Source organism: Schistosoma mansoni, chromosome 4 (assembly GCF_000237925.1).
Source record: "Schistosoma mansoni strain Puerto Rico chromosome 4, complete genome".
In the NCBI taxonomy this organism is placed as follows: domain Eukaryota; kingdom Metazoa; phylum Platyhelminthes; class Trematoda; order Strigeidida; family Schistosomatidae; genus Schistosoma; species Schistosoma mansoni.
Window position 1 is genome coordinate 9,012,971 of NC_031498.1, and position 72,089 is coordinate 9,085,059.

At 33.3% G+C, this 72,089-nt stretch overlaps 2 protein-coding genes across 3 annotated transcripts in view; both read left to right on the forward strand.

Moving 5' to 3' along the window:
• Positions 1-18,565: 18,565 nt before the first annotated feature.
• Positions 18,566-47,989, forward strand: Smp_126800 (putative mkiaa1688 protein; the record flags this gene model as incomplete). The annotated part of the gene is made up of 9 exons (XM_018796733.1): positions 18,566-20,456; positions 22,495-23,099; positions 25,419-25,491; positions 29,456-29,603; positions 32,119-32,360; positions 32,520-32,623; positions 34,508-34,665; positions 43,785-44,526; positions 47,540-47,989. The coding sequence occupies 9 exons, from the start codon at positions 18,566-18,568 to the stop codon at positions 47,987-47,989; spliced, it is 4,413 nt and encodes a 1,470-aa protein (XP_018651845.1).
• A 15,314-nt stretch (positions 47,990-63,303) lies between these two features.
• Positions 63,304-72,089, forward strand: part of Smp_008660.1 (putative gelsolin) — a 32,537-nt gene continuing 23,751 nt past the window's right edge. The window contains exons 1-3 of one of the 2 annotated variants that reach the window (XM_018796734.1): positions 63,304-63,412; positions 65,578-65,657; positions 71,105-71,245. In XM_018796734.1, the coding sequence (XP_018651847.1) occupies positions 63,325-63,412; positions 65,578-65,657; positions 71,105-71,245 (309 nt within the window). In that variant the 5' untranslated portion in view covers positions 63,304-63,324. The remainder of the gene's footprint in view (positions 63,413-65,577; positions 65,658-71,104; positions 71,246-72,089) is intronic. The other variant, XM_018796735.1, reaches the window with a different exon arrangement.

The following is a 72,089-nucleotide window of genomic DNA, read 5'->3' on the forward strand; positions in this document are numbered from 1 at the left end:
GACCGTGTAAAAATATGTTACATATATGTTCGTTGTACTCTGATTCGTTCCATAATACTGAATTCCAATTCCCTATCCATATGAAATCATTTCAGCATATCCTCTGATTCCCACACTAAAAGCTTCCAATGTTTTTAGTCACAATCATTTTTCTTAGTATAAATAACCTAGGTCTATTGCGTATTCGTAAATTATTCCCTCACATACAGTCAGTCAGTTACAACGTAGAACTTCGTACGTACGTACATCAGTTCGAGTTGCCATACCACATCAGCACAGAGATGAAGTTGTCGATTCAAATCCCATAGTGGTAGAAGTTGTAAGAGTATAAGTATTATGTGAAAGATAAGGGTTTGAAGATGTTATTGAAGGAGTATAATCCAGTGAAATAAACTTGGAAAGAGAAAAAAGACATGAAGAATTCAGATTATAAATTGGGAGAACACAAAGAGTGGATGCACCTTCGCCATTGCAAACGATTTTGAGCCATATCATTCAAGGTCTCTAACCATCGTTTGCTATCATCTCGCGAATCCCAACCAGGTAGTCTACACCTACCAACACGGCCCAGTCCACTTGTCAGCGACTTCATGGATTTATGCCATGTTTTGGTCTGGCCGCTCCTAGCTTTCTTCCAACCTGCTCCTACATCATAAAGCATTGCACGTCGGGGCAGTCGGTGGTTGGGCATACGTAACACATGTCCCAGCCATCTCAACTGATGAAGTTTCAGTACTTCATCAATCGATTTGCCATCCTTACCTAGTACCCGTTTCCTAACATCTGCATTACTTACCCGATGGTCCCAGGATATACGAGCAATGCGTCGAAGACACCTATGATCGAATACTAGTAGCCTACGAATATCCTCTACTCTTATGGGCCATGTTTCACTGCCATAAAGTAGGACGGAACGAACTGCTGCACAGTAAACCCGTCCTTTTGTTGCTAGACGGATATCTTGCCTACGCCATAAATGGCGCAAGTTGGCGAAAGCTAGACGAGCCTTCTGTATCCGTGCTGAGATTTCGTCACACACCAGACCACAAGGGCTGATGAGACTCCCAAGATAAGTGAAGCTGTCAACACGCTCAACTACTTCACTCCCTATCATTAGTTCAGGTGTCGATGCAACCCAATCCTGAAGTAACATTTTGCACTTCGAGGGAGAGAATCGCATCCCGAACATGCCTGCATTGTTGCTTATGGTGGTCAGGAGACTGCATTTTGTCAGCGTCTTCACCGAGTAAAACTATGTCGTCGGCGTATTCTAAGTCAACAAGTGAATCTCCCGGTAAAAGTTCAACTCCAGGAGATTGAGATGATGAAAGTGATATCTCTAAAAGCATGTCGACGACAAAGTTAAACAAGAATGGGGAGAGTGGACAGCCCTGACGAACACCACTTGAGGTAACCAATTCTGATGACAGTTCGCCATAGGCTCTAACTCGACCATTTGTGTTCGAGTAGAGAGCCTTTATGAGGTTAATGTACTTCTTTGGTACTCCTTTCACTGACAAACACTGCCATAGAACCTCACGATCAACGGAGTCAAATGCCGCCTTAAGGTCAAGAAATACTACTGTTGTGGGACGTCTGAATGTATGTCTGTGTTCTAGGACCTGACGTAGAGTGAATATCTGGTCTATGCAACCACGTCCAGGTCGAAAACCAGCCTGGTTTTCTCTGGTCTGCTCTTCACGAGCTTTGGTTAGGCGCCTAAGTATTATTGAAGCTAATATTTTAGACACTATATTAGTCAAACTGATCCCTCTGTGATTGTCACAGGAGGACTTTTGTCCTTTCTTATAGACTGGCACAATCAGTGATTGGGACCAGTCAGATGGAATTACGTCCAGTTCCCAGATTCTACCTAAGACCTCAGTCAATCTCGTTGCTAATACTGGACCACCATCCTTAAAAATCTCAGGGGTAAACCTGTCAGGGCCTGCGGCTCTCCCTCGCTTTAGATTTCCTATAGCTTTTTCAACCTCGTAGAGAGTTGGAGGACTTACCTCAATTTGCCATTCAGGACGACTGGGGGTCGTGGGTAACTGAAGTGTGACTGAAGACCAGTTGAACTGATCCCTAAAGTGTTCTGCCCATCGATCCAATCTCCTGGATTGAGAATGAATGATATGCCCATCTTTGTCTGAGATAGTTTCGCTAATAGTTGGGTTCCTAATGCCGGTTTCTTTAATAAGTCTGAATAGCTGTCTGCTGTTACCTATTGCCGCTGCCTTTTCTATCTCTCTTGCTTTCGCTACCCACCACTGTTCACGATCATTGCGTAGGCTTCTTGTTAGCCTTCGCTTAAGCTGACTCCGCTCTTCGTTATGTTCAGAGCCAGGTGGGATGAGTTTTCGAGCATCTATCAGTGTGGTAGATGATGCCGAGATCCATTGTTTCTCCCTGACCTTATGGCTTACCTTACTAGCGGATATCACTGCTGTTTCCACAGCTTTTCGGATGTCATTCCACGCTGCTTCGGGGTGGGCACAACTTACATGTCTGTCTAACTGTTTTTCCAGTTGTTCCTGAAATATATTCTTAGCTTGCTTATCATTAAGTAGAACCCTTAGAGGCTTCCCTGCAGTGTCTTTCCTACGTCCAGTAAGACGCAGACAGATACGTGCTCGCACTAGAGCATGATCTGAGTCTAAACATGTGCTCCAGAATGAGCGACAGTCTTCTATCGAGCCCCTCCATCGGTGGCTTATAGCGATGTGATCTAATTGGGTCCAACGTTGGGACGAATTCGGGGGTCGCCATGTCAAAAGATGTTTTTCCTTATGCTTAAAGTTAGTATTTGCAAGAAATAGGCGGTTATCTGAGCACAGCTGCAACAGACGGTCGCCATTATCTGTCCTTTTAGCCACGACACCATAAGATCCACCCAGGTGTCTTTCCCTTTCACTTAGTTTACCTACTTGAGCATTAAAGTCACCAGCCACTATTACTACATCAGAACGCCTAGCTTGTCGGAGAAGGTCAGAAAGTTTCCTGTAAAACTCATCTTTTATATAGTCTGAGCTGCAGTCAGTGGGAGAGTAGGCAGAGACGACGAAGAGGCAACGACGAGTTTCCCTATCTTTTCGAGTCCTTACTGACCCGTTTAGTCGGACAGCGCATAGACGACTGTCTACTGGGATCCAGCCTAAAAGAGCTAGTTCTGCCCTAGGACTTAATGCTATACCTACTCCAGCGAGGCCACGGGAAGCAGCATCAGGGCTTCCAGATACACGAAGCGTGTATCGAGATGGTTCTTTATTTTGATTAGGTGAGGTCAAATGAATGACACTACTCGGATCTTGTATGCGCGTTTCGTAGACGCAGCACACATCGATGGTGTAAGATTCTAGAGTCCTAGCTAAGGAAGCCTGTTGTCCTATTTGGCACAATGTTCGGACATTAAAAGTTCCTATATGTAGTTTAGAGCGTGGTTTCAGGAGACCAGGAATAACGTTCCGTGTACTTGAATCGTTTGCCCTAGCGGTGCGAGGTGATAAAAGGACGTGGGAAGGGTTAGTCGTGGAGATAAGAGAGTTATTAGGAGTAGGAAGGATTTGAAAGTGACCAACTTGGTCTCGTGTGCTGTTACGGGTATGAGGGCTAATATCACTTCCCGGTTGCCCACACCGTGGAAGGGTATTTCTTGAGGGACCTGAAAAAGAAGTCGGATTAGTGTTGGTCTTAACGACCTGGGAGCGTGACCGCGGTGCCTAAGGGACAACTGCTTGAGGCCGGTCACGCACGGCCTTTTTGTGGGGGATTTTTGACGTGTTAGCTCCGTTCTTCAAAGGGCCTTACCGCCGGAAACGGAAATCCGTGGGATAAGGCGAGGTGTGCATTTTTAGGGTCAACCTTTTCTAACCCCACCCCTCCTTGTGGGAAGGCAGCATCGCTGTCATGCTGGTTGTCTGAAGGAAACACCTTACTGCCGTCACACCTCTGTACAGTCGGCAGCACGACTTCGCCTTCGGACCTTGGGATTGCTGCTTTTAGTCTTACCGCTCTTCAACCGACCTGTCTGGCATGGTAGGACCTCGAGGAACGATTGTTCCAGCCAGCATAGCTCGATTGCTTCATCACGATAGGCAAGCCCAACCACCACGTCAAGGTAGCAGTAGCACATACTTCATGGTAGACTCTACTTTTGGTATGAAGTTCCTCTCTAAAAAGTTTACTAAGATTAAGTTTGCGAGATTTGAATTTTCCTTACTTATTAAAAACCATGTGTTTACTTCTAAAGTTATCATCCCTTAAAAGCTCGTGGTTTTTTAACATGACATTCGTAAACACTCCTACTATATTGTTTATTTACGAAACTGCTGTCACCAGTAATACGTATTCTTGAATATTACTTTTTGTCCTCATTTATTTTCAGATATGACTGGGTTCAGCTAGTTGATCCAAAATCACAGCAGTTGATGTACATCAATCTGAAGTCTGGCGAATGTAGCCGAGATCCTCCGAAAAATACAAAATAGTGAGTCGTAGCCACTAATGTAATCATAATTAGATACATTAAGCCATTTAAAATATTCCTCCCTAAACGTGAGGTTGAGAGTTCGAAAGGAACAGAGTTCATATCCAATTATTATAATGATGTCAAGTTGCAGAAGGGAATCCAATCATTAGAACAATATTTCGGTGGTTATAGCCATCAGTTTTAAACCATGAGGTTGCGAACTGAAACATTATTCCATCCTATTTCTTTCGGATAATCTGGTTGTATCACTAGTCTTTACACATGCAGTGTAGCTTTGGGTTTTTTCGTTTCCTGAAAATCTGACTACTAACTTGGATATAGTCATACTATTTATGTCCTACTTTAAGAACAATATTGATTTTACCGGTCAGTTGTATCAGTCCTTTATACTTGAACCAGATAGATTCGGCAAATATAATGAGACACGGTTGTTATCAACGTATAAACCACTAGTCTAAACAAGGAAATCCACCTTATATTGCCTATTGTTATCATTATTATCTCGGACTGGGTTCACAAAATTTCTCTTCGTTTAGTGAATCGGTCGTCCTTTTTTAAAAGCCTGCAATCTCGACGACGCAAATTTTCACATCTTCAATTAACACTGCATTGTAAGAGAGCTTATGAATATCCGAAGTTCAAAACACACCGGTAGTAAATTTGATATGATGGGCAGGAAGAAGAGTCTGAATTCGTTGTAGAGTTAGCGACCTATGGAATTGATTGCCTGCAATCGCATATGATATTTAACCAAGTTTATTTACCTCTTAATTTGTCCATAGGCAGGGTATTTCACTAGATAAAAAATTATCGTTCTAGCTAACGACCTTGTACTTTATATCAGTTAATTCCAAGGTTTGAGTCAGTAACTCAATCTCATGAGTAGGTTTCACTCAGGCATATCGTATATTTCTTCTCATCTTTCGATTGAAATTTTACTTAATCATTCTAATAATTCAGAACTTCTTCACCACTTATCATTAATCCTAACGTGTGACAAAATAAAATGTAACATTATAAGTCAGTAAACGAACTAGCTATCTCAGATTTGTATGTTTTGTTTATTTAGAACAGTCTCAGTATTATGTATTTATAGTTATGCATTATCATGTGGGGTTAATCAGAGAGAATCTTCTTTCTTCACTGATCTTTATCATAATTGTTCACTAAGTTACTAAAGCCTTAGATATCGATCCTCATCTCATCATCACGGAAAACCCTTGAATTATGCAACCTATCAAGACTATTTGGTAGTGTTTGCTCCTTTTGCAGAAGTGCCACAATCCAAACTAGACAATCCTACAGCACTACTAAGCTATATAAGTCTTCAAGTCGTTTCTCTAAAGAAGTAGGATACCAGGTTTAATATCAGGTGCAAATAATAAACTAATGGCTCTTGCTATGACTGAATTCACTTTCTGATTAATTAGGGCTTTACTATCAGGCCTGATTCCTGCCCACCATGTCACATTTTCTACTCGTTTTATTCTAAATTTTATAGAACAGAGAGAATCATTTGAATATTCGTAAACCCCATTACACTGGAGTGTTGGTTTCACATGTTAGAAGTTGCGTCATTGCTACTATATCTTTCTGTATAATCTTACCGAGTCAAGTTTTTTTTCATGAGTGTAGTTTAGATCGTATAGTCATTTTAACGTATTAGGAAATAAAATTCTCAGTTCTTATGTATTGTTCTGTATCACCACTCACCTTATTCTACTAAGTAAGCAATTTTCATCACATTGTTATGCAGCATGGTAAGATGTGTAACTTGGTTGTATTAACCTTCCCTTCTTTCATACCGTTAGTCATCACTTTTTGTTTTAATTCTAGTAAAGCTGTTTCACCTAATCAATGGTGGGAATTGTTCGATGTAAAAGTCCAAAGAAATTACTATTATAATAGTAGCACTCGAGAAACTGTTTGGGAGAAACCAGTTGATGGTGATATTATTCCCCTAGCAAAAATCCAGGTGAGCATAGTTTCTTTGTTAATTGATCTCGCTGCTTAGATATATGGTTTCTAAACCTGTTGTTTTGCACTAACCTACCATCAAATACAGAAAAATTTGGTTTCATACGTTTATACTCAGTTTGCTTCCTCTTTTTAACACTAAAACAGCTTTTTAAGTTCAAGATATAATTTTAGTTCTAGTAGTACAAGTCATCATACATTTCATTATTTTTTCTATCAAATCTTTTGGCATCAACCTGAGCTCTCTCTTCAGTAAAGGTTCATAAGTGAGTTTTCGTGGAAATAAATCCCATTCGGTTGGATTTCCATTATATTTACTTCTGGTTAATGCTTACAATACGTCAGTAATTCTTCAGTCCATACATTTCTCGTATTCTTCTTTATGAAAACGTGATGTATGCCCAAAATCTGTTATTGACTTATCGACAACTTATGTAAAAAGACTGGTACTTTTATACTTTTCGGAAATGGATTGAGATTTGAAGTTATTTAGTATGACAATATTTGGCCACCACATCGATAATTATCTTCCATGCTTTGGCCTTAGTTGGTCGGTCGACATTTTAATTGTGATTGCTATAGTCTGTTGATTGTTAATAGGTTTTTTTCAACTACCAAGAAATCTAAAGTTGCAGCAATTCACAAATATTTTCATACATTTGATCAAATATTTTGATAACTAACTCAGCGTATTCTCCTGTTGTTTCTTTTTCGTTATATTATTTAAAAGACAACAACTTTATCCCTTTGAATCTTTTGGTATACCATTTTAAGGAGCTATCAGCATTCGAATTAAAATTCTTATTGCAAGTAACCTAGTATTACACAAAAACCAATCAGTTAATATTCCCTTTACATTAGCGCACATATCTGTGTAGCATTTATCAGATTTGCTTTTCTAGTAGATTGGTCTTTCTAATGAACAACATAAAACTTCAGTCTGTTCCACTTGCTCGTATACACGTATACCTGTATAAAAATATACCTGTATCCTTACGCACCATTTTCATCCTAAGTCATTGGCAGTGTTTTTTTAAAGCAAAAACTAAATAATCGATCGTCTTTGTTCTATCGATTACATTAAAATTGTCCAGTTTCTGTTTACGAGGTTAAATTTTAATTGGTGAACAATACAACACATATAAGTGACCGGAATTCTATGTGTAAACATAAATACCGATTCCGTTTCTTAACTAGATTTCTCCATAGCCTCATCTGATATCAAGTAATTTATCTTTTAGTATTTATATCTCTTTATAAAACTATTAGACACCCGATATCTAAATTTAGGTGGATTTGTTGTGTCTTTTATTCTTAAGTCGTAACTATGGATAACTGGAAAACCCAATACCCTCTTACTATAACATCCTATAACGTGTAGGAAGTTTTTACCTGGGTTAATCTTATTGTATAGAGTCAAGTTCGTCTAACTCTACATCATAGTATATATATATATATATATATATATATATATATATATATATATATATCAGAAATAGAATCTGCAACTTGAAATTGATAAAATCATCCCTAACTGGTATACTGTAACCGAAATAAGATTTCAAACAAAGGCATATTAATTTTATTTATAAAGGTTTGTGTTTTCCTATTGTTGATGTTAAGGACAATAATCGATCAGTCACTATTGCCATATGTTCATCCTGAGTTGATTGTTTCGATATAGCCGTTTAGAAACAAGTTTTTATTATGGTCGCTAGCCAATATTCAACCTTAACAAAAAAAGAAAGTTACTGTTAGTCTAAAAAAGCGAACATAAGAAATACGTATTATGTCAATCTAACTACACTGACCTCACAACTTTATAAATAATGACATGAGTTTGGAATGTGATGTATTTTTTACCAATCGGTCCATCTACTACATACATTCTATATGACACCAATAATTCTCATAGATATAAATATGTTCATTGTCTGATACTCTTTATCTACTGCGCTTCACTAGACGCAACACAAATCAGAATTGACAGGAGTCAAGATTGATTTGTCTACTAGCACTGATTGATTAAAATAGACCAGTCCAAATATATTCATTTTCGATCGTCCATTGAGTGTGCAATCCTGATCTTAGTAAATTTTCAATACTTCTGTACTTCGGCCTATCCATTTATGTGTGGTGTCTCAGTGTCGTTTTGTAGTCAACTGTTATTGTTCTGTTTTTGGGAATGTTATCAGTCACTGTTCAGCATACATTAGAGAAGACAGGCGAGTACTATCATAACTATAATAATCATAATCATAGTAATAATAATAATGCTAGCAACATAAATGAATTTACGTAACATTATTTAGTAACCCATGTGTAGAACTCATAACAAATGCTATGATAGTAGTAATTAATAAGACTGAATTTACTTGAAACATATTGAATTGTTTTTTTGTATGTTCAGTTGTTTCACTTCTCTTCAGTTCGATTGTTATCTGTTTCTTACTCATTTGCATATTCAGTATTAATTGAATAACATTCACATAATTGTTTACCATTCAACTCACAAAGATATGAGTGCTTTGAAAATAGCGAAACAAACGGTTTTTGACAAATTACATTCAGTATAATTCCGGTAACTTTTTATCTTTTGTTTCAAGCATTTAAACAACTATCCTATGACTCATTGTGTATACTCATCTAGAAAAGTTATCATAAAATTACTAGTAAAAAAGGTGAAAAGATGGATCATGTAAAATCTTCGAAACAATCCAGACACTCAAAATGCTTATTTTTTAACTTGCAAATAATTCGTGTCGCTAAGTCTTTGTTGCTGATGAACTTTTACCAGTCAATTTCGAAATGTGGTTGCATTAGCACGAAACTTAAATCCAAGGTATTGTAACAATCTCATGTAACCACTTAACATTAAATAGAGGGATTCAGAATGCTCGGTCATTTAGTTTACTTATGAATACAGTGACAGAATTTGACCACTTCGGAATAAAAACAGATAATGTCATATTGATTAATACGCGATACTAAAATATGGTCACTTTCGTCCACTGTAGCTCATTGTTGCCGTTTTCCTCAAAGATGTAGTTTTCTCTGGATTCCATCTACACTTACTGATGAGCGGTACAAAAGTTCATTCCGTGAAATCATTACAAACTGCCATTATTAGACATTATAACATTCAATCTGTCACAGTACTTTATCGACCCAAATGGGTTACACATCAGAAATCCACTACAAAACTAAATTAGCATATTATGTAAATATATACAAAGAAATTGACAGATAACTGAAAAATAAGAAAAATAGAATCTGTAAAATAATTTTACTTTTTGACACAAATTGAAGACTATCAGTATAGTGTTGTGGCTGTTGTCGAGTTTTACTTGACATCATCAACCGATCAATGTGAGACCATCATTAAAAATCTGGAAACATTGGACGGCCGTCTCGTCTCGGTATGGGACTCCTCAGTAGTGCTCATCCACGATTCCGCGTGCGAACGCTTAAATTCTAGACCACCAATCCGGCATTCAACGTTGCTAATGTTTAACTTCAACAAATCCAACATATGTCACGATCATCTTCCATCGTCTTCGGTGGGTAACTGCCTCACTCCCGATACAGTTGAATTCCACTGGCCAAGGCTTTTCATTGAAACTCTGAGAACTACCCCTCGAAGCTAGTCACTAGTAAGCACATGATAATGATCACTGATCGCGTGCGGAATCGTGGATGTCCACTGCCGAGGAGCCCCATACTAGGACGAAAAGGTCGTCCAGTGCTTCCAAGTTTTCAATGGTGATCTCACATTGACCGGTTGGTGATATCAATAATCGGCAAATAACTATTTCATTAAAAGTAAAGATTCCTTCATACAACAAATTGTCTCGTCGTCATTGTTTTTTTGTTTTTCTCTTCCATTTTAGTTACTACAACAAAATCTCCAACCATCATCATCTATAATTCAAAAAAGTGTAGGTTTTCACTGTTTAATGGACTGATTGTAAATTAACGTTTAAATTGTTTGTTTTTTTAAAAAGATTATTTGTACGAATAGATAGAAATTTTTACATAGTTTCCTAGTTTTTACTGTATAATATTTCCTTGGTAGTTACTATACGATTTATATCCAAATATCTATTTATATGAATGAATTTTGAAAGATTATAGAAACCTGAGCTATGTAAATAATTTTATTCCTTTAACATAAGATTGTATTGTATTACATACTGTCGCTTCACCATACTTATAAGTGCCTCGTGATAAACATGTTAATCTGAAAACAAAACCAAGATCATTGATTATTAACTGACTGGAGTATGTTAACATTCTAACTAACTTTATAACCGCTTAAGATAATTTATTGCGCAACTATTTGTGTGTATTCTTTCTCAGCGAAAATTGTATATGGGTATTTCAAAACCTGTGCTAAACCACAGAAAATCTTGCGTTAATATAACAATTTTTTATCAGTTAGAATTTTTCGTTTAAAATGATTATTTTTATGCTATAAGATACATTCGAATTTTGTGATCACCATAAGGAATTCGGAAATAATACTAATGATTAGCTAACATTATTATTTTAAAACTGTCTATCTTCATATCAAATAAACTTCCGAAATTATCAAATTGAATATTACAAGTGTTCACAGCATTTTTGTTGACTGTAACTTTAATAGTTTATCTGAAATGGTCATTTGTCCAATTCAATGTCGTACTCTTCATTCAATAGTTACCTGTTATGTATATAATATATATAGTTATTATTATATACAATTATTCGTTTGATAGCAAAAGTCAGCAAAACAGCGTGTCTCATACAAGTCAAGTTACTATTCTTTCTAGTAACATTGAAAAAGGAAATTGCAGGAACAATTTAGTAAAATGAATCAAAAAAAAAGCAAACGAATGAATAGGAAAAGATTCGTTATGGAGAATGAAATATTTTAGATCTAGTGTCTGACGTGCCTGGTGTACGTCACGTTGCCCAAGGTTTCTAACCATGTAATTTCAGCGTATTTTCTGTCGATGTGTTCTAGAAAGTTTATACTTCCATAAGTATAGTTTTGGAATTTAGTTGTATTTTGACCTATTAATTCGTAATAAGTCTCCAACTGGTTTAAAATATTTTCTTTAGCAACTGTTTTATTTGTATGGTACTCCAAACTCAACATTGGCATACACATTCCTCTTTCATTGCCAAATATCTTACTTAAGAGATGAGTGGTTTATCATCAGCAACTTAAACTGTTTATATGTATCCACACAAAACATCTTCGTGTTTTGAAATTCAAATGCTTACATTGCAAATTTTTGTTATTTTTCTTGTCATCAACTTACCATTGATGCTTACTCGTGCGTATCACGCTGTGTTTTTTTAGCTATCAATCGTAGTTCACCCAAAAAACAATCAAACACTCGAGTAATTCTGATAGAAGAAAAACTCAAAGTTCAGAAGTTCTTTAAGGAGTGATTCCAATCCGAGAACCATTGTTTTCAATTATTCAGCTGATGGAGTTCCGTTTTAAAAGGAAAACAAATATCAAATAATCTGTTTACTTGCTAACCATTATTTTTAAATGTTTGCATAGGACATTAAATAAGTCGTCAATTATCTTTATCTCCATGTGTTCCCATTTGAGTTCGCTAACACTATATCAGTCAGCTACAACGTAGGACCAGGCACATATATGCATCGGTCCAAGTTGCCATACCTCGTTAGCACAACAAGATCAACACCGGATTAATAGTAGTTAATTTAGTGTTGGTAGTAGTATATAAATTATAGGTTGTATATAAGGATATAGTATAGGAAGGAAGAGAGATATGAAGCAATTTTAGTCTCAAGGTTTAAGGGAAGATAAAGAGTGTATACACCTACGCCATTGTGATCGATTCTGAGCCATGTCACCCACAGTCTCCAACCATTGGTTACGATAGTCACGCGGACCCCAACCAGGTAGTCTGCATCTGCCAACATGGCTCAGACTAGAAGTTAGTGACTTCAAACACTGATGCCATGTTTTGGTTTGGCCGCCCCTAACTCTCTTCCAACCGTCCCCAATACTAGTCATCATAGCGCGTCGTGGTAATCGGTGTTCAGGCATACGTAACACATGACCCAACCATCTCAGTCGATGAAGATTCATCACCTCATCAACTGATTTACCATCGTTCCCTAATACCCTGCGTCTAACCTCACTATTACTTACCCGGTTATCCCAGCAGATGCGAGCAATATTTCTAAGGCATCTGTGGTCAAATACTAGTAACCTACGAGTATCTTCTACTCTTAATGGCCATGTTTCACAGCCGTAAAGTAGAACAGAACGAACTGATGCGCAGTATACTCGTCCCTTAATTGATAGACGGATATCTCGTCTACGCCATAGGTGACGTAAGTTGGCAAAAGCCAAACGAGCTTTTTGAATCCGTGCTGAGATTTCGTCAGACACCAACCCATTAGGGCTGATCAGACTTCCAAGATAAGTGAAGTTGTCGACGCGTTCGACTACTTCACTCCCTATCCTTAGTTCGGGTGTTGACGCAGGCCAGTCCTGGAGTAACAATTTACATTTGGATGGGGAGAAACGCATCCCAAACATCCTGGCATTATTACTGAGTTCCAACAGAAGACTCTGCATTTCATCAGCGTCTTCACCAAACAGGACTATGTCATCTGCGTATTCTAAGTCTCTTAGTGGTCCCCCTGGTAGGAGATCAATTCCTGTAGATTCATTCGAAGAGAGTGTTATTTGCAGCAACAGGTCTATAATGAAGTTAAACAAAAACGGGGATAGTGGACAGCCTTAACGGACACCACTTGAGGTTGTAAAATCATATGACAGTTCGCCATAAGCTCTTACTCGACTAATAGTGTTCGAGTAAGCTAACACTATATATATATATATATATATATATATATATATATATATATTAGGTTGTGTTGAACCTAAATCGAGTTTTCAGATAAACTTTTTGAGAGGAATTTTATTTAAGACAATTAATAATCTTGTGAATTTGTTAAAACCTGTGAATTTGTTAAAACCTGACTGCTTGAAAGAGTAAAATATTAACTTTATCAATCCAGTAAAAATATTTATAAAAACTATTTTATATGGACTTAAATCTGGTGTTTTGTCTCCAAAATAAGAGAGGTGGCTCAGATGTTGAGGTGGTCGGTTCTCAACCGCTAGTAATTAACAAAAGTAATAAATATGAGGTATTTGATCGATGATAATATCTCTCTGATATTCTAAACAGTTACTTCATATAAAACCGGTTGCATATTGATTACTTTCTCAGTTTATTTGATGGTAGGTTTCATTTTCATAAGCTTTTAGATGTTCAACTCAATATTCTATCACAAAATAAACACCAACAAATATTTTTCTACCTAAGTATCCAATCTATCTATTCTACCTGTATCCTAAGATGTGATCTGAGGTGAAAACTTTTATGTAATTAATACCGGGATCTAAGACCTACATTGTTTCTATGGGTGCAAATCAAAGTCTTCTGTTGAACAGTTGCTTAATATAGTCTAATTGGTGGGTGAGATGTGTGTAGATGTGCGAGAAGGTTTAGAGTTACAATTGATTCCATACTTTGGAGACAAGTAGTTTCAATGATGGTCTTTATTAATTGAATTTTACTACCGTAGCAGCAATTAATTTCTACTTTTTTCAAAGGTTTCCTTATTTTTTACTTTGTTTATATTAATGAACCTAACTTTTAATAAATTCACATGTGATACTGTTGTTTACCCTGAACATTTCAATAGTTCAAGTGTTTGTTTGTTTTTGTAAACGCTTAAATCTGACTTTCGGATTTACTTTATGAAACTATGTATGTCTTACTATGATTACTATATAGTTAAAAAATAATAATGATAATCTTAGGCGACATTTCTAACAATTCCTCTTTATTAATTATCCCTGATTTTTTATTTTGTATCATTCATTATACCACAGCTGTTATTGTTACTGGTAATATTGTCTTGTATCCCAGTTATTGTATATTAACCCAACTCCATATGATACAATTTTCATTATATATATCCTATACTATTAAGTGTGGACGACATAAATTTACTACAAAAATGTAGTATCATTTATTCAAACAGTCATCTGTATTATATACTCCGAAATGATTCTTATGTTGTTATATTCTTTATAAATAATAAACTATTATGTGAAAAAAATACCATTCAACAGTTGTTATATTCAGTCTATAAAGCGTAAATATGAATGTTATAAACTAAGAATGTTCAGTTGTGTTTTCTCCTGGGTTTTGCATCATTTCAAATGATAATTGAATTAAATTCAACTTATATTGTAAGTGAATAATTCATCCATACTTGTTTGCGCCTGTTGCCCCTTGTGGAGGAGCATACGCTGCCCATCAAGATTCTCCATCGAACTCGGTCTTGGGCAATCCTTTCCAGTTGCTATTCATTCTTTTGATGTCCGCTTCCAATTTCCAACGCAATGTGTTCCTTGGTATTCCTCTTTTTCTTTTCCCTCTGAGATTACAATTTGGCGCTTCCTTCGTAAATTCAACCACTCACTACGTGAATTCGATTCGATTTTACGAGAACTGTTTCTTATGATGTATTAAGATATTTATTGAATACTAACAAAATTGATCCATTTTAAGTGTGAATAGGATTTTCGATAAGGATTAAAACTTGTAGAATGCTAAATTGGGGAATTAAGAAAGTGAGATACTTTGTAAGATTAGGTTATTATTAACAAATATTGTAATTAAACTAGATAATACGTGCTTTTATCCATTACGACATCTTAGGTTAAAAAAGTATATAATCAACGCTGGCCTTAAGTTAGCTATCCCATTTAAAACGTTTTATTATCACTCTACTTCAAAACGCTAATTGTAAACTGAAATTCCCAAAAGTATTAAATATTAAAATTTAACCTATAAAAGTCATATTTTGAGAACGGAAAGTCCAGTTTAATATTCTGTAATGTTTAATGTCAACTATTGTAGAGTTATACATTTTATCAAAAAAATATGTTCACAGTTCCATTCATTTCTGAAAAAAGTAATCATTAAATGATATAGGTAAACGGGAATTTCCTGTGTAACTTTACACATGCCATAAATCATGTTTCCTCCATTATTCATTTTATTGTTTATACAGTTAGGAAAACGAGCAAATGAAGACTTCAATCAGACATTAGTAAGTTGAAAATTTCCTGGTTTTAAACACATAAATACAAACGAACAAATTATTATTATTAGACTTATATAATCCTTCCTAATCATGTACGAATGTGAACTATCGAATTTTCTTGGTGCATAGTTACTAAAAACACGTTCTTTGGCATATACACACGACTAACATACAAATGAGGGAACAACATAAAAATGCTTTATATTCGATTCAATATCTTTATGTGCATATTTTCTTCTTGCTTTGTGAAATTTTGTATCATACCTCTTGAAACCATGTATGTGTCGCATATAAAGTTTGTTTCGTCCATTACTTGTTCGCGAATCAATCATTTGTATTTTTATATAATAAAAACTAAGTATATGTACATTTTGTATTGTGTACTTGAATCCATGACCGACATTTTATTTGTGCTATTAAAATGATTTATACGTCCATTGAAGGACTTTTTCATTGGGATTTATTCTAACTTTATGTTTCTATTCCGGGGGAATAATTGTTCATTATTAAAGTGAACTAAACATTTTGAAATCCGTTTCAAGTTGAGAGGCTCCTAATCTCCATTTTTTAAAAGCTTGAAAACAGATCTCTTATTGTCAAGAAAATTTATATCATTTACTTACGTCTTACTTTGCGCTACAGTCATTTGTTAGTTACACTTCTATTAATAATAGTGGTAATTTCTTTAGATTTACTGAACAGTAATAATGAACAACAATATGATGTTACCCATTTACAGGTTTGTACACTAGGTTTTGTAGCCGCACTCTGGATATTTGTGAGAATAAATAACACTATCCAGTCAACTAAACAGAAGTAGATAAACTGAGCTCGAACCTGCGACATTTTGGTTCAAAACCTAGCCCTTTTACCACTGAGCCACCGTTCCACTGTAAATTGACTAATTACACAAATGGACAATAAATATGTTATACGTGTTATTTTGTTATCTGTTTGTCTATATTATTGAAGAACGTGCTAAATATCCGTATAGGGCTTCCATTTATCTTGTGAGCATTCTTGTACGTATATTTTCTACTCGATTATTAAACCCTCATCCTTATCTATGATTTTCTAAGCATTCTGGATATTTGTATCCATATGTTTAACTATTTAATTATTAATTGTACCGGTTTGTGTATTCGTTTATATAGATCACACTACTTAGGTGCTCAAACTCAAGTAGGTGGAGTAGATTTTGGAAATGTACACTACTGGTTGAAAGTCTAATACTTTAACTTCTAGGTTATCGGTACACTTACCATATAAATAAACTGCCACTAACTCGCCGACTATCTGCGCTATTTAGGAATAAACTTACGAGTTCCATTTTCAATTATTCCTCGTAAATTCGAATGCATAGAAAGAACAGCGATTGAATGAAAATCAATTCATGCTAGTATGTGGATTATTATCAGTTGTTTGCATATTTGATATTGTATATACTTACTGAAGTGACAGTAACAAAATGTTGGCTAATCCAAAGTGGTTAAATGAATAGTTGGGAAAAAACGTTTTCCGATGAGGTCTAATGATTAAATTAATATATAATAAGATTGAAGCAGCCTGATCCAATTGTAAAGACAAGGATTATCTAGAAGCTAAAACCTGTAGTCATGAGTTACGTAATCAGCATAGATCAAAATTAAACAGTATTATTAAAAGTATAGAGTAAATAATATAAAGTAAAATATATCTATATATTCTTGACGCTTATCAGGGCGTTATGTATATAATAGGGTCTTGCTGATAGTAATGCGTTCTAATATCAAATCCCTGATTTCAGCAAACATTTAACCTTAAATTACTGTCTATAACTCCATTGCTGTAATAAATGATGTCTTTAGGACCACGAACAATCATAGCACTGACAACATACCTACAATAGCTAGGCATTTTCCTAAGTAAGTAATGCTTCTGATAAAATAAAAACCCTTTTCACACATTAGTTCATCGTTTCAATTTCCCGGTTAGATTTCTTCACGCTAGTCTTAACTAACCGTTTACTGTTTATACCTGTGATTTTTTGCTAGTTCTCGTCAACTCTGACCTAATAAAGGATGTTGTCTGTTCCCACTGTTATTTCCTAATGCCTTTGTTTGTTTGTTGCCAGTAATCCACTGCTTTTTACAACAACCATCTGAAGATCATACTAGGCTTTTAAAGGATTAAAGTATCTACCAAGAATGATCACTGCACTTTCATCTAAGTAAACATGATTGTTAGCTAAGTACTGTAATATATATATTCTTTCTCATCAGCTGTGAATTTGCATTTGGATTATATGGTATTAAAATTTTGATTAGATGATAAACAAAATATGAAGAAATTTTAAAGTAAGTAGGTGTAATAATACTCACCAGTCTATAGTTATGTTGACATATATTCTACATATCAGAAAACCGATTATCAATCCATCCATGACAGACAATACAAAATTTTGTGTAAGGATTGCGACATCTTATCATATTCCAAGTCTAGAGAATAAATTATTAAGACATAAATAACCATGCTTAGGCAATAGAATACTTCAGAAGCTGTCTATATGGTGGAACGATATCCGCATTTTCAATACTTTGTCGAGCATTTGAATCCCTCTGCATTTACATCGGTTTGAGCAACCACATAATGCCACTAGCCTTCATGAATAAAGTTTAGTTTAAAATTGTCTTCATAAACCTTTACTCGGTGGTTACGTTATTTTAATATTTGTCATCTACTTATATTTGCATAATATTTCACAATACACATACATATGTACGCAATTAATAATTTATTTATTTTTTACTCTAGGATATGGGAGTACTTCGACGTTCAAATAATAATAATATAAATATTGATTATCAAGAAGAACGCTTGTCAACATCCTTAAACCAAAGGAAATGTACTAATTCATTCATTACTGCTGAGATACCAGATTATTCATTCAATAATATGGTTGTACAACAGGTTAATATTAGCAATAATAAATTAAACCATTATCCCATGCCTATATCAACAAATAATAATCATAACCATTCAGCTGCAATAAATGAAACTATGAATAGTATTCACTCGCCTTTATCATTATTATCTAGACCAACAGTTATAACTGACATCCCTAACACATCGAATACAAATCATGTCAGCATTGATAATCAACGTGTTCGTGATTGGTTACGTGACGCTGTTGCTACTACAACTAATGAAATGAAATCCACTGTTATTAATAACAATACTGTCATTGCTACAACAACAGCTAATAATAATATTAATGAATTCATCATTGACAATAGTAACACTAAGAAACCTGGTTGTTTATCTGATCGTCCTATCCGAAGACATAATATTCAATCATCACAACTTCAAGGATTAATAGAATTCCCTGCTCCATCTGAGGATCAATTTCCAAATTTACAATTTAAATCAGTTTCTCATTCAGTTAATCCAAATCATAATAATTCTGTCAACTTGATTTCTGTTTATGGTAGTACATACCAAACTTCGTCATCATGCAGTACCTCCAATTATCCAATACAATACGATCAAAATGTACCTTGTAAATTTATTGACAATATTATAACTACTGTATCTTCTGAATCTACTACCAGTATTCAGAAAGAGTCTGATGTAAATAATTCTGATGAATCTATTACTGATATACAACAAATCACCAACCTTAGTAGCGACAAGTCATTTCAGTTTTTCAACTCTAGTATGTGCGAAGTTGTTAAACAATCCTCTATGCCTCCCACAATCTCATATGGCATATCACAACCAGTCCCTCGCCAGCGTGCATTTCCTCGTACTAATCCGACTATATCACGTCCCTCCGGTAATGGGACTTGTACTCTACCTCGACCTTGTACTATCCCATCGGAAGGGTCACCGATCTCTTTGTTCCCTTCTGTCGCTCTTAGCCAGTTTAGTGATACCAGCTCTGCAAGAGCTTCAATAACCGACTCAAAAATTCCTATTATTCATGGATCAGACTCAAAAGACTCATCTTCCTTAATTAAACAAAAATTGATTGAGCATGTATCAAGTAATCTGATACCTGAAGATATTTCTAATTCAGATAACACACCTGAATGTATCATAACTTCTTCATCCCAAGTTTTAAATGCTTCTCTTAAAGTTTCTTGTTCAGTCAATGAAGTCATACCTTCATACTGTTCTAATAAATATAATATCAAAGTATCTTCTGGCAATTATCTTCCGGTTGATAGTCCTCTATCCGCATCCCCTCATCCTTCTTCTTCACCTTTATCTCCTACCTCATTTTCAAGTGCATCGTCAGCCACTGCTTTGACAACTGCTAATTCTGAGGAAAGTATAGATATGCCAAATAGTATGATGTTTGATTCGGAAAATTGGAATGTGTTCTCACTAGATATAAAAAATGATTCTAATCTAATTAAGAATAATAAGACTACTACTTCGACTTGCCTTCTTAATACCACAACTGATTACAGTCGTCACTTTCCTACTTTAGATGAAAGTTTAAATGAGGAAGAAGATTATTTAAGACCTCCTACACCTCCTCCACGTTCAGCATCTACATTGTGTTCCCCAGGAATGCCTGGTGCTTTTTTCGTCACTTTCCCGAATCATATATCTTTGAATACGATAACATCATTCGACCAAACTGCAGGTTATATACAAATCAATTCTCCCTATTCTTCACAACCTTGTCCTAGTCCTTCGTCTACACCTATTACAAATTTGTCAGTATCTTCTTCCTTGTCGAGAAATCATCCTTCACGTGCACATGTCATCCAACCAAATTCCCGTCGAACTCATCGCTCTCAGTATTACACTCAACAAATACATACTGACTTACATTGTAAGTTTTCGATATTTAAAGTGAACGATAATAAGTGATCTGTGACTAGATTTGATGTCTTTTTGTTAACTAAGTGACGTGGGTTGATTAATCGTGATATAAAAAATAGCTATACTTATGATATTTTTTGTCTTCTGGACAGTTCTGCTACTTTTAATCATTTCTTTAGACCTCATTAGTTGGTACACAAGTGACAAGCCTTCGTTGAATTAAGGTAATTAGGTTATGAGCTACAACGTATAAGCCACTTTTTATTTCAGTGTATTATACTACTTTAAGAAAAAAATAACGGAGTAAATTTCTCAAGTTTTATAAGGCTAATACTTGTTTAGATAGTACGAAAATACTGTTTACACTGATTAACATCGTTATATAATGAATATTTCAAAATTTAGTATCTATCATGCCTTATTATCTTGTAAAATAATTTATTTAAGCAGTCATCCAATTAAAAAGGTTCAGCAAGATTCACATAATGTTTTAAATAAACAAAATCATCAAGGAAGCTTGAAACGAATAACTTTTATTTCATTTTATTTGAACACATATTTGAACGTCATAACTTTAATTCTTTCGTTACATGCAAATAAATAAAAAAAAAGAGATGAAGTACTTAATAAGCTGTATTTTCTTATGAAACATTAGTAGCTTTTTTATTAGTATAGTTCAATATGTTCTTTAGATAAGTTGATCTGTACACTATTACTCTTTTCAAGTAATAATACTACATTGCAAAAGAATGGTATATCTATCTTTCTGATTATAAATATATTTTCAATAAAATCATCATGCTATGCTCTACACATGTGTACCGTTATGATAAACTAATAAAATTTTATAGTGATTTTCGCATAGATTTACGTGATTTTATATTTATTCTCTGTCAATCATTTAAAATGTGCACTTGTGATTACATTACACAATCATATGTATCAACAGTGAATATAACAATCATAACACTATTAGATACAGTTATCAATGTCATGTATTGTTGTTCACATGTAATTCCGTTCTTGAAAAATGTTTACATTGTTTATTGCATGTACTCGCGTATGATAACAGATTTTTCTCCTAAAAAAAGATGTAGGAAAAATGGCATGCAGAAATTCTGACTTGAATTTATCTATCTATCAACTTATAATTGATGTCGTTGTATAGAATGTCCCAATTATAATGTACATTATGACTAGTTTGTAGTGATTTTATCAATATTTAACTGTATCACTTTTTTTCGGCTAACTTATTATCAATTTCAATATTGACTGAATCATTCAACAGTATACCGATCAGTTACTTAATGGTGCCTGCAACATTTCATTGTCTTTTTGCTGAATTGTTTGTAGTAATGTAATGATATTCAGCTATATGTTAAATTTAATGAAGTGGTACTCTGCTGATTTGTAGGAGTTAATATGGTACAATTCCAAATATCTTAAATCCATTGTTCAGAATCATTTTCGAAGTATTTATGTCTCCTAGTAAAAATTCTTATCTTAACATTAGAATGTTGTATGTTTAATATATTACTCGTACGTTTGTCTATTCTACTGTACACAGGTCAATAAACTTCTTTTAAGATTTGTTTAAATTTTTAACGACCGCATTACATGAATTTCCTAACAAAGTTGACCTCGCAAAGTTGTTGATAAAACTTGGGGAAAACTCTTATGGAGTTTGCAAAGCACTGATGAATTTTTAGTGAAAACAAGTCACTAAAGGAAACCTCTCTTTTAAAGTGAATCAAACATTTCAGTAATAGTAGTGAAAACAGCAAAACTTGTATTTAAATTACTTTACTCAGACAACCTAACATCTACTAAGCTGTGTTAATGTCTACTTTCCTCAAGATTTTTGTTTTCCTATCTAAAGCTCTGCATCCATCCTTTTAAGCTTAAATGTAGATCTTTTATGAAATCAGAATGAAATGTAGACTCTTAAGAAGATTTAAAATTGAATTCATTGTATATTTACTTTCCATCACTTGTGTTCAATGTTTATCATTAATTTTTAATGTCCATTGTCTTGGTTATATACACAGCTCTTTCAAACAGTAAAGAAATGCAATTCAGTGAAAACAGTGTTGTCGATCCTGCGTGTTTCATCCCACCAACAGATTCGTTTAACTCTCAACAGCCTAGATTCATTATGACGAGTCAACCAAATATACAACTTAAAAGTACAGATTTACCAAATGCTGTAGTTTGTAGTACAAATGGTGGTGCTAATGTGTGGAATACTAAGAATATCACTATATGGGATGGTAGTAACTGTTTTAAATCTAATACCAACGAATCAATTCAAATAGTTGATTCCAATGTAAGCAAAACGGCAGTGACATCTACGGTTGTATCAACAACTACGAAAGGATATTCAACAGCTAATCTAATGAATAATTTTCCACGTTCTGCTTCTGGGGGTTTTATTGGCCCTGCTGAAAGTACAGATTCATCTTCTGTATGGACTTGTGGTTCATATAACAATAATAATAATCGTTCACGTCCTACAACACTTCGTAAAAGTACACAACAAATTTATGTTCATCCAGGTCATCCAGCATTTTCTTCATTCATTGGACCATTTGATTGGCCGAGTCATTTATTCAAAGCAGACCAAGACATATTTACATTAATGAGTTGGACGAAGGTAATCTGACCTATTTATTCATAGTTTCCAGTTTAATGTTAGGTTTCTTTGTTATTGTACCATACGTAGCTAACGGAAACTGCCTTATGTCTGATTCCATAGAATAAAACAGTAAATATCTAACGTAATATAGCGTTTATATTTTCTAGCGGTATAACGTTCATTATATCAGCTGTTTGCACATGTTTGACGGTTCACTACTTTTTATGTAAATAATTTAATTTTTAAATTAACTCATTCTCCATGTACTTAGGTATGAGCCACACTTTAAGTGTGAGGGTTAATGATACTATCCTATTGCCGCAGTCGAAGTAAGTGGAGCGGGCCTCGAACCTGGGACTCAGTTGCTAAAAGTCGAACGCCTTAACTATCGAACCATCGCTTCTTTAAATAAGTAGACTTATTTACGAAAAAAATGACTCAACTAACATTCCTAAAAGTGTAATGAATAGCACTCATTCCCACATTTTACCATATTCTTGACTACTTTCTCTCCCTCCCTCTATGTACATTCCTGTTCATCATTACCAAAAGCATTTAAAAATGTGTCCTACAGAGAAATATTACATCTAAACCAATGTAAACATATTTACATGTATCTGCATTCACGGAATGACTCTATCGCAGCCATTTAGTCACATCGGCATTCAAAATTATTTTAATATAGCCCACTTTACTATTATTACTATTTCATTCATGAATACATAAAAGAACAGGTCTTACCACAGCATTGAATAAGTTTCTTTTATTTGTATACTAAGGATTTAATAGGTAGTCCCATGTTTCCTTGGACTGCGTATTGTCAATAACACTTAGACTAATCGCATCACTTATTTGAAACAGTTATATTCCTTAATTACTAAATTCATCTCATCTCACACCTTTGGTTGTCAGCTCAGTAGTCTAGAGGTTAAACATTCGCACGCGGGTCCTCGGTTCGATCATTGCGTACATGATTGTTGATGTGCACTTCCAAGTAGTCCCATACCAAGACGAAAAGCCCACCCGGTGCTCCCAGGTTTCCAATGGTAGACTAACTTAGATCGGTTCATGATTTCAATAAAATAAAAGACAGGTTTAGTTTTGACGTCGATGGACCTTCTTTCTGTTTAAATGTTTTCAATGTGATGATGAATGTCTCTACCAATTAGTCGAATGTCGATTATTGACATCCAACTTCATTTATTTTGTATTGTAGTGAGATTACCCTGTATAGTCATCGCCACTTAACTGCAACCACTGGGAACTTGGTTTAGTCTTGGCAGATGTCACTATCAAATGTTGATGTCATTTTGCAGCAATATCTGGTGTTTTGGTTATAAGCCAGTTGTTATATCCTCGATTTGTTTATCCAATAATATACAGGGAAGGATTTGTCTCAATCTATGTTAAGGTCTTGATACGATGGGCTAACTGGCTCAACCTTGAGGCTAAAAATGAGTTAGTCCGAATTGAGACTAATGGCCTCGGGCAGAAAGACGAAAACTATTCTATCACCTGATTGGTTGACAAACGAGGAAGCAAAGAGAAGACCAGTCAACCGGAACACTACTTCACTTATTCCTAATCCTCGATTCAGATTAGTGTTAAAAGATACATGAATAGATAGATGACTAACATAGTCACAACAGACAAACAATTAGAAAAATACAGTTATGTCCAAACTAGACATTAGAGTGGAAAAATGGACTAAAAAAGGTTACGTTGAAATTACAATACCTGTGGAACAGAAAAGGGTATGTCAGTGAATTATGCATCAAACGAAAGCTTATGGTTTATAGAATAAACCAGGGACAAAACTAATTGTTAGTATTTTATAGACTTTGAATTAAATGAAACAATGTTCCCAAAAATAGCTTCCGTTGTTCGTCGTGGCTTTTTTTATTTCTCTGTTCACATCACTGGCTTATGAAAACATTAAGAAGATAAGCATCTTTTTTGCATTTGTGCATAAAGTTGACTCATTGCTATCACTTAGTTGTCTTTCGAATCTTCTTTTCCAATGTTTTCCATTCTCTACTTGATTTTAATATTTTCGTAGACATTTACAGTGTGTAACCCCGTACTTTCCGTGCTATCATTAGTAAAATCATGTTTCAACTGTAAAACTGTTGATGGATTTATAGTTTTTCAGGATTTTCCGAATTGACTGCATATTTAAAATGGCATGAGTAATTTCATATGAGTTCTTTGCGTAATAATGAGAATATTCCTTTTATTCAATATAATATATTTAGTATAGTATTCATTTCTCAACTTACAATACTTGCTTAATTCATTTATGAATCATACCGTACTATTGGTTTTTGTTCATTTTAGTCTAATTTTTCAAAACGTATATTGATATCCTCGGAACCTTCACTAAAGAAACAAGTTGCTCAGTTGTTTAAAGGTAATCTTTTTTTCTATATTCATGTATGGTGACGTTATAACAGCAGTTATTTGTCAGAGGTTATCGATGTACAGTTAATATAGTTAAAAAAAAATTATATAACACCAAATCATCCCTCCATGTTTTTTACATTAAAAGCTATATTAATATGTAAATAGAGTTATCGATACAACAAATAATGTTCACTACAAAATAATAACCGTCTAATTTCTTATTAACTACGAGGCTTTAATGCTTACTAGCTCATTATGGTCAATACAATTAATTAGCCAAGTAATTTTCTCCACTCATTTTACTACTTTGTACTGTAATTTTTTGTAACATTTCTGAAGAAATTTTCATCTATCACATGGATAGTTCAATATAATACTTTAAGATTTTATCTTATTTTTTTCTAAAATGATTCTTTTCTAACACTCTCGGTTTCTATGTATTATCCCACAAGTAAATATCAGTGAAAGTGTTAAATTGCTTAAACTTTATTTTTAATTATTTTTCATTTAAGCCTTTTGTATATATATATATATATATATATATATATATATGCACATCCCATAATTGAGTTTCATGTGTAAATTATCAAGTTTATGCACATATCAATCAAAGAAAACTGATGGTAATGTTTATTAACCTTCTTTTTTTCTGAAGTAGCCTCTCTTCGATTCTTCACTTTTTCGTTTCCGTGAATCGTCAGTAACTTCATTTGGGTTTCTTGTTTGCTCCCTCTACATTTCCTTACGTAAAAAATCTTATAACAATTTGTGAATACCCATGAAGTCTTAACATTTGTTCATATTCGTGTTTACCAATTTATTTTAGTTACCTCATTCAAATTCATACAATGGGCTATCGTTTTACACTTAGTATACTAACTTCATTAACAGTCAGTCAATTTCGGACCTTACTATTGTTTGGTGGGTGGTTGTCACTTTCCGGTTCCTCACATCATGGAAGGATATATTTTGAAGCATCTGATAGGGAAAACTGGATTGACAGTGATAACCTATGAGTGTGACCCCAGAGCCCAAAGGATAACTGTATAAGACTGGTCACTCACGACCTTTCAGAGAGTAGTGCTCGATGTGTTAACTTTATGTTTTAAAGGTCTGGTTGCCGTCGACAAAATTCTGTGGGACAAGTTGACCAAATTGTGATAAATTTGGTAATTAAACCACAGTCATCACTTTAAGTTTCTAATTAAAATCTTTCAAAACATTACAATCAGTATGAATAGTTCGATAAAGAGTTTTTCTACTATAAAAATCTACTTTAAGTATTTAGAAAAGAAAGTTGTTACTTTGATTATTGTGAGATTTAATCGATGCATTGAATATCACATTATGAAAAACAAACAATTCTTCAACTTATTGTATACTCCTGTATATTGTTTACGGTTTTATAATATCTGTCCGCTTCTACTATTCTGAACGTTTATATGTCTTACTTGAAGTGTGCGGTGATAATTTTGTCGAGAAAGACAGTGATGAAAGCTTCAACTGAAGAGACAAAACAGCTTTAAAATCCTCATCTTGAGCTACAATTAGTTTGCATTACTTCACAATGTTTATTCTTTGTTTATCTAATCAATTAAATGACGTCACTGCGTCTTTCATGTTGCTCATTATTTGGTTGTTTTTTAATGTATAATTAGCGTAGTTTTATACCAAAGTAAATAAAATATATAGTCTTATATCACATTCTAAACTTTGTTTTTCTTTTATGAAATTGAAATTATCATAATTCTACTTTTATTCATTAACTGTAATATTGTTCATCATACAATTGTACATCTGATGATGTGGTTTGATTTATTACATTGTGATCGGTTATTATTTATTTATTCATTTAAACACATACATATTGGTACAAGGAAGCACCAGATACATATGCGCCTCACAAATCTCACTCGATTTGTGTGAGGGCTGGGTTACTGCCCAGACGCCCAAACTTAAGCAGGTGGTTTTCTTAGGGGGCCAGACCCGGAGACTTTGACCTAAAGGTCTGATCCACAAGGCAGTGGAGCATCGTAAGGAGATGCAGTCCCATGGTAGCCGGTGACCAACAATTGGTTCATACGCCATTTGTTCCCTCAGAATCCTGGAGCCCATGTGTACCATTGGTTTGGAATCACGGTTTCCCAACTTCCCTAGATGAACGCGCCGTGTCCACCAACCCGGTTAAAGCGCAGGACATTCGCTTTTCGTCCTCTCAATTTTGTAAACAACAGTAATGCCACGAGGAGGCAGTGAGTAAGACTTCCCTGGCAGAGGCTATATACACGTGGACATATGAGATCATTTGGAGAGGGAGAGCGGACTCTCCCCACTCTTGGCCGTACCAGAGCATTCGGGGGCACTTAGCTATTATTATAGTTATTAGGGATTTTGTTACGGAGTTGTGTCTCATAAATTGAGGTCTTTAATTCTTATGCCTAACCCTCCTTCTTTATATGAGCTTGAAACTATCGGTAGCTCGAGATAGGGACCAAACCGAAGAACTTATGACTTAATGCCAAACTTGTCACCGCTGTACCACTGAGTTGGAATATAACAACTTAATTCCACAAGGAAGTCGGTATAATCAGTAATGTTTCTATGATGATTCTGTGTGTAATCTAACTTTCATCGTTAAAACGTTACTTGACAATTATGTCTAGCATTAAATGTCACACGAAATGTAAGTAGTGATTAGAACAAAATATGAAAAATTTGTTGTGTTTTAGATTACCAATGTTTATTTCTATTACAATTTAAGTGATTGTCAAGAATGTGTCATAATTTAGATATTAATCTTAAATTTCAGCGCTATGTTGATAATTTTCTTCAGACTAGTAAAATGAAAGAGAGATCTTATCGATTGTTTAGAAAAAACCTAAAATGGATACCAATAAATTAGCGATTGCAATTAATGTCTGCGATTCAAATCACAATATTGCTTAACATAGGTTCGTTCTTATTGAGAACTGTATTTTTAAATTCTTCGGAATTCTGGAAGAATGTTAAAAACACCTCCCAATTAATCAATAGAAACTTCCTAGGGAGTCATATCTTGATTAGATAATTACTGATTTAGCAAATTTTCACCAGCTTACGTAACATCATAGTCAGTCACAAACCTATTAGTATCCTTCATTTCTGTGAGTAGGGAAGACTGTAAATAATAAACTGTCAACAGATTAAGAATACTAAATCATACAACAGTAATAAGTTAGTCGAAAACCCATGCTAAAAGTAACATATAAAATAATCTAGTTACCTAATAAATATACAATAAAATATATTCAATAATAGTCTATAAATTAATCCTGGCAGTTAACATTCCTTTAGCCTTCGTCGGATATAATAAGACCTATACAATGTTCACGTACATATTTCATTAAGCATATGATAGTACACTGTAAACACAGCTACTCATTACCATTGTGTTCATGAATTGTAACAATTTGTGTTTGATTTTTCATAACTTCGATGGAACTTTTATCTTCACACATAAAATGCATTCTCACTGCGAACATATTTGATAGTGTGTTGTGGCTGTACTCTCAGGTGATCATCAGTAATAAAGTATGTATTGACTTATGAAACATCTCTAAATGCACGTAAATATGTTGAAAACATATTTCTAGCTCTTCGCTTCTATGAATTATTAGAAATGAAATCGGAAACAGAATAATTGACTAAATTGTGTCCAACGCTACTTAGCAATATGTCCAGTATTTTTATAACACTTAATGAATGTTCAGTACTTCATGAAATTTCCTATCTAGAAGTTATGTTTGTTTCTTGCATAAAACTATCCTTTCGAATGCTTGAAATGAAATAAACGACTACACATTATAAAATTCAATAATGTACTCAAAATATAGTTTCGTGTATTACATAAATAATTTGGTTTTGACTGAATAATGATTATTAATAGTATAACATTCCAGCTAGAATGATTTTTGTATTCCATTACATTATAGTGATTCAGTCATTTATGGGTGATAGAAAAGCACGTCTTAGTCTGCCAGATTATGGTTCAATTATTATTCATCGTGCCTTGAGTTCGGCAAATTTACGCGATGAATTATATGCTCAATTGTGCAAACAAACGACAAGTAATCCAGATGTGTAAGTTAGTGATATTTTTAAAATCAAATATATAAATCATTGTAGCAGCAATGAATCTAATGTGACTTTTTGTTGTAATAATAATCTCTGATTACAATCTTATCTTCTTATCCATAATCTTTTCGCTTATATTTTTCATTTTATTTTGTAAAACCGTCTGATCTGTTTTCTGTGTACCCTGTTCAATACTTTTAGACGTAGTCAGTTACTTCTAAAATACGTATCTTCTAAGTTGACTATTATGGACACGAAAACACTGAACTACCTAGTAAAATGTCTTGTTTTAAGGAAAGTATAATTTCGCTTTTAAATTACTACCTACTACTGTTGTGATATTTCAGTGAACCTTCTCCATGATTTATTACATTACTCCCGTTGAAGAATATAAAGATATTAAAGTGTAACATCAAACAAAATTTTCAGAAGTCTATATGACAAATCTCATTTACGTTATTCAGTTGATAGCCTTAATCTTATCTTACCTAGTCTTACATACGAGTCACACCGTTGTTGTTAATGTATTAGTCTGCGTTAGTTATCTTTAGCCTTGACGATCAGTTAACAACCATCAAATGTCTGATGACCAATCTCGTAAGGTGGAGATGCGTTTAGTTTTACAGATAATTTAGCTGAAGTTCAGTGTTAGTCTACTAACCCTACACACGAAAAGCTTTTTAATTCGATCAATTTTTATTATCATCGTTATATTTTCCTAGCAGTTCGTTATCAAACAATTTATACATTCATGTACTATAAAATGATTTTGTTTATTTCAACAATTATCTTATTTCTTTACATGTAATAAGGTCATTTTAATCGAAACGTAAACCGTAGTTTCACATTAGCTTCAAATTACGATTAACTAAGACATCTTGAATGTATCAAACATGTATTATAGATTTTAATCTGTTATGGTAGTAATTCGCATATTTGTTTATCCAATGCACTTGACCATTCACTAAAATAATTCTGGAATGGATAAGCTTGTTTATATAATTTTGCACAAGATTTATATATTTTTTTGTTATCATTATCTTTGTTTATTTATTATTGATGTGCAGTATATGTTCTCTTGATATACGGAAAACGATTGTGACATCTGCATAGAACAGTTGTTTATACTTTTCTCATGAGAAATAGTCTCTTATGTAATAGAATTCACGTAGTTTTTTTGCATTAAATTTTGTATATTTAAGTGATGTTTGTATTTGATTTGGTCTATTTGATAAATGTCAATAAATTCAATGTTTACGAAACATGTGATTCTTTAAGTACATTATACTTAGAAACAGTTGTATACATATATATATATATATATATATATATATATATATATATATATATATAAATTACGAAACGAATTATGCGATTAGGGTAAATATTGTAATCAACCATATTTAACGAAAGCAATTTTAACATGTCTGTATTAAAGTAGGAGCATAAAGTAACAGTATGCCGGAAACTTTTATCAGTAGACTTAAGTATAACAGCGGTTACAAATTTAATATCCCTATAATTTCATTAATGAACTGTCATTTAACTATCAACACGGACTTTTCAGGCTTCGTCGGGATGGCAAATATTTTGGATTTATCGTAAATACATTAGTTCTGAATTAGTTTTACTGATATTGTGTGACATGTCTCAAGATCACTGGCATTAGTATAACTTGATTCACTCTATATCTTCCTTTGAATCTTGCTTGAGTTTCATCATTTTTTTCACAGACAGCTTTTTTCTATCTTCCGAACCATATTCTCAACTTTTAGTTTTTCACATCATTGTTGTTACATCAATCCGATTCCTTCGCTACTCATTTTGTTAATTTTATCTCATCATAGTTGTATAGTATAGCATTGCATATTTGTGCCAGGTGCGCTACACTGATTATGACTGACTGACCAGAAAATTATAGTCACCGTATATTCCGTATATCCTCCCTGTTTTGATTTTGTCATTAAAGTGCTCGTTTCACGCTAACAGTTTCAGTTAACAAATTGCCTACTACAACATCAAATAGAGTTTTTCATAAATCCAACTCACCTTTTGATAATAAATAAAACCCTAGATTGACAAGTAATTTGTTACAAATCGCTTCAAAGAAATCAATTCTATAAATGTTTTTATTCAACTTTAATTTCTAACATCACAACAGCTGCCAATATAATTCGTCTTTTATTTTGTGTTCTTTTATTGTTGCATACCCTTCTCACTTTATTCCACACCTATATTTCATCCTGTCTACTACTGTGTTGTTAGAGCTATACAGTGTATACTTTAGACATTTTACTCATTCTAGGTGAACACCCTTTTGCCTACTTTTTTGTTTTGACTGGTTACGAATTGCACAGTAATTCGCAATGATAGGTGTTTTTTGTAGACTATCGACAATAATTCTTTGTTTCTATTTAAGGTCAATCTGTTATGTTGCCTATTGTTTTGTTTTCCAAAAAAAATTCTATCAACATTGTTTACATTTTATTTTTACATATTCATTGTATTATATTTTTTTTAGGAAAAGCCTTACAAACGGCTGGGCTCTGTTATGTGTCTGTCTTTATTACTTCCCACCAAATAGTAAATTTCGTGATCATTTATATGCTTACCTTCAAAGTCGAGCAGATGCATCGGTCATTTTGAACAGTGGTACAATTACTACAACATCGACTAATTTTAATCAAAATGACATGGTTGAATTCAATAACCATACTGTATCAACTGAATCCAGTCTTAAGACAGCCACAGCAATCGCTTCTGGTTTGAATCCGTTCAGTGCTAATAACAGTAATAATAATCTTATGCATAAATACCAACAGTCAAATGATTTGTTAACTAATTCAAAACATTTCACTTCACATTCTAATCATAATTATACAATGGGAATTGCATTAGGTCCATGGGACCGTCCAACTGCAGCTCATTTCGCACGTGTTGCTCCTAGATGGTTTGTCCGTTCATTAAATGTTGGTGTACGTAAAACATCGATTAGTCCGTCGATTGAAGAAATATGCCATGTTAAGGTATATGTTTAACTTTTTCAAATGCTTGGTACAAGTTATTTTTCTACAATGTTTTTTATTCTGCATTTGAAATGTTATTCTACTATAAAAGGTACTTTCCTATTAGCGTTACCATCATGGACGAATCTGTGGATTTTTGTGTTTATTGGCAGTCCGGAGGTCATAATCACTTCAATTTTTGTTAACTTATGAGATGAATCAATTGATGTTAATTTATCATTCCACACGCGTTCGGGATCGTGGATGCATACTGCTAAGGAGTGCCGTACTAAGACGAAACGGCCGTCCAGTACTTCCACGTTTTCAATGGTGGTCTAAAATTGATCGGTTCGTGATTCCGATGAAATTTATCATAGGTGTTTTTACATACATATATTACTCAGGCTCAATAAGTAGCTTTTCTCTGTTGCTTTTTTACTACTACTTGTACATTTGTAATTCAATAATACAAAAAATTGAGTTTAGAAAAACCATTTTAATATACCCATAGTTTATTTATAGATCGTTAATAAATTCATGCGTAATACATACTACCCCAAACAAGTGGCTCTGTATCACAATTTGATTAAAAAGGAAAATATCAATTAATTAAGTCATTTTACTTCGGTTTTGATCAAATCCGGTAGTATCCCTATCTCTAGCCCCTAGTGTAGTTCTATGCTCAAGTACCGAATGAGTGTATTTAATTTAGTTAAAACTTTAACTGGTGTGATGATGGTCACCGTCACCACATCTAAGTTAATTTTGGCTTCAATTTCGCGAAATTTTTTAATCCCACGTTCTTATTTTCCGTTTATTTTTAGTAAACCACATAGGACAGTAAACTGATTATCTATTAAAAAAATATCAACACATGATACAAATCATCGTGTTCATTATTGACCTTTATTTTACAACTATGTTTATTCATTTATTTGTATCCTGAAAATTTCTGTAGCTAAACATCGTCTACGTAGATTGTGTTTCACTTCTTGATTGTGATCGATTTAAAAATAGTAATAATAATATTAATAATAAAGAGGTTTCATTGTCAGCCGTCTTCCACAATGTCTGTATGGACTTTGTGTTTCGATCATTTAAAAATTAGCCCAGACAAAGAAAAACGTTTTTTTGATGCAAGGTTTGTGATATGAAGATCAAATGTTAACAGTTGTAGTAGTAGTAAACACAAATGAAATAATTGATTACTTTCCTGTAGGGTTCTCCTTACTCTCATTATTAATATATACGTCGATTTGCAAGATACACTAGCTTGCCACTTAAAGCAGTGCAATAATTGAAAATAACTGGCATTTTGTCATAAACTGCTGATGTTGATCACATAGGTGAATCCTCCCAAGGTCTGTTTTCCTAATTAAAAAGTCTCAACGTTACTTTTTTCGCTATTTCATCTAAAAAAAATTTATCTGGAGTAAGTATACGTGTCTGTTAGGTGGTTGAACATTGTCGACAAGAAACCCTGGAATGAAATTTCACTCTATTTGGTGCCCGCCAGCATGATGTATCTGAAATATTGGTAAAAATGATTTTCTTTATGTTATTCGGACCAAATTCACTCAGCTTCACGGTCTAAAATGTTACCATTAAGCTATGTGAGCCGCTACTGACCTCCCGTTTGATTGAAATTTTCATAATCGTTCTGTTCAGAGCTTTTGTGAATCACTTACAACCACCTTACATCTTAACATTATGCACACGATAAAGATTTACTTAGATTAGTTGCCAATTTACATCGTGGTCGATATAACTCAATAATCGCTAAAAAACTGGACAAATATAGTAGTCACTACTCAGTGATCAGTCAGTCATATATACACTTTTACGTACACTTTTTATCACTGCTTCTTCAACTATTTGTATTTGTTTTTGGTTATCATCTCCAAGGATTTTTTGTTAAAACCATGTGTATTCGGTAGTTCCCTGGATGAAATGATGCAAATACAAGCATATAGATTTCCTCATTTACGTTTACCATGGATACAGATATTTCTCACTGAAGAAATTCTACGGTTAAATGGGGCGCGAACGGAAGGAATTTTCCGGTAAGTGTTATTCCCTGTTCGTTTATTTTAATTCAAAAAAATGGAAAGTCACCTTTATATAGAAAAAATGGGCACTCCAAAATGTGCTTTACAAAATTTTCAAAACATAAGCATCCACAAACTAAGTAGCAACCACATAATCTTACAGAATTGGTTTCACTGTGTTCTGATGCTAGCCATGTTTGGTATTATGTAAAATCAACGATTTACAATATCAGTTAGACTCCTACCATTTTATTAGCTGAAATGCACAAAAATATACTAACCTAACACTGATATATTTTACGTAAATTGATTGCTTTTTTATCCTCTGAATATTTAAACAATGTCCAACCCTCTTCATCTGTTAACCTACTTATAACATATAAGCATTATCTGGTAGACTGTGGAATGTTCTTTAGGAAAATGAATCTTTCAACTACTTATGCAAACAATCTCCTTTCATTTGAAAAAATTCATTCCAATTGTATCTTCTTTCATCTGAACTGCTTCTCCCATTATTATTGTTATTATTATCATATCACTCTCATACACTAATTTCTATTCTTTTTCGCTCTTTTTTATTATACTCATATTCCTTTGTCTATCTTTTCACAACCTCATTGTTATTGTGTGTCGCATATATATTTTGGTGCTGTCTTGTACCAATGTTTATGTGTTCAAATAAATAATAATAAAATAAACGACTGACATGCTTTATGGTTAACCAATGAAGTCGTATTTGTTTATTTTCCATGTTAGTATCTTAATAATAAAAGGGTTTGCTGATTTTTTTTTCGAAAATTACCACATGGACATTTTAGCGCAGCAGACAAATAAGAGAAATTTTACTATATGCTAAGCTTGAAAGGTACATAGTCGTTATTGTAGCAATATCAGCAGCGTTTTTTTTAGTTTAATTAAAAGTATCTTGATACAACCTACCATGTATGTCGATTCAAGTTTATTTCCGTGACCAACATGTCATGCTTCATTCATCTAATCTTCCCCTAAGCTGTCTTGCCACTATTAAACCCAAAATCTTTACATTATTGATGTGTTGATTCATCGAAATATAATTAAAATATATCAATATAAATATATAAATTAATTAATACATGCCTCATTTTGGACTTTGTAAAATATTATAATTATGGACTTATAACTGTAGAGCCTGATGATGAAGTTATTGAAAACAATTGTTCGCTCAAATATTGTTCATTTTTGAATTATCTATGGGGATTTTTAAACTACTAAAATCCAGTGAGCACCCAGTTGCACTGAAGGGACTCAACGAATTCCTGAAGTATAGTGCGAAACTCACAGAAGCGAAAACCAATCTTGATTTTATTCGTAATTGCACTGTTACACACCGATATCCGAAAGCCTATTGCAAATCCTTACGACGATGTAAAATTAAACCTAATATCAAATCACTGAAAAGATATGCGCTCAGTCAAATCGAATCTCTTCAAGCATATACTGTAGAATTAGAAAGGAATATTGCATAGCGATTATATGCCGTTGAAGATCTTCCACAAAACTTAAAGGATTCATTTATGACTTATGTCCCAGAAGTACAAAAAACAAGGGAAAACAAAAAGAGAATCGACCTAATCAAAGGACTAGACAACCAGATATTTAAACCGGATTTTCCAGACGACTGTAAGCGGTATGTTTTTAACTTTTCCTCTGTTAATCTCGATAGGACTCAACTAGAGGTTTTATCATTAGGTCCTAAGTTTTGTGATAGTCGTAGACATGTGGATCATCTGAAGACTGATGTCCAGTTTGAAAATCTATTTACCCAGACACAAGACCTTACACCCACGACAAAAGTAGAACATGAAAGGTTCAAAACCACGCTGGTTGACTGCTGTAACCAATTTAAAAGCAACAAGCATTATACAAATAGTATATTGACTGATAAACATCGTGAAGCTATCCGGAAACTAAAATTGAATGAACACATTCTTATCACTAAACCTGATAAAGGATCCGGCACCGTAATTCTAAACAAAACAGATTACTTAGATAAGATGAATAACCTACTGCGTGATCAAACTAAATTCCAAAAGCTTGGTTCATGTAAAGACCACAATGAAAAGACTGAACGCCAACTAACTGAGGCATTAAAATTTTTAAAACAACATCAATACATCTCTGAGCATACCTATAATGAGCTCAAGCCTTCTGGAACATATACTCCTCGACTCTATGGCCTACCTAAGATTCACAAACCTGAGGTTCCTTTACGCCCAATTCTGGACATGTCAAACTCACCATACCATTCAACAGCAAAATGGTTAGTGAAATTATTGGAACCATTACACCAAGAACTGGTTAACCACAGTGTTAAAGACGTGTTTGAATTTGTGGATTCAATAAAAAACAGGAATATAAATGGTAAAACCATGCTATCACTAGACACAGCATCTTTGTTCACTAACATCCCCCTGATTGAAACTATCGATTACATATGTGAACAAGTGCTAGAAAAGAAAATAGGGATACCGATTCCAATAAATAAATTGAAAGAACTCCTGTTGAAATGTACTATGAATATCTACTTTAAGTTTAACAATTAATTTTACAGACAAGTAGATGGAGTAGCAATGGGATCACCACTAGGCCCGATCCTTGCTGACATTTTTCTGGCCAAACTGGAAAATGGACCGTTAAAAGACACCTTAAGTAAGCTAGACTACTACTGTCGATACATAGATGACACACTAATCGTATGCGACGAAATGGTTGACAAACAGGAGATGTTAGACTTTTTCAATAACGTCCACCCAGCTATTCAATTCACCAGCGAAGAAGAGAAAGACAATAGTATAGCTTTCCTCGACGTCCTACTTTCTAGAAGGAGAGATGGTTCCATCAAACGAAATACATTTAGAAAGAATACATGGACGGGTCAGTATACCCATTTCCAAAGCTTCACTCCTCTTCAGTATAAAATAAATTTGGTTAAATGTCTCAGTCACAGAATCAAGCTATTATGTTCTGAGGACACTGTTGAGAGTGAAATAGATATACTGAAAAATACATTGCGAAGGAATGGCTACCCGGATAAGTTCGTTAAGAAATACCTAGTAGAAAGTACTGTTAAAATAAGAAGAAATTGTGAAACAGTGAGTAAAAAAACCTTGTATTTGAAACTGAACTTCAAAGGTGACATAGCGAGTGATATTCTAACACGCCGACTGAAAAGATCGGTTGAAAGGACGTTTTACGCCGCTAAGCTACACGTCACTTTCTCAACTAAACCAGTACTCACACAATTAATCAAGGATAAGTTACCGAAGATGGGCTCTTCCATGTGTGTATACCAATTCAACTGCTCCTGTGGAGCTAGTTACATAGGCCGTACTCAGAGGGCTTTATCCTTGCGTATTCGTGAACATGTACCAGCATGATTGGGAAAAGGAGTCACTAAATCCATTAACAGCGCCATCCTTTCTCACTTGGTAGACAGTGAACATCATATCAAAATAGAAGAAGCCTTCTCTGTTTTATATCAAGTTCCGAAAACTCTACCTCAAAGAGCTAGATTACGATTACTTTACATAGCCGAAGCCATCTGGATCAACTCTAGAAAACCAAATTTATGCATCCAAAAAAAGTATATCCAGCCACTATGTTTACCTTGGCCTACGACTGGATCACCGGTTTCCTAAACTAAATATTATAGACCTCCCCCGTTTTTTTTCTTTTCTTCCTTTTTTGTTGATCACCTCTATCTTAATCTTCACATCCATCATTCCCAATTCCTTTATCGTAATTATCTTGATAACATCCCCTTTTATTACATATTATATTCACACAACAATCTTATTATTATTACTATTACTATTTATCATTATTATCTCACTTGACAAGATGAAATTCTCCTACTATGCACTTTATTCACACAATTTTTTGCATTTTCATTTTTTCGAAATTACTATTAAATCGATTGTGACTAGACACTTGATTACAAATCACTTTGACCTTTATTAAATGACCTTTCTAATTTACAAATAACACAATTTTAAAGTATATATATGTCGTAACAGATGCAAACGTTTACCATTTTTAACATATAACATTGTCAAATTAATTAATACATGCCTCATTTTGGACTTTGTAAAATATTATAATAATTATGGACTTATAACTGTAGAGCCTGATGATGAAGTTATTGGAAACAATTGTTCGCTCAAATATTGTTCATTTTTGAATTAAAATATATCATTATAGTTTGTTTGAATGAACATAAATTTCACTTCATAATTTTTTTCTGAACGATAGTTACTATTCACATAGACTGTTTCTGTACTATAAGCACCGTTAATAATGAGCAACTCAATGGTCGTGGAGATTGTAATAATTTTAACAGTTTAATTCATGAAATTATCTAAGCTAGACCACCTTTAAAAACGAAACGGCCGTCCAGTGCCTCCAGATTTTCTATGTTGGTCTAGCTTAGACCGACTCATGAATTCACCTCTGTGTCTCTTTAATTCAAGTCTTCACAATAATAACAATACAAAAACCAAAGGAAAATTATTTAAATGAAAAGATTGAATGAATAAGGTAATAGCATGTTCAATAGTCAAAACACAAACTCAACCACAACACTAGTAATAATAAATATAGCAGTTATACATTTGCTACCCTTTTAAACGTTTTTCAAATACAACTTACTTATAATCTTTAAGTTTTCTGTAATCTAAGCCCATAATTATGCCAGAATGTTGAGTTTTTTTATTTCTTTAAACTATTATTTCCACTTTAATACCTTTCTAATCGTGCTATGGTTAACCCATAAATTTAGACTATTCCATTTTTATTACAGTATTTCTTCATTTATAATTTTTATTATTTCCAGTTTTTTTTCTTCTAGAAATATTAAATTTTAGTTTTCATTAATTATTAATTCCCCATGTTGTTGTGTTGGATATCGATTGAAATATTTAGTCAGCAATGATTTTACTTGATATGTACTATTAACAGCATAAATACTCCATCCCATATACTTCACCATTCTTTCATAGAATATAAAATGATCCACGTATTTACGATTTACTGAATTTTAGATCAGAGGAGGTTTTGTGGAGAATTTAGTATTTTCACAGTTGAAATCATGAGTTTTGAATTTTCTGAATTTTGTTTGAGTTCTGAATTTTGTCTAACAAAATCGCTAGAGTAAGGAATAAATGTAGCTTTTAACAAAGTCAAAAGATTCCTTTTGTCTAGACACATTTATCACTATCCTTCTTATCTATCAATCCTTATCCACTTGTTTGTCCACTTCTAGCACAGCTGTCTTGATGACAACACAATAACACTTGAATAAAACCAACCTGTCTCTCTCTATTACACACGGAAACACGAAATGAATTTGTAATATAACCTGCTTTTTTTAGTTTATTACATTATGTCTGGTATTTCTAATTGTTATAATCTGATTTGTAATACCTATTACCTGTCTTGGTACTGTAAAAACAAATATGTAAATGAATTTTTATTGATAAATTATTTCAGCGTGAATCATGTTTCCTTATGCATCTTAGGTCAGTGGATAAGACTGCAATTCATTGATTCAAGTATTTAACATTCAGTCATTTCGACAAAATTTACTTTAATTTAGGTTTAAATAACCCCAGTGATTATCATTATCTCTTAAACAAAGTGTTTGGCTCTCATACCTGAGTAGAGAAAAATCTATTTATCAGTTAGCATTTGATACCATTATTCATAATTGAATATGAAAACTACATTATATCAATGAATTTATTTTCTGTTGTTTGTTTGTCATTTTAAAGTTAATTTGTATTACAATTCGATATCAGTTGGAAAGTCGCTGAAAACTAGGAAACACTAAACATCTGTTTTGTTCTGTTTCAGTACTCTTCAGTTGTACACATCACCCACTCCAAAACGTTTAAAAATTCTCGGGAAAAAAACATCATTTTGCTTCATAACGAGTTACAATCTTTCATATCTTGGCTTGTTTGAAGTGGAGTGATTCAGATTCTTTTCACAGTAGTCTAATCTCAATTTCTTTAACGAACTAAGCGGAATTATTAAAAATTGTTTTCCATAACGTACTATTGACCCAACTATGTTAACATGTTGATTCAGCTTTTAAGCAAGAAAATAAATCTTGTAATGTGAACTACATAAGTATTGTGATAGTCGTAGTAGTATGGAATTTATTGTAATTTGTTTTCGTTCATTGTGGGAACGGAGTATACATTAACAAATGATGTAGAAAGAGATCAAATTATTCACTATGATAACTATAATAATACTATCTATTTTCGTAAAACGTGAAAGTGTAAGTAGAATAAAAGTAAAATAGACATGTTCATCACTTTGTAGCGTAATTACGATTGTGTTTAGATCATACATGGTACTTATATAAACAGAAGGCTTCAAAGTCAGTCAGTTAGTTAATTTTGTATCATGTAAGCTGTCGTAAAGTTTAGTTTTTGTCATTTCTGATCTCTCAGAAATGTGGTACTATTATGGTGCCTCCTGCAGTTCTTCACTTTCTACTGTCACTCTCACACTTACAGCTTTATTAACTAGTACTGTGCATTAAGGCATACATTTATACGGCGTTATTGTTATTATTGTTGTCAATACTGGCGGCGGCAAGATGAATCATTTTTTATAGTTTACATCACTAACCTTAGTCAGACAACCAATGTAAACGAAGAAGCATGTGTCCTAATGTATTATTTGCTCCCCATGTGAACTGACTTCCTGATTTTAATCTCTGCTAGTGTGGTCGTGAACACGAGCTCGTGAGGAGTTCCTAATCGGGACGAAACAACTATCCAGTGCTTTATTGTTTTCACCAGTTGTTTGACTAAGGTCAGTTTGTAATGTAAATTACAACATTCAACAATCATTGTAAACCCCTTACACTAGTGAATAATTTTTATCTAGTTAGATCAATAATTACATTGAACCTACCCATTTCTTTAGTCGTAATGAAAAATGATTCCTCAAATTCTTTATCATAACGAACAACACACGTGGATCAATGTTTTTTTTCATACATGTTTACATACGTGCAGCAATCATATCACCTATCTCTCCCGTCTCTCTTACAGACAGACGTACATTTATATCAATATTAGCATACATACAACATACACATCCAGAATGTAATTTATTCGATAGTATTCAGTTAGGCAATGAAAAATATCTTGTTTTCACTTAAACACGCATACACACAATTTAGTTTGACTCAACTAATCTGACTCCCATTTTGATGATCTCACTTCAGTTACATTTTACTTATGGGGATATTATGTGAAAATGATGAATCATTGTTAATGTCTTGTTTGCGTTTAAGAGCGTATTTTAGTCAATTTTTTGTTTTGGCTGTCTATTGGCAATAATATTGATAATGACGATGATTATGACATTCTGGGTGTGTTATATAGTCATTTCAAAATTAGCATAAAACACCGTCATCATCACTATCATCCATAAAGACAACAATTCTATTGCTTCATTACTCAAATTAATAAATTTGGCATGGATTCATTCATTTTTATTCAAAAACGAACGTTTTGTTTATGTGAAATTTCTTTTTTACATATATCCTGTTTTGTTTTCGTGTATAAATGTAAATTTTCATTTCATTTTGTCAGTTTATAATATATATATAGTGATACTAACGCTGTTTTTATATTTGGCATAGGCAAAGTTCTGTTGATTACTACTTTAGCAACTCAATGATTGCTGATTTCTAACAGTTATCAAAATTTTGTATTAATTTTGATCAATCTTTCTTTCAATGACTCATCATTATTTTATTCCGAATCAGAAATTTTCATATGAAGGATATTACATTTTAATTAGCTGCATAGTTGCGTGTTATGGGAAATAATTCCAACTCAGCTGAATGACTTCAAAGTTCTCTGACCCAGATAATTCAACTCAGTAACTTTCATTGTCAATCTAGACAGTACAATCAAACCTAATTGCATATAGAGATGAACTTTCAAGATATTCCACGAACCCTAAATTGGTTTATTCTAGTGGTCTTGTTTGTGATTGATTGTCATCGTAGGGTTTATTGTCTTCGCTGATTGTTTTGTTCTACTAACCTTTGACCATGCTGTTTAATAGCCTTTTTTCAAATGAGCAGACAGATCGGGTTCCATTCGATTTCTATTGATTGATGGTAATTGATATGAATTCCATGTTTCCAGAAACCATCTGATATTCTTAGAATATCCTCGATCCAGAATTCCACCATCTTCCCACTCCAAGTTATGTCTAAAGTTCACCACATACATAGATATCATTGACAATTGTTACTATTTCTCTTCACTGTAAGTTTGTGTTTGTGTATTTGTAAGTGTAAAGGTCGTTCATGTTCTGCCAATGTTGTGTTTATGGCAACTTAAATACTTCTAGATTTTGTACATCTGTATATTGGAATTAAATTTCATTAACTATAATTTTACAGTTGATTGCTTTTCATTATGTAAGTTATTAACTACTCTTCATTGTTCATTTCAAGAGAACTACGCATGTTTTGTTTTAGGGATGATTTAGTACACTAAGTATTGACTGACCAGATCAATGTTTAGTGTCAACTTACCACTTGCAGCTTCTGTGCACATCACGTAATAAATGTTGTTCATAAGCAACAACAAAGCCTAAAGACAGCTATTTGGTTTTTCCTTCATGTACCACTTTCTTCCAGACTATTCCATTCAGCTGATAAGTGGACACTAATTTTATTAGGGTACTTTATAAAGTATTTGCATTTCTACGACAGTCTAATAAACGCTTTATCAGTAAACTTCTCAATCTGTTTGTAACATTACATTTTGAATAAACTTTGGATGAAATAAGGTGACATTAAGCTTTAACATCACTTATTCGAGGTCTTTCTATTCTCTTTCATTTTTCGTAACCTAATGTTTTAACACAAAGAAATCGTTTTGACTTCTGTCACAAGTTGACGCGTTGATGTAGAAATTGTACCGCATCAAATATTATACACAATCAGCGCAAACATCTACTTACATGATCATACGATCAGTTTTATTGTTTTCATACTTTATGTGTACTTTTATAGTATGTAGTCAGTGATTTATTCTATTGGTATTTTATTCCAGATTATCACCAGATATGGATTTACTCATTGAAGTGCGTTGTCAATTAGAGAAATTATTTGAAATATTTCGAGTTGTTCAACTGTGTGATTCGGAACAACAACAGAATGACAACAATTATGCAAATGATTCTGATTTATCTAGTCGCTTCCTAGTTCATCGTCCACCGCCATCTGGATGGTCCACTTCTGCACGAGTGATTGAAGCAGAAAATAACCCGAATTCCTTTGGTGTTACTGATTCAACAAAATGCAAACACAATTCTCTATTATTATCATCTACGTTAGATTGGAATTGCTTAACTGGGGATTTTAGTTGGCCAATTTTACCAGAACCATTAAGTTTGCCACCAGCCGAATATGTTCTACTCACACCAACTGCTTATTGGCCTAGAACTTTATCCAGTATCATAAAACGTGCATGTTCAATGTCATCATCAACACCGTTAACATCTACAACAACTAGTAACAATAGTAATTCTACTAATCTGGAATCTCATTTAGCTGCAGGACTATTAAAATTATGGTTACGTGAATTAAGTCAACCTCTTATTCCAGTTGAACTACAACCAATGTGTTTAAAAGCTGCTTGTGAAGCGGAAGTTTATGAATTACAAGATAAAGATTCAATAACTGGCAGTAATTTGTCAACGGATTTAAATCCCATTCAAAAATGTTGTCGTTTGGTTAGATGCTTAAATCCATTACCAAGAAGATCACTATTATATTTAATCCTACTTCTACAAGTAAGTGTTTAACGTTTTTATACTAATATACCAAGAGTTTCGAGTTTTGAAATTGTAGTTTAAAATGGATTTTAACAATAAAAACGTAATATTCAGTGATTATTTGGTTCTATGACCACTAGTTACTTCAAAATATTGTTCCTGTTTAAATAACACATTTAACTTCAGTTAACGGAACACACCCATTGAGATTGAAAAACATTGAGTTTCAGCCAATTAATATAGAACAATCAGTGAGGTTATATTTCGAGATTACTGACCGGAGTTTTTCAAACCTTAATTAGAGCCTTTGAACATACTAAATTGTTGCTCGATGGTAATGGACCAATGGACTGAAAATTGTTTACCACCCAGTAAATTGACTGATATAACAGAAGCATCAATATCATGATGTACAAATCATGTGATTTTAGTAAATATTTGGATATATATGCTTCTGTGCATCAGTATCAAGATTTTACCAGCTGGTAACTTGTTATCATTAATAAACCATGTAGTTTTGCAAACTTCTGGAATATAAAATTTTGCATGTAAAATTGTAGAGTAAGGTGTAAAACTTCATTTTAAAGATTTTTCGTATTTCGCTTACGCCTGTTGACTATCATCGAGCATCGGGTACCGACCGGGATTCTTCAACCTATTCTGTCTTAGGCTCTCCTTTCCAGTCTTTCTCAAATGCTTTTCATGTCTGCCTCCAATTTCCGGAGCAATTATACTCTTTTGATGATGGTTGTAATAGTTTTCAAGATTTAAGCTCAATACAGTAAGACTGTCTTGATGTTTGTATTTTGACTTTGGTATTGGCTGATATTTGTTCATATTTTACTGAACACTGAGTTTTCTATCCTAATTTATTCTTATCTCATACTAAGTTGTACACTTGTTCTATTCAATATGCAAAGTTTGATTTGATAATATTTGTTCGTTTTGTTTTTCACTCGGTGTTAACCTTAGTTTTCTTTTCATATAAACTAGTGAAAAGGGTTATGAGTCACTTCTCCACATAAATTATTCACCAAAAAAATATGCCAATATTTATTCAGTTTTATCATTTTCATTTGTTTTTCTAATATCAATTTTTACTTCCTTTCTTCCGCCTCGATCGTTTTCTAATTGTATCTACGTTAGTTAACTGGTTGATTAGTTATTTAGAGATGAACAAAACACTACTACTCCAAGTCAAATATTTAGAATCAATTCTTAATTAATAGTGAAATGAATTTATCTAATATTCATTGCATGAATAAATAAAATCATTCACATAATATCCTTTATATTGGCTAGAACTTCAATTTCCTATAGAAAAAGAACAACTTACATTAACTGCTGTATTAAGATGAAATATTAAACCAGAAGTGTAAACTAAAATTGTTTGGTTTCCCAGTAGGAAATATTGTTTGATATTGAATTAGACTGAAAAAAGACTCGATAAAAGTATAGGGTAGGAATGAGCTTGAGTTATTCTTAAAATGACTGAGTTATCTTGAAGCCACTGGGCAGAGTCTGTATGGATAAATATATTTCACAACAGAAGTGATAAAACCTAATAAAGTCTAGCGGGTTTTGGAAGAACCTTATGGAGTACCTTGTGCAACGAAAGCTAAACGCAGGGTGTTCTGTTGACTGCTTAAACCTACCTAACATCTCAACACAGTGCATGTGATGTCGAGTCACTTAGACCAACAGCCACATGGTAATTTGACTGATAAAAATCGATGAACACTAAGGACTAAATAAAATATATGATACTGGTCACTACTAATCAGTCACTAATCAATGTTACTAAATGGAGCTTGATGCCATAATGGATAGAAACTATATATATATATATATATATATATATATATATATATATTTAGTTATTCGTTCGAACAAGTGTTAGTCAATTTCATATAAATGAAGATTCATTATTCTATCCAAATATTCATTCATCTGCCTTTTACTTCGTTGTGATATTCTTATAGAATATAGACAGTTGCAGAAAACTATTTTATCATCCCTGCTGTGTTATGTATTATCACTTGAACAATGAACTGTTCATGTTAATTTTGCATTTTAACAACGCATAATATCTTTTTTTTCAAATTCAGTTAACGTACATGGAGCTTTATTGATTCTTACAAGCTTGCATTTCATAGTGTTGAATGACCTAATAATTTGCATGCTGTGAATAAAAAATTTTTGTGCTATTATTTTGACCACCTTATTTTATTCACATTTTAGTAATAAATTGTTTTTTGGTATTCACAACAATGTTGCTGATTATAATTTCATCAGCAGGGTAAATTGGATGGTTTATATGGGTTTTTTGATCAGTTTTTGGTCACTTCTTATGTAGAATATTAAAAATACACTCACTATTGTGTACTCATATGTTATCATAAATATTCTTGATCGTTATGCATTCATCATTGAATAGGATGAGTCGACCAAGATGTGCCGATTGCTCTGTAGATTAAAGTTGTTCAAATTATCGACAGAGATCGAATCTATAAAGATTAGTTTTAGATTCAATTCTGTTAAACTGTTGAGTAAACCACTGTGAAACAATCTTAATCAGTATGACAGTAAAGTGGACAACTATGCACAAATATTTATTACAACCAAAGCATAACCACATATATCATCGTAATAAAAAGAAATTCACAAAATCCAAATGGCACTATCCTAAATTTAATTGGTTCATCCATAAAATATACTTCCATTCAGTTTCTTTCCAGACTGCTAATGCACGTTTAGTTCTGCATATATCTAAGTTAGATAGCTCATTTGCAACCATCAATTTGTTGATTTCGGTTTTCTTTTGGGCTGAAATTATGAGTTTATCTACTATTCCAGATGTAGGTGAAGATTGATAGTGTCCAAATCCGCAAGTTAGTCAGTTATATGTTTATTTATTTGTTTTATCACTAATATTTTGTTCCTATTCGCCAAAAGCATTTATCTCTTCATCATTTTATTTCTCTCATAATCTTTCGTTGTTTTTTTTCACCTAATTGCTGGCGACATACAGCATCTATCGAAGCCAGTTCACTCAAATCAATCATTAATGGATGCACGTAATTTATCCACTGTGATTGCACCAAATATAATGCGTTCATCAACTAGTAAAGATCCACGTGAATTGCTACAGAATGTTAAACCACAAACATTATTCATTCGTCTGCTAATCACTTACTTGGATATTGAAGTTGAACTAAAATATTTGAAAGAAGAGGAAGAGGCTCGTAATGTAAGTGAGGAAGACGGAGAAGATGGTGAATTGAAGAAAACGGTCTCAGACACAAATGTTGATGGCACTGATACTGGAGTTAAACTGATGCAATTTATTAATAATAATGATAACAATAATATTGTATCATGTAATCATGACAAATTTTCGTTATCATCCAATGGTTATGTATATTTATCATCACCGGTACGTGTTAGACTTGGTCCTGACAATGGTTTCATACCTATATGAAATGTGATTTGATTGTTCTATTTGCCTTTCTGTTTTGATACGTAATCGTTATGCATCTGTCCTTTTCTCCATGAAATGATGCAGTCATTGGTCTTAATAATATCTTGCTATATATGTACAATCAGTCTTTCTTCTGATTTCATGCACAATCAGGTTGAACAAAATTTATGGATTGGATTTGTTTGTATATTTTCTCTCCATTGAATATCTATTCACCTCTAGTCTCTTTTCATTTTATATCACTAAGCTCCCTGTTCCTTCTCTCTGAGAATATTTTCTCGGATCGTGATAAAAATCACTTTTTTCTAAACAAATGCTAATAATTTGCTTACTGACTAGTCTATCAGCATAAATATCCACAATCTCTTCTTTTTTGTTGTTGTCTTTGTCTTTTTGTCTGTATCTTGGATTATTGATCAAGGTATTCATCAGAAAACAAGTGCATTTAAATACTGCATATACATTAATGCATCACAGAAATATACAGAAAAAGAAGAAATTTTAGTGAGATGAGTTTTCTTGTTATTCAAGAGAAGTGGACGTGTCACTTATATATCAGAACTGATATCACAATTGATCTTTTAAGATGAAGTAAGCGGGCAAGAAGAATTTAAACTTTCATTATGTTTTTTTGAAAAACATCTGAATGTGGTGTTCATTGAAACGTACAGACCAATATTCACAATAGTAATGTGTCGTTTTACTTACAGACACACAGAAATTAAGACGTTTCAACTCTTATTTTAAAAACAAGTATATAAATTTGCCTTCATTCTTTACTTCTTATTTTGTGTTTATATAATGTGATTAACCTGAACAACAAGTTAATCTTCATTCAATTCATAATTGTATTGTACAGTTAATCTCTTATTATCAAGACATTTATTGTAATACACTAATTCATTAAATTACATATGAATACAATGATATTTCATATATTACAATACTTTTTTGTTTGTTTGTAAAAATAGAGAGGTCATTGAAATGTTATTACCATTATTGCTATTATTATTTATAATTTCAAGCAATATACATGTGTATTACATGTATAACTATTCAAATTACAGTTTCAAAATTGGACAAATGTACAATTATACTAACGATTCTTTTAATTATCATTTTACGTTATTATGACTGCAATGTTGAATTATAAGATTTTATCTCAGTGTTGATTATTTGTTTGTTTCATTTGTGTACACATTGGTTAAGCGTTTCATCATTTTTGTATGTTGAATTATGGGTATTAGGATTGTAATGAATATTTGGATGGATTTTACAACTTACTTGTTTAACTACTTACAATCACATAAGTAGACCAATTTTTCATACCATCTAAGTTTAAAACAAAGAGTTTCGTTTAGCTTACTGAAACCAAAAATATTATTCTTATACATATTTGATGCACAATATGTCAATGTAGTAAAACATTTCTTTTTATATTGTAAATAGCATCTTTTCTTACTTAAATTATGACACATTTCAAATTTATTAACCGATATATACAAAGTTTTTTTGTCCACTGCAATCATTTCATTTATGCTTTGTTTAGATCTATTTATCATCTTTGAAATAAAATAATTCGTTGCAAAAGTCCTTCAGAAGTCTATTTCACACTGAATTTTTTATGGTTATTTCTTTACAATACAATTATATATTCATATTATTATCATTATTACTATTGTTACATACATTTATGATCATATGAATGCGATTTTGAAAAAATTGTTATTATTCCATTATATTGTATTTTTCAATGTTTGTATATCTCTTTTTTCTCACTTTCTTATGGCCTTCCTTTCCTTATGTATTTCCCATTCTTCTTATTTCGACTGATACTTTTTTGTAAAAGAAAGTAGAAATGCGGTTCACGTACTCATTGAGTTTTTCCCTCAACAGTTTATCAGTGCACAGAATAGGTTTTCTTAGATTCATTTAACCAAATCAAAATTTAAAATTCATACCTTTAACTTTTATGGATGGACATTTAGTGAGTAAAGTAGCTCAATTATAGCTTATAGAGATTATATTTTTCGTTTACCCATGGTTATTCGTAATTAAGAACGATTGGGATATTCACCTAACACATAACTGAACCTACATAAACTCGACAGACCCCATGACTGACACACAGCACCTCAATAATATTCCATAACCCCGATGGTACACAGTGAAATTTCAGGGATTTAGAAAGTGTTTAATATTTAAGAAGTCCTCGTAGCAGTAAGCTTCAAGTGTAAAATGAATAAGAAAAGTATAACCTCGGGAAAATATTGATTTCTTGTTTTGCCTGATGTAAACTGATTAACCGTTGATAGGGTTTTGCCAAAGTACATAAGAATACCCGTGAAAAGTGAGTAAATCGCAAGGAGAAAAAATATAGTTAGTGTTATAAACTGAAGTATGCTGATTATAGGATACTTGTTATAACTCTAGGGGTTTCTTGTTATAACAGTCCTTTCACTTTTTACACGTATGTGGGACGCTAATTTACCTTAGACGAATATCTATACTAGATTCCCACCCAGTGTCTATTCTACAGGACTTCAACACAACTCAGATCAAGAACACGAGATTAGCCTGACTACAACGTCAATATATTTCCTCATCAAAATCCTACATCAAGGAACAGTCGATCAATAACAGTCAATACATGATAAGGATAGGGGAATACATATAACACCTGTCATCCTATCTAAGTCTGACTCATCAAGACAACCAATCATTGTCATCTTCGCCCACACATCAGTTAGCGTGTTGCAAACAAATTACGTTCTACACTGTCGGTCCTTCAAAATCAATCAAAAACTCGTCGGTTTTATATGCTAAACTGAATGAACAATACTTTTTAATAAAAAGGGTCTATACAGTCAAGTATCTCCATATCTGTCATAATGACTAGTTGTTTTCTTAAAATTTCAAGATAAGATTCACTACTTTCTCTGTAAGTGTTAAGATTAAGGAAACTAAGTAAAAATACATATAACCTATGTTGAATATGAAGATTTTTTTCATTTTCCATTGTTGATAAAGTTCAATAATCGTATATCAGTTTTCTAATAAACCTAACAGTATTTGATTTGAATAACTGGTTCGTCTTTAGCTGAAAGACTTCAACCATGAGATGAGCATTATGGACGGAACATATGATACTTCGTTATCATTTTTTTACTTATTAACTTAGTTCTTTTGACGCTTTTTTAACAACTAAGTTGATTCTTGCACATTGTAAGTTTCCCATCGATAAGCTGGTTTCGTCCAGTGATTCCAAAACTTTTGTTGTGAGATATGTCCTGAAATAGAAATTATTCTCATTCACAACGCATGTTGTAGTCTTTTTATATTTCCCTCTAATCTACTCAAGCTCTCTGTTCTACCAAATGACAGACAAGTAGAGATACATACCCCTACTGTAATGTATCATTTTCATCTGCCTAACTTTAACATAGAGATGTACGAAATTGAATCAGTGAGATGGTTAACAGATATCACCAATTAATTGAAGTAAATTGGGTCAGATAATTTCTATAATATTTAAGTTGTTGGAAAACTGTTCAAGTAGGCCCCTAACATATGCACTCTACACAACGTTAATTATCAATGATCTAAATTTATATATTTACATTTTAACGAAACACCAGCTATTATCTTTGTTTCAAAATAATTGATTGAACTTCTTAACTTGTAATCAGACTTCTCACAATATAAAAGACATCTACACAAAATTTATTTGAGAAATCTGTGTTTATACGTACACATTTTATTCAGTTGTACAATTGGAAAATTACAAAATTTATATATATATATATATATATATATATATATTCATTCGTTGTTCTCAAGGTTTAAAGTGCCCTCATGCATCAACAGCCCTCAACATATAAGTGTTTTGTAAGTCTCACAGTAGAAGCTAAACGTATTGGTAACGACTGACCTCTAGTTCTTATTGCAGACGGCTTGAAGTGTTGTTTTTGAGAGAGAACGTAATAGGTTTCAGTCATACTTTATCAAGTAACAGAAATTTTAAAAGATAGAGGAAAGAGAAGTACTTGGCAAGGGTATACGGGAAGCAGTGGCCAAACACAAGTGAATTTCTTCACCTTAATCTTCATACTTTCTGTATAAATGTTTGTATATAGGTGATGCAGAAGTTAAAGAAATACTAGAAGAGTGTGGAATTCTGTTATATCCCGTGGAGATTTATGAATGGTAACTTTGAGAACTATTTATGGACCAATATGATAGGTATATTTCCTATTGTATAATTGTTAAGTAACTAAAATATTCATATTCGTGTCCCTCTTATTATAAGCTTTATTTTGAACTGGCTGGGCTAGGCAGAAAGCAGGACTGATAAGTACTCAAGACTGCTCATATGGTTTTTGTTTATCATTGGGAGATCAATAAATTTACTGTTCTCTAATAGGCGAGCCAATCGATATAACAAATTCATACAAAGTTTTGTAGAGCTATAGCTTTTAGATAACAAGATGACTTTCAGTAAGGTTTTAGAACATTTGATTCACTATTCACCTATTGACTTAAGCTATTTAATTATGTATCTGACCCAGTTATCACAATCTGCACTCGGATAAGAATAATTTTGCTGAATTAACTTGTTACTTAAGTTGTTTATAGTTCAATCCTGTTTCAAATTTTGCTATGCCAGCTTCTTAACATTGAACGGTGGGAAATATCCTTCAAAACTTTAGACCTAATGCTTTTAATTTATTTGACCTGTGTTACAAAAAGAAATGATTTGAACTATTTAATTTTTACTAATGTGTTTGTACAATCTTTAACATACGTTATATGGATCATTATCACAGTGTTTAGTGGTGAAAATACTCAATTGTCTTCGATTATGTGTGATTTAGCCTGTAAAAAGATGCTATACAGAGATAACATATAAGTAATCACCATTAAATGCGGAAATGAAGAAACATTACTTCAGTCTGGTTGGATTACGCGCGCTTGTGATGTAAATTACGTACAACTAACTAATGATTAGATGGAAAAGTGCAGTAAGAGTGATAACTACTCATAAGTAATATAGTATTGTAACATTGTTTTTATGTCATAATAGGCATGTCTAGGTTTCGGTTTCCCACAAAACGACTTGTATGTTAAAACCTCACTCTTGAATACCGAATTCATCTGGGGACTGACGATATTCGAACATATGAGGACAAACATACTTTCTCATTGTTCAATGAAAATGTCATATCTAGAGTTTTCGATCATTTTACCTTTCATGTGGTGTAATGTATTAGTGCATCATATAAGAGTGTAATTTTCTCCGTGAACTTCATTTTGATCACCTATATATGTCTCACGAGAACACACTACGTTGATGCATGCCAACTTTCTGGATGGAAAAGATGATTAAAGCAAAAGTTGGGGCTTCAAATGTAATCCTCAGTGAAAATTATCTTTTTGCATACAGTACCTACAAACTAAATGAACGGAAAAATGCTAAGTATTACACACATGTTTAATATTGAGGAACAGATGCACTACTAATTCATGGATACGCATCCCTAATTACTTACTTACGCCTGTTACCCCTCGTCGAGGAGCATAGGCCGCCCACTAGTATCTTCCATCCAACCCTGTCCTGGGCAATCCTTTCCAGTTAGCATTCATTCTTTTCATATCTGCTTCTATTTCCCGGCGTAACGTATTCTTTGGCCTTCCTCTTTTCCGCTTCCCTTTCGGATTCCAAGTTAGCGGTTGCCTCGTGATGCAGTTCGGTGATTTCCTTAATGTATGTCCGATCCACTTCCAACGTCTTTTCCTAATTTCCCCATCAGCTGGAAGCTGGTTTGTCCTCTCCCATAAAACGCTGTTGCTGATAGTATCCGGCCAATGGATGTTGAGTATTTTGCGAAGACAACTGTTTATAAATACTTGTATCTTCCTGATGATAGTCCTAGTAGTTCTCCACGTTTCAGCTCCGTACAGTAGGACTGTCTTGACGTTCGTATTAAAGATTCTGACTTTGAAATTAGTTGACAGTTGTTTTTAGTTCCATATGTTCTTCAATTGTAGAAATGCTGCCCTTGCTTTGCCAATCCTCGCCTTTACATCTGCATCCAATCCTCCTTGTTTATCAACGATGCAAATATGATCTATCTAGTTCTCTGTGATGTGGTCCGGTGAGATCCATGTAGCTTTGTGTATGCGTTTATGTGGGAATATTGTGCCACTTATAACCAATTTGTTGAATGCGCATAGACTTGCTAATCTCTCTCCATTTTCGTTTCTTCCAGTCAGACCGTGTCGTCTCATGATATTTTCACATACGGTGTTGTCCATTCCGACTTCGGCGTTTAGGTCTCCCATTAGGAAGGTGAGGTCCTTTCCTGGGCACTTTGCTATAATCGATTGCAGACTCTCTCAAAACTAATCTTTATCATCGTCATTGTTGCCAATGATGGGTGCATAACATTGGATAACATTCATTGTGATCCCCTCCCTCTTTGTTTTGAAGGATGCTTTGATGATTCTGAATCCATAAGATTCCCATCCTACAAGTGCATTTCGTGCTTTTCTGGACAGCATTAGAGCAACTCCCTGAGTGTGTGGAGCGATTTCCTCTTCGTGACCGGAGTACAGAAGCATCTCTCCCGTATCTAGCCTTTGCTGTCCAGCTTGGGTCTAATGGGTTTCGTTTATTCCGATTACTGCCAAGTTTCCATTGCTATTTGACTGGTCTTCCCGGTCTCCCACATTGTCCGGACGTTCCATATACCTATAAAGACTCTTGCACTGGTTGTTAGAAGGGGCATCGGCTTCGTGACTTCCGAAGAATCTCGGCTTTTATCCTGAGGCGTCATAATTCTTCCTTCAACTCCCAGGGCAGAGTTTAAATGGTTTGAATTATTTTTTTCTGGTTAGCATTTTTCTAGCGAGTTAGTTTTCTACGGGATGGGGTCGCTAACCCCATGCCCAACCCTCCTCGTTTATCCGGGCTCGGAACAACATTTTTCAAAAACAGCTCAAATTCAACAATGAGCAAACACGCTGAATGAGATCAAGTTATGGATGTAGTTTGCTTAACTACTAAATGTGCATATGTTTGCGAATGAGTAATGAAGCGTTTTAAACAGTCAGCATTTAAGCTGATAAGAGAAATAAATATGTTGACTACCACATGCAATCAATTATACATACTCACTTATTCAAGGATAATAAAATGTATAGAAAAATACAGACGGATTTATTACGGGTTAAAAAACTTTGTGTGCTGAATAGGTTACTTCAAGAGCTTGATTGGTTTCAGTATATACAAGTTTCTGTGAAGATATGGTTATAATAATGCCTAGTCTTCACGATTTATGAATACTTTTATGCCTAACTTATTACTTTATAAGACAGACTAAAATATCACCCAAATACATTTCACCAGTTTAACACATACATCACAGTCATTCCAAGTTAACCTACTATCATTGTGCGCATCAAATATGACATTGTGCTTGTTTCAAAACTGTAATCTATCGATCTGGAGACTCTCTGATCTCTTTAGTATTTGAGATTAGAACTAAAATATTTAACTCCCCTTCTCTCCCTCTCTGATATTGAAAAACTGTCCATTTGGTTTCAGATTTCATTTAAAATATTATTCCACATACAAAAAAGTAATAAATTAATAAAACAATTTTTTCACTTTATTCTATAGGGAATTATGGAATATAAATGGATCCTCGTTGTACAAATCTTATCTACCGATATTCGTACTAGGGTATTATGTTTGTGATGTGTGGGCGAGAATGATAATGATCGGTTGTTTTGCTGAGTCAGACATTAGATGGGATGACAGGTGTTATATGTGTTATATATTCCCCTATCCTGTCTGTTATTGATTGACTGTTCCTTGATGTAGGATTTTGGTGTGGAAATATATTGACGTTGTAGTCAGGCTAATCTCGTGTTCTTGATCTGAGTTGTGTTGAAGTCCTGTAGAATAGACACTGGGTGGGAATCTAGTATAGATATTCATCTAAGGTAAATTAGCGTCCCACATACGTGTAAAAAGTGAAAGGACTGTTATAACAAGAAACCCCTAGCGTTATAACAAGCATCCTACCGTTTATAACAGTTTGAATGAATTCAAATCATTGAAACACGATCAAAAATAGCTACACATTACAAAATTTACATATAAAATTATTTAACTCCTTATTCTTAATCATTCAATTAATGTTGAGTATTTAATTATTAAATGAATTCATTCCAAATAGATTATTATATATTTAAAAAGATAAATTGTATAGTTTATTTCTTCTATGTAACTTTTGATTTGAATTGAATTGAATCTTTCTATGGTATAGTTTCTATGTAAAAGAATATTGATAATCATAATTTTCACTTGGATAAATTCAATTTAAACTATTATTGATAATAGTTGAAAGCGTGAGTCAATTGAAGCTAGACCACCATGGAAAACCTGGAAACACTGGACGGCCGTTTCGTCCTATTATGGGACTCCTCAGCAGTGCGCATCCACGAACCCGCACTCGCGAGATTCAAACTAGCTTCAATTGACTCACGCTTTCAACTATGATAAATACTAAATCTCCACAAAACCCCTTCTATATTATTGATAATGTTACTATTCTCAGATTAACCTTATTTTATATGATGAACTTGTTTCTATACTTCATATCGATTGATGTTATTCAGCTTTTTAACAGTGTACTATTATTTAGAATAAAATTAGGTTATTTTTTTCTTCACAATCGAGCTCATTAAGATCTTGCTGTTGTTACTCACCTAAAATGATACAATGTAATGTTCTAATGCTATAGAGTTTGTACACTAGTTATAAAAGTAATAGAGCATAAACATGCTGATGCACGTTTCAGATAACAAGAAAACAAATTGTGTATATGGTCAAATGATATTATGATTCACTTACTGAATAACTGTAATCATCTTTAAAATACAGTATCGATGGTTTTTGTTTTATGATTAATCTGTGAAATGCTAATCATTGGCTACAATTAAATTATTTTCTATCTTTTGACAGAAGTTTTGGATTAAAACTTTTAGATGAATTACTGAAACAAAAAAAGCGACTATATTCAGCAATATTAGGTGTTATGCATTCGTGAATGAATGGAATTTTTATGTGTATATGTTATGTCTGTTTTCTATCTATGCTTTAAACATTTGGATCAATAAATTGCGATAGGGTATTATGGTTGCATAGACAGTATGATTGAATTACTTTCTTCAATTTCAAACGCACATTTTATGTAGCGATTTGACTAACTATCTATCATCTGTACAGTAATAGATATACAGCTGATGTGTTTCAGGTGCTCTACATACGTATTTAATTAAAAATATACCAGCTTTCATTGGTTCTAAAATTCTACATTTGTGTGTACATACCTAAAACGTCCATTTTTCTATTTACTGTATCCTAAGCCAAATGAATGACTTATAAAACTCTATTCCATAATTTTATTAAGTTTAATAAATCATATCAGTTAATTTCATTTAGATTAGGACTAGAAGGATGTTTCTTGAAGCGATAGCTAGGCAGATAAGGCGTCCGAATTTCGGCTACTGAGTCCTAAGTCCTAATCCTGTTCCATCCATTTTGTCTTGAACATCCGGTTATATTACTAGCCTTGGCTCATAGCCAACTACTTGGTGAACAAATTAATAAATTAAACATTTCTCCTACTGCTAACCACTGTCAAAACTAGAACGCAGAGAAATTCTGAGTCACACAAGTAGGTATTATCTTTTTTAAAAAAATGTGATCTCCCTCGAGTCCTAGTTTGAACATTCCTACCTGAAATTCTATTTACTTCCTGTATCTTATACCAATAAACTGTATTTCAGCTTCTTTCTAGAGCTATCCATCGATATTGCAATGAATATTTACACGTACTTAAACGATGATAGTACATGATAATGTCAGTAACTTACAAACTAAGGTAGAGTAGTAGAAGATATCTAAGACCTGTCAAGTCAAGAAGTTATTATCGATTTCCCGTAACAACTAATTATCTAATATAGTTTAAGATAATAGGACGATATAGACCTATAGTTAGATGTATTTAGAAAAAAAGGAACACTCATGTTGCTCACCAAAGGTGGATAGGTGGTAGGGTTTAAACAATTATGACTAACAATCATTAAAATGAATTACAAATCTCATAAATTTGATTAGTCGAGTTGGAGATTTGTATTAACCCATCAAATATACAGTGGAAAGCGTTAAATCAATTAGGAATGTGGAAACTAGATCGCTGACTATCCAGAAGACTGAATTCCATTTTAAGGGTTTCATGAAAGAGGTATATTTTCACAGGGAAAATAGAGAGCCAATCTAAGTTAAACCACCATTGAAAACCTGGAAGCACTGGACGACCGTTTCGTCCTGGTATAGGACTCCAAAGCAGTGTGCATCCGCAGTATATTTCCCATCAGAAACTCGACACGAGATTTGTTATAATTACAGAATATTTAACTGATATCTTGGTGATTGCTACTGGAAGTCTTAAATCTGTTAATGCAAGTAAGAACACAAAGACAGTAGATGAGGATTTATTCGATATCAAGAATAAATCGAAATGATATCTGATCACATTACATTTTATTTGATTTATTTACAATCAGATTTATGTAAATTGAACTGAGTAGTATTTAACATTATTTAATCAATAATTTACTGAGTGAACGCATTTACAATACCATACAGTTAAGCATCTATAACCAATAGGTATAACTAAGTGATCAAGTTGTATAATTACTCCTTAAGATGTAATTACATAACATCAGTTTCAAATGTTACTTACACTTCAATTGCTTACTGTCTCATTCAATGTATGCCAAGGAAATTGTTGTTTCCTTCTAACTGAATAATCTTCATGATTGGAAAGAATGCTACTTGAATACCTTTGTAATGGAGTCATGTCTCACAGCTTTATTATGTTATTCACTTAGTATTGTTTGTTTGAATCTTCTCATTGATGTTAAGGACTGTAACTGGTCAGTCTCTTATTGGCATACGTACATACTGTGCGTATTGCCTCAATATAGCCTTAATTCACAAGCATGGTAAGCAAAGATGGATAGTGTCTAGCAGTGGAATCGTCCTATTTGGGACGATGGAGTTTGAGGCGAAAGGTATTGGGTTCGAGTCCCAGAGTGAACATCAACTCTGGGATGCAGGTACATCCAGCTGACGAGTCCCAAATAGGACGAAACGCGCGTCCTGGATTTCACTGGTAGCCACTATCCATCTTTGCTTATTATGTTATTGTTACGAATGTCAACGAACTTGATGAACTGATCACAATCAAGTATTAAAACACAAAAAACATTAACGGTATCACTCTGTGATTGTTCAACTCCCGTTGCCGAAATTGTTCACGTCTATCCATTTCTTATACGAACCTGTAGCAATAGATGAATGGGTATTTCGTCCACTTTATTCATCACCTTGATAAACTTGCTTTCTCAACACCAGTCAAATGATTCGCAGCGAAAAAGTGTAAGTAATCCACAAAATGTTGAGACATAATTTTGATAAGAGTTCAACTGTTGATTAGTGATGACGTTTACGTCATATGCACGTAATCGGTTGTCCAGTTTAATTATGCAATGTAATCGTTGTGAATAGAAGACTTCAGGAAACTGTTAGTGTTTTGTCATTTAAGACAAAACAATTCAAGAATAGAACAGATGGGATGTTTTTATCAACCATCAAATATTTACCTATTTGAGCGTGAAACAATGGCGTAACGTTTAAATCCCCAACAGTTTCGAAGCATCTTCATACAAAGAGAAATCGAGCAAAATATGAGAGTAGGATATGTAAATGGAAATGGGTTTTGATGAGGGTTATTATGTGTCAGGTACAGAGATCAAATGAAACTCTGCCAGCAGACTGAATGTTGGATCACTCAATGTTTCCAACTATTTTACCACACACTTATCAAAACAAAAGCGACTCAACATCAATTTAATCTGAATTCAAGTCAAAAAATATCGTTTATTTATAATACATATTAATCAAAAAAGTGATGTCAGATATCAAAATAGATCTCAGTGTGATAAAGTCAAAAAAATTACTCAATTAGTCAGTTGATTCCATGTGAGTGGGCTGAATATTTGCCGATTAAATCATTATGATGGTCAGAATTTAAAAGTGTGTGGTGTTTGATACATGTGACTCCTTTCAACAAACATGAATTAGTCGTTCTTATCGCAATGAATCATTACAGATATAATTATTGAACGTAAAAGTAATGGACTTCATTTTGTTGTATCACTGTTTTAGTTCTCCAATATGAATTTTTTCTAGCGAACTGACGATACTAAACGACCAGTACTGGGATCAAAAATTATTGAGGTTAATTGATTTTCGACTGACGTCATCTACTTCAAAGTAAATGAATCATTTATGTTTACTGGATTTGTCATGTTTAACTGTTTCGATTCTACCTTGGTCATTATCTCTATGTCCTGGACCTCAGTCTACTAGCAAAATTCGTTCCATATGATCTGTTTAGTGATATGAAATGTATTCAGTATGTTTATCCAAAAAATTTATCAAAGCCAAAATATTTGTTTACCATGTGTTTTTATTTCTATATTCGAAATGTTCTATTTGTTTTCGCCAGTGGAATTTTTTTGTTCGTCTATAAGTTAAACACGGTTTCGGAGGATTCTTAATATTCTTGTCATGATAATGAAATTGATCCAATACAATTTAACCATAATACATTGTAGCAAATGATCTATTCGAGATTTATTTAATGAATTTCTATATGCTTCTGTAAATACATTGTTTGTTTATTAACATTATCATATTTCCGTACCAAGCTTCGTAGACAGTTAAATACTTTCAAAAATAATATAAACTTTCATTGATTGGTGGTCCTACTTTATCACTAACCAACTGAAATTAGGAAGTTTAAACCAGCATATTCAAAATTATTGTCTGAGTAAAGATGTGTTTGTCGAAAGATCTTGTTGCATGAGGTTCGACTCTCTGATGGCTTTACAACAATTTTCTACTTAGTACCCCCAATCTTGGACAAAAAATACATTCCATCTGACACTAGGTTTTTAAAACTTGACCAAATAGTGTCAGTCGTTAGCAAGAGTTATCTTTGAATGAGATTCACTTTTACATGCATCTAGCTAAACTGTATCGATTATATCACGTTTTTTATTTTCCGATAAATGGAAAATGAATTTCTTATACTTGTTTACATTTCTATTTCGTTAGAGAATTTGTTTGTGAACAAAATGCATAAATTTCTGTATGTTTCTTCTAAACAAGATAGTCAATTTGTGGGTAAAATAAATGAGGTTAACTCTGAATAAAATCATGGATACACCTCCAACTAACAAAAAGATCAGTAAACATTCAATAAAATTTCCTTTCTTTATACTGAGATATTCGGTCAACTAGACACCCGTAGAGGTCATCATAATTCATTCTGGAGTTCTTTAACTTTTATAAATAAGAATTTGACGTAATACCGCCTAATCCAAGTAGTTATTTCTCTATATTTTCCAACTAATCTGTTTAGGGGGGGGAAATTCTGTGGTTAATATCACGGGCTGATTTCAGTTAAACAAACATTGAAAAGGAGGAAGTATTGGACAGTTATTCCATCTTAGTGTTATACTCCGCATCTATACGTAACCACGACCTTGCCACCAAGAGCCGAGCCCAGGACCTTCAATCTCACAGCCAGCAAGTAGCGAGATCAAAGGGCATGGGTTCGGTCCCCCGCGGGGTCGCGGATTCACACTGCTGATTAGCCCAATGCCAGAATGAAACAGTTGTCCAATGCTTCCTGGTTTTCAGTGGTTATCTAATTAAGACCAGTCCGTGACGTTAATCATAGAATTCAAATATCTTCACAAATTCTCTACAGTGTGAAAAAAATCAACAAAACATTCGTGCTCAACTATTCATCTATTTTGTTGCTAAGTGGGGGATGATGGGCATTAATAGGTTATTCATTTGGAGCAGTCATCCCCTCACCTGGTCCATAACATGTCTTAGGAGTACGTGCAGAGTACCATTTTTTAACAATTAGTGTTAGTTACTCCCTTCTTATGGTAGAAATGCGGAGAATATATTGTTACATAAGTATACACGCCATGTGAATGGTTGAAGATGAAACTGAAATCTTCGTGTTTTTGTTTAATATTCATTCTACGTTGTGTTACGTGATAAGGTAATAAACCTCAACTTTCAAGTCCAAATATAAACAAGCTTTATTTAACGATTTTAAAGTTGATTTGTTATATGGTTCCTTAATTCACTACATTTAATCCCCTTGATAAACCAGGATAACCCAATCGGAAGACTAAGTTGATCAGCTTATTTCTAATAAACTTTGTCATCTCACTGCGTTATTAAGATTCCTGAATTCATTTTCTTTATTTATCTAATGATAACATGTTAAAACTTGTTCCTCGTCTAAGCCAATCATTGAGAATTGATTGTGTGCTAGACTAAAAAAACTCAAGTTAATTACATTGGTTATGAATCAAGTACAAGTGGTTTTCACAATATTAACCAGTCTCTGTTTATTGATGTAGTGTATTATGTGCTCTGTATGTTAAATACTAAAACAGAAAACGAAGTGCGTGAATTTAGTAATACTTCACTTACGTTTGAAGTATGCTAAATCTGCAGTCTGAGCGAACTCCTATTGATTAAAAACTAGAATTTCTGACGTTTCACAACTTAATTTAAATCGCTCCTTCAGAGAGTAAATAAATAACTGAAACGAATTAGCACGAGTAAACCTTCCGGAGAAGGAACTTGGACTAAGTTACGAAAAGTCAAAGATCCTAGTTTCTACTCCTTGGGACATTACAGATGCGTTATTATTTTGTTATTAACAATCCGTCCAATGCTCTATTTATAATTATTAAGTAAAACCTTGGTAATGTCGAATTTTTAGTTGTCGTGCCAAATCCCAACAAATAATTTATTTCGAAAACGGTTCCATGATGCTATTCGCCAACAACTTCACATGCATTTTGTGCACTAACAGTCCTTATTAGGCTATTTCACATAATCAAGACCACGTGATATAAATGAATCACCGGTGTAGATGTCCTACTCACATCTAAATTACTATTGGTTTTTCGTGAACATTACTTTTGTTACCATACTAAAGTAGGACACTGAAATTCTTGTGACCAATCACATGTTTTATTGGTTAACCAATTGCATCTAAGTGATCGATTAAAGTAATAATTGTAATCTTATTGGCCTATAAAAGTATCTTAAACCCAGTTTGTTTGGACGGTGGATAATAATTCGTTTTGTTAATGATATGGCTGGTGTCCTTGCAGCGAAGATGTATAGTTGGAAGGACACTAACCTTGCACTTTTTGGGTCCGATATAGAAAGAGCTGTAAAAAGTGAGTGTTGAGAAATAGCGATAATAATGATGTCAATCTACATGACCGTTTTAGTAATTAGTGGTTTGATCTCGCTTTTTATTTTCTGTCATTTAATGCCTAGTCTTTTGCTCCCACTAACGATTTAGCTTAAGATTTTCAAGATAATAGTAGTAATTATTGGTGTGGTAGAACCATATTTTAGCAACGAGCTTGAGCCGCTTATTAGCCATTTCGGAAACAGCGTTCGGTTAATAGACCATTTACGATATGTGACAAAATTCTTATGAATACATGGTCCCGGCATGATAAATGAACGAAGAAAGTTTAGAATTATAAATTCGGAGTTCAGCTAGGATCAGGATTGTTCGGCTTAAAGGTTGGAGAAAACTGTCAGGACTAATCTATGGACGGATCAATCAGGTTTAAGGTTGTGAATCTTATATTTTGGTGCGAAATCCATTCCTTCAAATGGCTAAACAACATTTTGGTAATATGGTTAGTATCGTTTCGTGGTGAAAAACCTGATTCTAATTCCTAACCCTGGTTTCTCACTCTAAATCCTAGTCCTTATTCCTCGAAACAATCCATACGATCATCCATAATTTAGAGACTTGACAATATGCTTTTATTTATTTTAATATCTCGACGTTTTTGTTCATAACGAAACTGTTCAGGATCCCGATCGATAGAAATTATAATGTTTGTTGGTTTGTTTGTTATTATTTCACGAACAAGACATGGTGACTATTTCTTTGATACATAATTATCAGTTAACAGTGAAGTGGGTGGATCTAATAGATCGGTCAGTTTGCGAAATAAGAACCATATGTCCATATCAGACCCGTGTTGTACAGTAGTTGTTGGTGTTAGGAACTTGACAAATTTCACTGTACTTCTATAAGGACTAAACACTGTATGGACAAAGTTATAGCGTCATAAAAAGCGGTTTACATAGTGTTCGCCATCTAAATGCAAATGGCTGATTTGTTTGGTAAACTAGGGTTTCATTTAAGAATGAATAGCCATTGGGAACAATTGGAAAGGACTGCCCAGGACAGAGTTCGATGGAGAACCCATGCTCCTCCACGAGAGGTACCAGGAGTAAGTAAATAAGTGATTTACTAAGCGTGCGGTCTATCCCTGTGTCTGTTCACCCGAAAGTACTCTTAGTTTAGTAGTATTGAAATCTAGCTCATCCTATCTGGCATTACAAATGTTAATGCACCTCAACTGTATAGTGATATTAAATCGAGTGGTTATATAAACTGCTTACTTCACATTAGTTGTTACACTAGACAGACGTGTTCCCAATCTCAAAAATAATCCACAATGTCATATGCGAGGCAGGTATCACCAATGGCAACGAGCAGTTGTTGCACATTATTATGGATTGACTGACGTTAGAACTGTGAACTATTAGTTACCAACTCGGTAGTATCAAGATAGCATTCCCATCAAGGAACATGGAGGTCCCGGGTTCACTCTTTAGCGGAGTGCTGTGAGTGTACCCGGTTTAGCAGTCCTGCACTCAGATAAACAACCATCCAAAGCTCTCCTCTCCAATGGCTCCTTATGCATAACCAGTTTATGTTGTAAACTACAAAACTCACTATGATTATATGTGCTTTAACCGACTGTATTTAAATATCGACGTATTGCTGTGATAATTGTAATCTACTGATATTATTCGATCAAACATATATTTTTGAATAGGATATGAAATAACTTAAATCGACAGTCGTTTCTTGATACGATGTTAATAAGTGGAGTTGAAATCAATATCAAATTTCGATCGCGTATCAAGAATAAATGCTTAAACGACTGGATTAAGTTTGTATTCCCTACTCAATAAAGGAGTCTATGGAACACTTGGCAGTTTAACATGAATGGTGAGCCAATTAGGTTTTATCTTCTGTTAGCATTCTTAACAACCTTGTCTGCAGAGTTATATTTTATCTTTTCCTAAATTATCGGTGGGACATTAAAAACTTACCTTCATTACAGTTATTGGGTTTTCTGGGGAGGATATAAAACAATGTTACAAATTTTTATGGTAGCTATCACCAAGTAGATTATGTTCTGAATTCTGAAAGCTATAATGATTTTTCGGTCATATGTTTAAAGTTTATTGGATAAATGAGAAAATGAAATGTTGATGTATGATTTCTTTGATTTGTTTGCAGAGGAATCTGCTGAGAAAGAACCAGCATGGGGACCAGTACGAAAGATTACTTCCCCTACTCTAATGGTCTGGCGAATAAAAGTAATTTTCGGTGTTTTTACTAGTGATCATCTCTAATAGTTTCTTAATTATTGTATTTATGTTCTTTTCAGTATATTTTAACATTTTTTTCACAACGACTTAAGTAAAATGTTAACATACTAAACTTGATGAACTTTCTACATATATGCCTTGACATGCTTGCATTTCTGTACGTATTAATGTTAGTTACAAGCATTTGTTGTAGCAAGTAGTAGACATCAGAGTTTTGTTCTCTAATTAAGCTAGTCTCATCAACCCTATTAACTTTGATGGTTGTGATAATGGACTATGATCACAGTAAAAAGTGTATCAAGCCATATTTTAGTAATTCACGTATTACTAATTTTAGGACCTTATTCCATCACAAAAATTTTTCGTACATGTTTTTGAGGAAAAACTATTTATTTGAGAGTGGTTGAAATAACTGGAATATATCTCAATAATAAATTACGATTTCTGCAAAATGGACAGGTTTGTATTTGTAATTGTTAGTGATATGACGGATGGTTACTCTTTTTGCCGTATACTACGCTACGCTAGATTGGATACTTGAACGGCACACTATACAGAAACTAGATCACGTTATGTTAGATACGCGACTCATGACCAAGAATAGAAAACCAAAGTAACACTTTACCCAATATAATTCCAAGCAGTCACTCTCAGCGAGTACAGAGTAGAAATCAAATGCAGCAAAGAAAATCACATTTAATAGTCAGTAGGCTTAATGACTGTTTTTCCACGCTCAGTGATAAATCACATTCCACTCTCATCACCACATATCAGTTACCCTACGCCTAGCTGTTAAGCTTCAAAAACTGATTCTAGAAACAAGAAAAAAGTACGATTCCCACGACCCAAGGAAGAAGGCGAGGACTGATAGTAGGAGCAGATTTATTTGACCTAAAAAATCAACACTTGGTTGATTTTACGGGTGTTTGATGATCAATCATCTGACGTGTATTATGAGATAATTAGGAAGAATACCAAACCTGATTTTGGCACCAACTTTTATACCAAGCGCACGATGAATATCATACTAAACGGGATTTACGTCACATTAATACAAAAGAATATTATACTGAATAAATTTAACACTGAATTAAAATGAATGTTATGCCGATTAATTTTCATACGGAATTGAGACAGGAGTAATACTGAATAAGATTAACATCGAGTTAGAATGTGATCTAGTGGTAAAACTCATTGACATGAATTCATCTGTTCGTTTTTGGTGTAATTTCTATGATTTAATATTACTTAGTTGAGAGATTTTCTGGTTTGTAGGTGGGTTTCATCACTGATTAAAATATATTAGGTTGCCATTGAAAACCAGGGAGGACTGTACAAATCCCTACATATGATAATGTAATCAAAATTTGTTTTTGAACCATTAGTTAGTCAAGAACATATCTTGTGAAGCGTGCAGAGTTATTAGATACAAAGACAGAATATTTAAGAAACCTTACCATTCACAAAATTGGTCATTTTATATACTCTATTCATATGTTTGTGTTTATTTGATATAGTCTGTTAAAGGTCATAAGGATAACAAATAAATAGTGTTTAGAATAGTTGGTCTTCGGTAAATTTAATCGATGTAATGAGAAGTAGTTTTTCATAATCCAACAATGTTGGTATAATTAACTTTATCCATTTCACCGATAAGTCAATGTAAGTTTAGAATAAATTCGTGTAATAATCTCCTAGTTTACAACTTCGACTTCAATATGGTGAATGAGACTACTTTATCCTCATCTTCACTACCCACTAACCAGATTAAGCGATCCATTATACCAGAGGGATTAAATAACCTTCAAGTTAATTCAGTTATTTGTCGATTCAACGATTATTAACTACATAATTTGTTCACCTTGTAGTGAACGAAGACAAGTGAGGACAATCGAATGTATTTGAATACTAAATTACAGAACATATTAGTAAAATCTGAGAACCATACAGTAAATACTTCATCTGCAAAATGTCGACCAATCGTCTAAGACTGCATTGTTCTTTTGTTTCTACACCAATCGTTCTCTGTCCTCGTTTTCTTTTCTTTGATCTTCTTAACCTCCTGCCTCCACATATTTCACTTTTGATTGATGATACTTTCTGCTTATATCTGTTGACATCAGTAGTACACAACCGCAACCCTGTAGTATTTTTCACTGTGACACAAAATCACTATAAGATAATTAATACAAAGGAAAATGTATTGAGAATATAATAACTGACTGCAGCTGAAAATATATTGAATGTCATTAAATAGAATCCTCTCTAAATAAGTTAGCACAAGGAAAATGCATTGAAGTCAATTGGATAAAAATCACCTCAAATCGATGTGTGAATTTAAAAATGATTTCCTTCTTCACACGTTATGTTTCAGGACATAGCATTCTCATCAAGTTATCTACCTTAATCTTCATACAATCCCCTATCTTCACTATGGAGAATTGTCCATTTATGATGACATTTAATATTTTATAAAACAAGAACAATAAAAGTTAAGGGATCGGGTAAATTAATTTTATTCCACGTGGCTTAAATCTACCTTACGAACGTTAATTACAAACAGAAAATCTAATTTTTAAAAAAGTCTCATGAAAGAATTTATAATTACTTTTATTAGTAAAGTGAATAACTTTAGTGTATTATTCTCACAATATTTCATGTGTAAAAGTGCATTTTACTAATAACGACTTGTGTGAAGAAGTTGTTCAACAAAAGAAACATAATTAGCATACCAAGTTTTAAAATATTTGTTGTTCTTGCTCCCTACAATTTAACCGGTTGGGACCAATTGTGTGGAATTCGGTAAACCCCTTGTCCCTTCTAAATATTCTATTTTGATATTGATGAAAAAGAAGAGCTTCAGGATACAGATACATTTTTGAACAATCAACTATCCGAAAAAGCTATCAACTAAATAATACTGCATGAACTCTTAGTAAACAAGTCGAGACAAGATGATTTGCTGTAGTCTAGAAAACAATTATAATATCTTATAAATCTTTACACATGATAATAAGTTTAAGAATGGACGTAACTCATTGATGTTCAAAAAAATAGCTCTCGTCAGATAGAGTGAAATTATATGTCTGCAGATACAAAGTTTCATTGAAGTAGTAGCAAGGAAATGACTATATACATAAGAAAACACCTGTTTTGTCTTTTGTTAAACATTCGGACGATATCTTTTTCAGGATATTTCACATACTCATAGGTCTTTTGTCTGTAGAAAAGTTTGAATTACTAACTCAGTAAACGAATAATATCAGACATTTGTACTGGATTCATCTTGCTTTGACTATTTGTTAACAGAATATGGCGAATCGTAAAGAATAAAAGATAAGAAAAGGAAAAAAGCTAATTCTTATTCCATAAAGTTTAAATTCAAAGAGTATGAACAAATACTTTTCTCAGAGTAAATATTGAGCATGAATGCAGTGTTCATTGAAAAAGTCTGTGGATGGGATCAAAGCCGAAATGTAGTCCAGAAAAGCATACTGAACGCCTTACTTGACACCTCACCAAGCAACTAAGTCTTACAGTGTTAGTGCGGTAGTCCTTCTTATACGACCTACTTTCTTGATTTGTGAAGAGGTTATACAGTCGAATTCCAAAATATTCTCACTGGGATAACAAGTATCCAAGTTAAACTTCAAATAGCACATGATATCCAAAGTATCATTTCAAATAGGACCCAGTGTGCACAGTAATTGGCTAAAACTTCCAACTTGAATTATTAATGTCATGTAGTAGTTTGAATTAGAACCTGAACTAACGGGAATTCAACCCCATCACTTAGCATGCTATAACGTTGACATCAAGTGTGTAGCCAGGTGCATTGTCCAGTAAGTTTATCAGTTTATCTAGGAATGAGTGCGTATATATAGTGTGTCTTCCTGACACAGACCTTTATAAATAAGGAAGCTTTTATAATTTTTGAAATCATTTAACTTTGTGAGTAATGTATACTTACACGGATTTTATATGGTAATTTGCAAATCAACTTCAGTCGAAACATAAACGAAAAACCTTGATATAGTTTCTTTTACGTAAAACCTGAGGAACGGTACATTTTATTAAGTGAATGAGAAAGACTTTGAGGTGAATTAAGTTCACCATCTTCACGAAGGTGGGATGCTTTGAATTTATTAAGGTGGATTCTGTATGCTGATCTATAGGGATCAAAACATCGAATCAGCTTGTTACTTCATGACGTCAGTCCTTCCTTTCACGTTTCTAGTGCTTACTTTATACTACTTACTAATAATCAGTAGTTCGTATCATATTTAATCATTCTCATTGCTTTTAACAGTGCAGGATGATAATTTAAAGTAACGAACAACTTACCTCATTCGTCTATATATTGGCGTCCTAGCTCGTTCTTTTAGTAGTGTTATTGTTCCTTCCTTTTCTTTCTTTTGTAAAGTACCTTTTTCAAAGGTTGTTTTTGACCTCTTGTCTACTTTCAACATAGAGACTAACTTATTTCCTTTAATCGCTGATATTCCCCTTTTACATATCCAAGACCTTTCTGATTTTTATCATTTGCAACAAGTTTACTATCATCCAGTTAATTGAAGGGTACACTTTTCTATAAACCGTGCACTTAAAATTATAGTTCACTTTCGGCTATTTCCCGACTTGAGGTTTGTAGACTCCGAACAGTGTCTACTAAGCTTTCCACAACAAGATTGTCCTCTCAGATAAAAATTGTGTCTTTTTCAGGATCTTTGGGCGTGACTTGGCGTTCGGATTTGCATGGATAATTCTGTCCGCTGACAGTTTTTCTAAGCAATTCTTAAACTGTCTTATGCAGAGTCTTGGCAAGGCTACAGTCAAGCAAGTAGACTATATATACGCTTTTGTTCTTTAATTTATTAAAGAAGACATTACAAAGTTCCATCTAGCCGTTTAGGAAAACAGCATAAACTGGATTCATTAAGTAGCGATGGTATCTACCGTGCTTTGGTTCTTATAAGAGATGGGTTACACGCTCTTTAGCCAGTGTTTATCTCTATCACTGTGTGAATCAACTAATAATATTTGAGTTAACCCCCCACTACGTAAGACTCATGTAGTTCCAGACTGGTCATCACTCTAACTCTTTTTATTTGACCAGAAATCATGAGATCTCATCAGCTACAGAAACACAATCGATACTTGTTATCGACTCATTTCTTTGTGTTCCTGCTACTGTTCAGTATGCGTATGTTTATCGTTCTCTCAGTAATTGACTACTATTTTCCTTTTTTGTACTAATTGTAGTGTTTCCAAAATATAAATACGTGAGCTCATATCGTACTATAATTTCAAGTACATGAGTGCTTATATAAAAGCAAATGACAAAATACAGGAGATTTGTTATGATAAATTTAACCTTACTAATATATCAGTGACGAAACATGTTAAATATTTTATACTGTGTACTATATCTTTAGAATTTCCAGTTAGAAGTTGTTCGAGGTGAAGACATTGGCAAATTCTTCCGTGGTGACTCCTATATTGTTTTAAATATTGAAAAAGTTGGTGATGAACTGTTGTATGATGTTCATTTCTGGATTGGACGTGAAAGCACTGCAGTAAGTTTATGTGCTTATATATATTTTGTATATAGACAACCTGACCTCGTTTTAAAAAAATCAGTATATTGTGGATAAAGTTAATCTTCAGTCAGCAATATCTAGCCACAATTTCCTAAGGACCAAACAGAATTTTTTTTGTTTCCTGCTAGGGTGAATCAGCATTTGAAAATTTAGGTTTTTCTGGAACTTTGTGGCATTTTAACAATTGCTCGCTAAATAATTTATCACGGTAGTTATGTTTAAATAAGGGAGAATGATGAAGGCATCCACTGAAACATTGAATATTTTTCAGGGGTTACTTCATAAAGACTATCTTTTTGTTGTTAAATTCCGATCAAGAATTTTAAACTTCATACTTTAATGGTACGGGCAGTCTAGATGGCCATTATTAATGCTTGGAATTCACTGTTCAAGGAAATTTTACCCAGCTTTAAAGATATCAGGAAGTGTTGATAACAAGTGTGTTTTTAATGTTTTACGACGTTAAATAGTGATTTCATCCTAGTTTACAATATCTCATTAGTACCACGCATTATTGTTCTTATTATGATGTTTATTCCATTCTTAGTCAGAGCTAGCAGTTCTAACATGTTCAAAAATTATCAGAATTCATTGATGATTTTTTTCTTGTTGTTGATGATACCAAATTATGTCTTAGCATAAGGAACTCTTAATATACAGGTAATTATGTAATCGGAAATGTTAGTGGCATAGTTTGGAGGGTGTCAAATAAATCCATATTATAGTAAATAATATATCAGAATATAGTAGATTAAAGTATTGATTTAAAGCAATTAGTCCCTTTGATAAATTTCGATATTGTAATAGTAATAAGATTATC